This window comes from Helianthus annuus, chromosome 15, assembly GCF_002127325.2.
Source record: "Helianthus annuus cultivar XRQ/B chromosome 15, HanXRQr2.0-SUNRISE, whole genome shotgun sequence".
Lineage (NCBI taxonomy): Eukaryota > Viridiplantae > Streptophyta > Magnoliopsida > Asterales > Asteraceae > Helianthus > Helianthus annuus.
This window is the reverse complement of record NC_035447.2, coordinates 61,806,012-61,878,100: the sequence shown is the minus strand read 5'-3', so window position 1 is coordinate 61,878,100 and position 72,089 is coordinate 61,806,012. Positions and strand designations below refer to the sequence as shown.

At 36.2% G+C, this 72,089-nt stretch overlaps 2 protein-coding genes, 4 long non-coding RNA genes and 1 other non-coding gene across 36 annotated transcripts in view; 4 read left to right on the top strand and 3 right to left on the bottom strand.

The window, feature by feature from the left end:
• The window catches only part of LOC118487632, a 2,946-nt gene extending 2,805 nt beyond the window's left edge, over window positions 1-141 (bottom strand). For all 8 annotated transcript variants that reach the window (XR_004882243.1, XR_004882238.1, XR_004882240.1 and 5 more), the window contains exon 1: window positions 1-141. This exon is cut by the window's left edge. This is a non-coding gene — a long non-coding RNA (uncharacterized LOC118487632).
• Window positions 142-11,796: 11,655 nt separating this feature from the next.
• LOC118487736 lies at window positions 11,797-11,902 on the top strand. The gene has a single exon (XR_004882679.1). It is a non-coding gene; the product is annotated as a small nucleolar RNA R71 (small nucleolar RNA).
• Window positions 11,903-18,362: 6,460 nt separating this feature from the next.
• LOC110911755 lies at window positions 18,363-22,149 on the bottom strand. Of its 3 annotated transcripts, none has more exons than XR_002577303.2 (8): window positions 21,966-22,149; window positions 21,593-21,826; window positions 21,260-21,351; window positions 20,920-21,045; window positions 20,703-20,822; window positions 19,337-20,587; window positions 18,689-18,835; window positions 18,363-18,604 (listed from the first exon to the last, which is right to left on the bottom strand). It is a non-coding gene; the product is annotated as an uncharacterized LOC110911755 (long non-coding RNA). The 3 variants fall into 3 exon arrangements; XR_004882236.1 differs by having other exon boundaries at window positions 18,689-18,866; window positions 21,124-21,351; window positions 21,966-22,128; XR_002577305.2 differs by having other exon boundaries at window positions 21,124-21,351; window positions 21,966-22,128.
• A 26,683-nt stretch (window positions 22,150-48,832) lies between these two features.
• On the bottom strand, window positions 48,833-56,447 carry LOC110911754. Of its 4 annotated transcripts, none has more exons than XR_004882234.1 (11): window positions 56,041-56,447; window positions 53,981-54,810; window positions 52,441-52,496; window positions 52,301-52,360; window positions 51,622-51,734; window positions 50,930-50,997; window positions 50,702-50,844; window positions 50,203-50,624; window positions 49,644-49,759; window positions 49,440-49,570; window positions 48,833-49,250 (listed from the first exon to the last, which is right to left on the bottom strand). It is a non-coding gene; the product is annotated as an uncharacterized LOC110911754 (long non-coding RNA). The 4 variants fall into 4 exon arrangements; XR_004882235.1 differs by lacking the exon at window positions 49,644-49,759 and having other exon boundaries at window positions 53,981-54,075; window positions 54,568-54,810; window positions 56,041-56,294; XR_004882233.1 differs by lacking the exon at window positions 49,644-49,759 and having other exon boundaries at window positions 56,041-56,300.
• A 1,181-nt stretch (window positions 56,448-57,628) lies between these two features.
• On the top strand, window positions 57,629-62,128 carry LOC110911752. 18 transcript variants are annotated; one of them, XR_004882222.1, is made up of 12 exons: window positions 57,629-57,944; window positions 58,048-58,525; window positions 58,623-58,748; window positions 59,088-59,163; window positions 59,230-59,306; window positions 59,462-59,524; window positions 59,650-59,718; window positions 60,222-60,324; window positions 60,399-60,487; window positions 60,954-61,046; window positions 61,375-61,426; window positions 61,855-61,916. XR_004882222.1 is itself a non-coding variant. In XM_022156382.2 (8 exons), the coding sequence occupies exons 4-8, from the start codon at window positions 60,283-60,285 to the stop codon at window positions 61,921-61,923; spliced, it is 315 nt and encodes a 104-aa protein (XP_022012074.1). In that variant the 5' UTR covers window positions 59,171-59,306; window positions 59,462-59,524; window positions 59,650-59,718; window positions 60,222-60,282; the 3' UTR covers window positions 61,924-62,128. The 18 variants fall into 18 exon arrangements, 1 of the variants encoding a protein (XP_022012074.1); XR_004882221.1 differs by having other exon boundaries at window positions 57,629-58,204; window positions 58,400-58,525; XR_004882223.1 differs by having other exon boundaries at window positions 57,629-58,525; window positions 59,099-59,163; window positions 59,240-59,306.
• A 1,317-nt stretch (window positions 62,129-63,445) lies between these two features.
• Window positions 63,446-65,622, top strand: LOC110909717 (ubiquitin domain-containing protein 1). Its single transcript, XM_035984633.1, has 4 exons — window positions 63,446-63,575; window positions 63,849-63,968; window positions 64,051-64,172; window positions 65,429-65,622. Exons 1-4 carry the CDS (start codon window positions 63,536-63,538, stop codon window positions 65,534-65,536), a joined length of 390 nt encoding a protein of 129 aa, XP_035840526.1. The 5' UTR covers window positions 63,446-63,535; the 3' UTR covers window positions 65,537-65,622.
• A 1,261-nt stretch (window positions 65,623-66,883) lies between these two features.
• On the top strand, window positions 66,884-67,835 carry LOC118487631. The gene is made up of 2 exons (XR_004882215.1): window positions 66,884-67,257; window positions 67,585-67,835. It is a non-coding gene; the product is annotated as an uncharacterized LOC118487631 (long non-coding RNA).
• The last annotated feature ends 4,254 nt before the right edge of the window (window positions 67,836-72,089 follow it).

Below are 72,089 nucleotides of genomic sequence, written 5' to 3'. Positions count from 1 at the left end.
GAGATGGTGGCTAGGATAAGGAGGGAGGAGATCTGGTGACGGATGTAGAAAGATTCATCACAGAAAGGAAGGTAGCGAGAATTAGGGTTTGTTTCAATTTTGAAAGTCGGTGATAGAGTATTGTAAGAGCAAAAGCGTACTAAAGAAGCAAATGGAATAAAAAGAGGCGATGTTTTCCCTCCTAAATGTACTAAAGGAGGCGTAAGGAGATGCCAGGTGACAATTAGTGGATTAAAATTATGCCAAGTGGCACCAAAATGTATTGTTTTAATATACATAATAGATATTGTTTTCATTAATCAACCCGTGTAACACACGGGGCCATAACCTAGTATTAAATAAAAAAAATTTAAGATTGAAGAAACAAATACCATGTGCCATTATTATTACTAAATAAATGAAAAGAATGTCATTGACATTAAAAGATTTCTTTATTAGTATTCTCACCAAATACCATACGTGAATTATACGTGAATAATATGATCAACTTTTGCTTTACTATAAAAGGTATAACATTCTGTTTTATTTGATTCAACTTTTGCCCTACTATAAAAGGGTATAACATTCTGTTTTATATGATTATGAAATTATGAAATATGAAATTTCACCTATAAAAGAAATTTATAAAAAGAAATAAATGCGAAACCTTAATCGTGAGTAGGGCTGTTCATGAGCCGAGCCGAGCCGAGCCGAGCCAGGCCAAGCTCGGGCTCGGCTCGATTATAAACCGAGTTGGCTCGGCTCGGCTCAGATTTGAAACCGAGCTGAAAATCTAAGCTCGGGCTCGGCTTGGTTTTAAACCGAGCTAGCTCGGCTCGGCTTGGTTTGCCTCGATTTTATAAAAAAAAAACTAATATATACCTCTTAAAATTTAATAGCCTAAAATATTATTCAATAATTTAAACGAATATATTCAAAATAAGTTCACCCTAATACAATTCAAACCAAAATCAAGTTTAACAACGCAAAATAAGTTTTAATTTCAATAAAATACAATATTAGTTCATTAGTATGGTAATAAATTTTCAAATATGCCATAAATATCAAATTACAAATCTATATACATGCAGTTTTTTTGTAATATATTATAATGTATATAAAATTAAAACTTATTATAAGTAAAATGATTCGAGCTAAACCGAGCCGAGCTACAAAGCGAGCCGAACCGAGCCAGCTCGGCTCGGCTCGTTACGAGCCGAGCCGAGCTAGACTCACTTTCTAACCGAGCCGGCTCGGCTCACTTTTAAACCGAGCCAAATCGAGCGAGCTTTTTCCAAGCTAAATCCGAGCGAGCTTCGAGCGAGCTCCGAGCCGCGAGCTTTTTGAACAGCCCTAATCGTGAGGTTGTTGAATAAGGAATTGGAAATAACTGTACATGTACATGAATATATTCCTATAATGTTAGTTTTTTCTTGGCCCAATCAAAGGCTGTCAAGTGGCAGCCACTACTAATTCCTTTTTTTAGTTTCATTCATAATAAAGTAATGACAAGGTTGTTTTATCCATACACTTCCCTCACATTTCATTCTCATTTCTTAACAACGCATGCTAACAAGACAAAAAGTTATGCGGATGGTAATGTTTGTGCTGTGTATATTTCCATTGACAAGTTAAATGTGTAATAGGGACCATTTTGGTGTTGAAGTTATATTCAAACAAATTATATATTGGGACCAATGTCACAATAGTCAACATTGCTTTCTACCTTTTCCAAGTATTATATGCACCCACTTTTAAAGTTAAAATGTAAACTTCATTTGTGATTGTGTTTTAACTATGAGAACACCCGTAGTGGCCTAAAATTTAGAGCTTTTTTTTTTCATAAAATCATGTCCAAACACGCCTTTAACCCGACCTCTGGGTTTTTTTTTCAAAAAAAATCGGTATGGCGTCCTTTTTCCCACGCCTCTCCTTGTTTTCTTTGGCCAATAGGCTGTTGTCAACTTCAGCAACCTTAAAAATGGTTGGATAGATTTTTTTTTATTTCACTTTTAAACATATACTTACACCCTATTTACCAGTACACCCATTTTAAGATAATGCCCTATAAAGCCCCCTTGTTGACTGGACCGCCGCATGACACAAAACGCCTAAGGGTCTTCCCCCTCCCACTACACATAGTCTAATAAGATATCCTAGCTATGTAATTTCAATTTAAGTAGTATTAAGCCCTCTGCGTTGCGGCGGGGGCGTAAAACCATGATAAATAGCACCAACGCCACATTACAGCCAAGGACCACCAACATTGAAGTTGCAGCATCTTAATGTTGAGAAATTAGACCAACATATAAAACAGAGAAAAATTAAATAACTCGATTTAGGACTCGCACGTTGTGACGAACTTGTTAAACAGAAAAAAATAGACAACGTAAATACACTGAACCACACACGTATGTTGCGCCATATTAACTATCAAAATTTAGAACGAAGCGTATAACAAAATGTAAAATCGTTGAACCACACACACATTGTGCCGTGCTAACTCGTAAAATTTAGAACTAAACGTAAAACGAAAATTTTTGCAAAATATAAAAAATATAGGGGATCAAAGTTGAAAGTAAAAAAGTTGTTAGGTTAAATAGAAAAAACTAAAAACTTTTAGGTTAAAACTACAAAATCAAATAGTTTGGGTTTAAAATGAAATATAATTTTTTTTTTTTTGAAAAACCCCCAAAACATGGGGTACAACACCTTAAAACACCAACTTGCTGGTAATTTATATTATGTAAATGTTTTAGTTATTAAATAGATTAAATAGGTTGGTTGAGTAGTAAATGAGTTGTTTTCTTGTTTTCCATCTGGGTTCGACTCTCAAGCCTACCATTTATAAGTTGTTTTATTTTAAACTAGATTATAAACCCGAGTCTTACACGGATCTAAAGATAGAAATTATATAACTTTACAATATCTGCATAAATGTACACAAGTAAATTATTTTTATACATAAACCAATTTATGAAACTTAGTTATTCTTTTTCTTTGTCGGGAAGCAATAAAAGTAGGTGATCATTTACTTTCTTTAAAACTTCATTCGTAGCAAGTATGACTCTGTTATGAAACTATTTAGATTTTTTGAAATATTAAAGAATAATAGCGGTGTTATGGTATTTTAAGGTATGTTAATTGAAAAGGTAAACCGATATGCTTTGGTAAAGTTAAAATTGTTATTAGCGGTGATTGTCACACCCCAACAGATGGTAGAAACATCAGAGTGAGACAAAAACAAGATTGCAAGAGACTTTATAACACTATTGGTGACAATAATTAAATAATAAATTCATTTCATTTCTAAAAGTCAAATACAAAGATTTGAATCAAATGCGAAAACTTAAAATACAAGAATGACAATACAACAAACAAGTACAAAATTTTGCTACAACATATTAAAACTTAAGACGTCTAGGTGTGTATCTAAGCATCATCACTACTTCAATTTCAAAGCATCGTCGTCCTCAACCTGTAACATGTTTAAAATAAAATTCAATGCAAAAGCAAAGACGAGCATACAAGTTTTCATACATAGCATAAAAAATCAGTTTCAAACAATTCCATGTGGCAAGCTCTTGATACAAGATAAACAATAAAGTCGGCATGTGTTTAACTAATCAAACCAATGATGAAATGCAATAAGCTCCTGACATAACCCAAAGTCTACATGTGGTGCGTTAATCCTATAGTGCTATATATGTGAAGGGTAGGCTCGTACGAAGTTAATGATAAGTCTAACACAAGAAGTTTAGCCCCAAGTTTAAAGTATCAAGTAATCAAGTATGTAAGCATGTAATAGGAATGTTTGTGTATTTACGAATAAAGTTTAAGTGTAAGTTTCATAAGTAAACATGTTACACCCAAAAAGTGGTAAACGTAAAGAGGGGTTCAAGTATACTCATAAAATTGCTAAGTCTTCCGATTATCCATGTGTTGACGAGTGCATGAGAGTATGAGGATGGAACACCGAGGTCACCCTATATGGGCAAACGAAGGTGCATGAGTAATTGGAATTATGATGGAGAATTTGAAGTGGAATTTAAAGTATAGCTTGTTGATATATATACGTATAGATTTATATATATATATATATATATACATATATTTTATATAGTTTATGTAATAATTCTAAATTAATCCATTATGAGTATTATGGAAGTGTTGCCGAAAATAAGTATACGTTTATAGTTATTGTTAAAAACATTATTTGAATCTGGTAGGTTTCATTTTACCATTAAACACGTATCGTCTCGCGGATCTTTACAAAAAAAAATGGGCAGAGTTTCCTCTATTTTTGGACGATCCCGACAACACAAAGTTGTCGATATATTTTTCCAAAACGCAACAATTCAATAATAAAGGTGAGGTTACTCTACAAAGTGTGTTTTCCTACAAAGTGTAGGAAGTGTATTGGACCATTGGATAAGTGTTTTTAATGGTTGAGATCATCTTGGTGGCATTTTAGTAATATTATTGTTTTAAATAAGGAGTGATTTAATTGATTGTGGGCAAAAAAGTCATTTGGCGTATTTTAAAAAAGGCAAGTAAGTGTCATTCCATAAACCACTCTTTAAATCTTGGAAACTTCCTCTCTCTCTCTCTCTCTCTCTCTCTCTCTCTCTCTTCTATGTGTGAGAGATGTGTTTAATTGTGAAAAAAGATAAAACACAATGTGAAGAAACCAGAAACTAATAAAACACAACGTTAAGAAATAATGAATGTGTTTAATGTTCCGAAATATGTGAGAGTGTGTGTTTAATTGTGAAAAATATATAACACAATATGTGGAAACCATAAACTATTAAAACACAACGTCAAGAAATATTTAATTTGTTTTACGTTTCGAACTTCGGATGATAGATTTTATGTTTTATTATGAAAACTGATATAACACAGTATGAAGAACAAGAAACTGTAAAACACAATGTCAAGAAATAATTAATTTGTTTTACGTTTCGAACTTTGAATGAAACAATTGTGGATATGAAGGATATCACTACCGATTTTGAATAGTTAATAGATATATAGTTTCCATAAAAATAGCATTTATTGTTTAATAGATGTATCTTCCAAAAATAAAATTAATTATTGAATTACCTTTATGCCCTTTAGTACATAAACCCTAGATGCCACATGTCACTAGGTCACTCCTAGAACACTTCCTACGCTTTTTAGAAAAAGTAGACTTTGTAGCCAACTATCACCCATATATATAAATAAATATTGTTCTATGTATTTTTATAAATAAGTTATAAGGTTCGATTTCGCTATAAAATATTAATTAAATTGATGTTTACAGTTTTACCATTGTTCTTTAGGAGCTTTTAACTACTTTGACACAGTTTAATAATATGAATCCAAAACAAGTTGCATTTGTCGTCTGTCAAAAGGTATTTTTGTTTAATCACTTATAGCTCCTTGCTGTTAGATGCATTTTTGTAATTGTGTGTGTATATATATATATATATGCATGCAGAATGTTAGACCTCCGTTACCTGATTCATGTCCAATAGCGTTTCGCCAGCTCATCCGACGATGTTGGTCAATCAAACCAGAAAAATGACCTCGGTTTGATGAAATTGTGAGGATTCTAGAGAGATACGCAACATATGTGGAAGAAAATCTTGATTTCTTGACAACATTTGAACGTGGTAATGGCAGTTCTTTAAATTGTGACTGTGGATGTTTCGGTCCCCGTAAAACGTCTTCAGGAATTAGTCATTGATTATACCGACTGTGAGCGTGATCTGTTTATTCCTTCATTACGAGGTATTCGAAATAGTGAAACCGAGCAATTATGAACTATGATATTATAATTTTGATTACAAATATTTGAGTTGTTATTGGTTTCTTTAACTAATTTCCTTGAGGATTTAGATATCTAAAATAAGATTTTTTGGAATATGTATATCTCTTTGCATGGGTATGTTTGTTATCATTGTTGGAGGTTGATCATGGTAGGAGTGATGATATCGATAGTAATGGGCCTGCATCAGAGGAGAGGGTAATTGAGGCTATGGCTGTGGCCGGGGAGGAGTCTCCGGCTTCGCCAACTTCTTTGGCTCAGTCGATTCACTCTCAAGTGCAGTAGACGAGTTCGGTGGGCGGGCCGAGGCATGGGCCGAATTAGTTACAGATCCTTTAGATTTTGAACCTAATTGTTTCAGTTTCTTAAAGATTGAATTAGTTAACTCTCGGCCATTGATTTAATCAATCTTAATTAAGACAAGTGAATTTGAAGCTTTTTATTATTCTCCTTTAAATCGCATTCTTCGTTTGGCTACTATCTTTGATGTTGTAATTCGATAATTTTTTGATTCTTTCACTTTAATCAATCAGTAATATGTTATTTGCAATCTACAGAACCGAAGATTTCTTCCTCTTCAATCGCTATTGGAAGCAATCAGTGAAATTGATTGAGAGCAAAAACTAGGGTTATAGAATGAGCGGGAAAATTTATCGAATGGAGAAAGTGATATCAGGTAGATTGGTAAAGAGCAAGTGTTATCTTTCCACTCTTGGTGGTGGTTTTGCCCTTCTAAACTTCATCTTCGATCGCGATTGGAAACGACCTGGTAACTTTTTAATCGATCTATCATGTATGCTCTAAACATAACTTTCTTTGACGATCCATGTTTAATTTGAATATAAGGCTTACCTTTCCTATTACTACCGGAGAGATTTGAATATGCGTTAATTGGGGTTTAGAATATAACTAGGGTTTAGAATCGCAATTTGGGTTTTAACTATAAAAATATTACTGTTGAAAAGTAAAATGATGCAACATTCATAGACAAGAAACTTTGTAAGACCATGTGTTTTATATCTTATTATTAGGTGAATTATCTGATCACTAAATATTTTTAAAATTTTTTTTATAGATAACTGAATCAGTTTAGATCAAAGTAGATTTTTTTTTTCAATTTTAAGTTGTTAAAAAATATTTATTTCAACCCGTTTATTTAAGAATGAGTCAATTCGGATTATGTTGTTTGCAAGGGGTCAAATTGATAAATTCTTAAAAGATAGCTAAAACTGTAACAGATCTTGATCCATGTTAGGTTTGGGAGGTTAAGGGATTGTTTACTTGCTATTTTTAGTTAATTAGAGACAAAGCAGCCCATGTTTTGATTGTTATAGGTGGGCGAGGGACAACATTTGGTGGGATTTTGGTTGGAGGCGAATACCAACTTCTGAAAAGAGAAACAAGAGACAGAACAACTGTGTAATCTACTCAAACAGCAGGAGATAAAACCAACATAGGATATGTGAAATTGTTAAGGAAATTTAGAACTGTTCTTTTTTTATGGAATAATGTAGGTGGAGGCAGTCCAACTATCCAGTTTGAAGGCCACCAATGTATTAAACATGTGTAATTTTGGGCCTCTCAAGTTTTCGTTCCGTAAACTTATCTAGAATATCAATATTTTTTTAAAACAACCCGTTTTCAAGATTTCATTTTCAAGGTTTTAAAATATAACTAATTTCTGGTGCTATGATGCTTTTGTAGTGAATATTGCACCAGGGTCATTGCCAAACGGTCTTGACCCAAGAGAAAAGTTGGGTCTAGATGTCTTCCAACATCTTATCAATAGAAAGGCAATGATTCTTAAATATAAGGTCGTTTCGGGCTCGCCAAATGAACGAACAAGTCGTGTACAACAACGAGATCCCAACCTTGATCCTATCCTTTGACCCATCAAAATCCAGCAGCCATATGACGTGATGTTGTGGTCACAATCAAATTTAATCCAGATACAACTAATTAGCTAGCGGTAAGTGGGTATCGAACACAGGGAGTTTGTGGAGTATGTGTTATTTAAAAGTGTGTCTAAATTAACCAAGTTAAACTAAATATAATGAAAGTAAAATTCAAGAGTTGATTTGATTGGATTGGTTTTTAAACTAAATTTAACTAATTAAATTGCAAAGATGAAAGTTTGTGGTTGTAAGCAAATTAGAGACAAATGATCATCCTAGATTTCTGGTTTGTTTCGACATTCATATTATCATTTCACTAGAAAGAACTACATAGACATAGCTCATGTGTGATTATTTGCAGTGATGAAAGGGAACTAAGTACTCAGATTCTTAGAACGTGAGGTTGTTACCCGATGATCAATCAACCCTTACCCAAACCTTACTATACCCATGATATCTCGATTGTCAACGGCACCAAGAACGTATGGTTTCTAACTAGTTCAACATAAGGATTAACAAGTTACTAACAAACAATCACACACCATAACAACAAATCATAACAATAAAGATTGTTATTCTAGAAATTAGAGAAATCAAACATGAAATGTCTCAACCAAACCTTCAATCCAGGATAATCACCAAGTGTTTAGCCACTCATGGCTTTGAAGCAACATCATAACAAAAGTTTCAATGTTCATAAAGATCCAAGACAATAAAACCGATGATTAGACCAGTGTTCTTCAAGCCCAAGTCTCCAAAAGTTGCTCCCAATTCGTCCCCAAGACAAGTGGTAACCGAAAACATATGATGAGCCACCATAAAAACCCATGAAATGACAATTTAATGCATAAGTTACAAAATTGGATCAGTCGGTGGCGTAACCTACGACAGAGGGCCGTAGGTTACGGCGGGCAGCTTTCCCTTACGGCGGGTGGCTTCTGTCTTATGGCGAAGGCTTTTTGCAAAGGTTGTTGCCGTAGGTTACGGCGCTGAGTGTTAGTTTTTCCTTGTTTCCTTCATTTAATTCGCCATTTCTTCAATCCCAACACCGCCAACTTCTAGCATCCATCCAAGCTCCATAAAACCCGCATTTTAAGCTCTTTAACACCTGTAACATCAAACATCTTGTGATTACCAAATTCAAGCTATTAACCGGATAAAGTATGGTATTTTAGTCTATTTAAAGGCCTTAAGGGTTGTCCTACGGACCACCCGTCACATCCCCACACTTACCCGTTGCTTGTCCCAAGCAATTCATTCAAAAATATTTTCAACACATACGCGATCAACATAAACTAAACAAAAACATGTCATCCTTTTACTAACCCGTTCTTAACACCCAAAACAATACACCCCTCTCTAAATCTCTCCTCTCGGCTACAAGTAAGTACTAGCAAAGATAAGCTAGACACACAATAGGCAAACGGGTGATTGCACAACTATAGGCTTGTACCTAAATCGGTCCTCCTCCTACAAGTGCCAAACATGAATGCAAATCAAAGGGGCTCTTAAGGTTGTAACGAGGCTAGGCGAATGGGTAGGAAATGGAATATATATGAAGTAGCGAAAACTTAACCCGGTCTTTTATTACCCAAAGAAACAAACGAACAACTATCAAACTTAACTACTATATACAAGACAACTAAACATCACTTTTATTTTCATTTTTTTTACATTTTTCATTGTTTTTTCTCTTTTTTTTTTCTTTTATTCTTTTCTTTTTTTTTATAAAACAAACTAAATCACAAACTACTAAACAACCACTAATACTATAAGACCGGGTCAAATCAGGTAAATTTTTAGGTAACTAACTAAGGGTAACAAACGATAGGCTTGTAGGCACAAAATTGGGCAACTAAATGTCCAAACCCCCACCCCTCTCACAACCATGCTCATTTATATAATTTATGAGGTCCAACCCCCCAAATCCCACACTCACACACACTAAAGACGAGGCTACCTAAATGCCCTTATCCTTTTCACATTCACGTCCAACTAAGGACTCAAACCGCATTCAAGCACAAGTTCTAATGCACCCCCGCCCGTTGCCACTCTCATCAAAGATAAATTTTATTTATGTATAAGTGTGGCTTCAACTCTCACCAAGAACAAAAGGGTATTAAGGGTTGCCGGTGCATCATCTGGGTTAGACTAAGGTGTTCAAATTTTTCATGTTTTGCTTGATTTAAAAAGTTTTCAAAAATCTCAAAATTTCTCCCCATCCCCACACTTGGGATACATTGATCCCAATGTATGGTTTTGAGAGACTTTGATCGCATAAATTCTTAAACACCAACTAAAAGCTTATAAACTCAAACCCCAAATTTCTTTTTGTATTTTTTTTAAACAAAATCAAACAAACTAACTACCAATATTTCAAAGCTAAAGAACACAACAAGACTAAGGAAAGAGTACATTGACCTGGTGAAGTTTGCCACAACAGATGTTGTAGATAATCCGACTTCCTATCACCACTTTTACCCAAATATCTGTACATCTTCCCCACACTTGAATGTCGCCATGGCCCTGAAACATAGAAAGATAAAAACAGCAAGATCAATATAAAACCCCGGGTTGCCTCCCGAGCAGCGCTAAGTTTCGAGTCTTCAGCCAGACCGTGCCACCCCCATTTATGGTGGCTCAAAGAATCGGTTACTGCCACTTCCATCACTACATTGTGCCATTGAGCAAAATGCATCCGTCTCGTTTCGACTCGGTGGGTAATCAAATACACTCCTGCTTATACCCATATGTTTTTCTTCACGGTCCGGTGGGTGCTTTTTTCTCATTCTTTGAAACACATTTTTCATACAATCACTAGACTCACCACCCTTCCCCTCAATGGACTCATAACTAATCACTCTAGTTTGAACATCAAAGGACATCTTACGCTTATTTTCGGTCATGGTAATAATCTCATCTCTACAATTAATTTGAGCATTTGCTGTGTATAGAAACGGACTACCTAAGATTACCCTTTGTTGTGCTGCCATTTTGGTAGAAGCATAGTCTAGAACTAGAAAATCCACCAGGTATTCAAACTCTCCCAACTGAATCTTAACATTCCGAACCATTCCCCGTGGACGCCTCCAACTTTCATCCGCCAAGCTTACCATGGTGTCTATATCTTGAAGCGGACCGAAATCGTACATGTCATAGAGCTCACCCGGTAACACACTCATGCTTGCCCCATAATCCAACAATGCATGAGGAATTTTTAGTTTCCCCACTCAGATAGGCACGATTGGTGCTCCATACTCTTTATCATTCTCGATTTCGGCATCTTTTTCCAAACCTGCATTCACTTGATATGAAGGAGTTAGCAATGTTTCATTAAATTTAGTACTAGGAACGGTGCTTACCACATTGATATTAACAATTTTAATGTTTTTTGGATTTATCACTGTGTCACTTGGTAACTGGCCTTTTGCTTTCTTCAATATCGCCACTTCACTTGCAAGTTGACCCATTTGGGTGGTCAAAGTTTGAATCACTTTATCACGGGCCTCGTCCTTTTGCATCCGAACCTCATCACGTTGATTCATTCGTTGAATTTCAACTTGCATCGCCTTCAACATCTCCATTACTTCGTTTCCACCCGAAGAGATTTGACCCGTTTGATATTGCCTTTGAAATCCTTGGTTTCCTTGGAAATTCGGGTTAGCTTGATTTGAAGGGTTCCCATACCGAAAGTTTGGGTGGTTTCTCAGCCTGGGGTGGTAAGTGTTAGAATTCATATTATAGTTTCTACCACCCCCTCCTTGACCTTGTACCGCATGAACTTCTTCATACTGGCCTTCCACCATTCCTTGGCAATTCTCAGCCGCATGACCTATTTCATTGCAAATAGCACAAACATCATAAATTTGATTAGAGGTTTGAACATTACCATCGTCAACCGCATGCACTTGTGTTCGGGTAACGGCCGGTCGTGCTCTCCTTGATGCTTGAGCTTTCCTCTTTGAAGTGATTGCCATTTGTTCCAAGAACTCCCAATCGTCATTCTCGTAATTCGTGCCAAAAGTACCATTGGTGATTGACATTAAATCACGAGCATCTTCAGCACTCAATCCCTCGTGGAAGGCATTCATCAATTCCCAAAGTTCAATTCCATGATGAGGGCAATTTTTGATCATCATGTTGAAACGCTCAAAGGCTTCATGAAACATTTCGCCTTGTTGTTGCTGGAAACTCCTCAACCCCTTTCTTGCATCATTGGTCTTTTAGGCAGTGTAGAATTCATCTAGAAAAATCTGTTGCATTTCCGCCCAAGTGTAAATAGATGCTGAAGGCAAAGTGTAAAACCACTTCTTTGCCTTATCCTCCAAAGAAAATTGAAATAAAACCAACTGGACATCATCGGCCGAAAAACCTTGACTCCCAAGAGTATTGAAAATTGAGTCGTAGGCTTCCAAATGGAAACAGGGTTCCTCCGTTGCTAGACCCTTATATTTCGGCAAACTTTGCAAGGAATTCGTTCTCACTTCAAAAGTTCTTCCTTTATTGTTGTGAGGAATAACCACCGGTGAAGGATTATGAGTAATCACCGGCCTAAAATGCGCTTCAATACCCCTCGCATGTTCTCTAAGATGCCTTCTTGGTACACCAAACCGCCCCCTTGGACGAACAGGACCCATTCATCTTGGTATATGCCCTTGTGGTGCCATTGGTTGTTGAAATTGTTGTTGTGGCACCGGTGGTTGTTGAATTGGCCTTTGAAGTTGAGGTTGTACATTCTGTGGACGAACTTGTTGCAATGGTATAGGACGTTGCATTTGTGGCCCTTGTGGCCTTGGCCTAATGTGTTGTTGTATGAGTTGTTGTTGTTGTTGCACTCCACCAACACTTGGCACTCCCTGAAATTGACCTTGTGCATACCCAAAGTCTCCTTGATCTCCATCACCCCCATAAGCATACCCATCTTCATCAAAACCCTCAAATTCCTCATATCCTTCATCATAACCATCTCCTTGAATTCCCGAAGATTGTCCAAATGGAAGAGTTGAGTATTGAAAACCCGACTGGTTTGATGGTCGAAACTATGAAGCATGGACAATGGTCGAGTTTGGTGCTATGGTATAGTTTGAATATGATTGACTCGCACCCGGAAAGAAAGACAATGGTGGAATAGTAGTAGCAGGGTTAAAAGTAATGGTTGGTTCCTCTTGAGTGGTAATGGGTTGTGTGGTGTTGGTTGGTGTAACATTTTGAATCAAGGTAGGTTTGGTGGTATTTGTTGGAATAGTGGTATTTGGTGAAGGTTGAGTGGATGTTGGTATAAATGGTGGAGTAGGTTCACCCGTAGTGGGTGGTGGTGGTGGTGGTGGATCCATGTATCGAAGTGGTGTAACCGGTGTGATTGGTGTTGTTGGTGAACCGCTAATTGTGTTTTCCCTTAACAAAATTCTGTTTGCTCGCAAAGTTCGTTCAATTTCCGGATCAAATGCCAATGGTGAAAGCTTGTGAGAGCTTCTAGTACGCATGCACCTGTAAATACCTGCACACTAACACACCCAGCGTAAACCAGAAAAATAACAAACTTAAAAAGAACGAAAATAACACACGTTGCGCACTACTCCCCGACAACGGCGCCAAAATTTGACATGATGTCGTGGTCACAATCAAATTTAATCCAAATACAACTAATTAGCTAGCAGTAAGTGGGTATCGAACACAGGGAGTTTGTGAAATATGTGTTATTTAAAAGTGTGTCTAAATTAACCAAGTTAAACTAAATATAATGAAAGTAAAATTCAAGAGTTGATTTGATTGGATTGGTTTTAAAACTAAATTTAACTAATTAAATTGCAAAGATGAAAGTTTGTGGTTATAAGCAAATTAGAGACAAATGACCATCCTAGATTTCCGGTTTGTTTCGACATTCATGTTATCATTTCACTAGAAAGAACTACATAGACATAGCTCATGTGTGATTATTTGCAGTGATGAAAGGGAACTAAGTACTCAGATTCCTAGAACGTGAGGTTGTTACCCGATGATCAATCAACCCTTACCCAAACCTAACTATACCCATGATATCTCGATTGCCAACGGCACCAAGAACGTATGGTTTCTAACTAGTTCAACATAAGGATTAACAAGTTACTAACAAACAATTACACACCATAACAACAAATCATAACGATAAAGATTGTTATTCTAGAAATTAGAAAAATCAAACATGAAATGTCTCAACCAAACCTTCAATCCAGGATAATCACCAAGTGTTTAGCCACTCATGGCCTTGAAGCAACATCATAACAAAAGTTTCAATGTTCATAAAGATCCAAGACAATAAAACCGATGATTAGACCAGTGTTCTTCAAGCCCAATTCTCCAAAAGTTGCTCCCAATTCGTCCCCAAGACAAGTGGTAACCGAAAACATATGATGAGCCACCATAAAAACCCATGAAATGACAATTTAATGCATAAGTTACAAAATTGGATCAGTCGGTGGCGTAACCTACGGAAGAGGGCCGTAGGTTACGGCGGGCAGCTTTCCCTTACGGCGGGTGGCTTCTGTCTTACAGCGAAGGCTTTTTGTAAAGGTTGGGGCCGTAACCTACGGCCAAGTGCCTTAGGTTACGGCGCTGAGTGTTCCTTGTTTCCTTCATTTAATTCGCCATTTCTTCAATCCCAACACCGCCAACTTCTAGCATCCATCCAAGCTCCATAAAACCCGCATTTTAAGCTCTTTAACACCTGTAACATCAAACATCTTGTGATTACCAAATTCAAGCTATTAACCAGATAAAGTATGGTATTTTAGTCTATTTAAAGGCCTTAAGGGTTGTCCTACGGACCACCCGTCACCATATCAAACGAATTTTTGCACCGAGTCTGCCATGTTCAACACCGTGAACCCAAGGTTTATGCTATCCCGTTATTCAGTTGTCACACTTCATTATTTTTATATTGTTAAATTGACCAGGTAACTTGATTATATTAGAGGTCTATATTATCATACATCAAAGCATCCAACAGACATTCGCTATGTTTTTAAACAAACGCATACATAATTAGAACACCAACAAATTAGAAGGCATTAAAGAAATGCATACACAATGATCTTTTATGCATAGGCATTGATATGATGTTGGATGTGATTAATTTTTGGTAACTTATGTGTTTTAATTGTTTGTGTAGCAAATGTGTCAGAGATATTTGGAGCTTGAGAACACTCTTTTAGATGGTACCCTGAACCACGGCTGAAAATCTTTTCAATTTTTTTTGTTTATATTTGTAAAAGAGGTTACATGTTTTGTTTAAGTTTTCATACTAACTGCAAATTGACAATTTGTAGAGGTATTAATGATATCCCAGGAAGAGCTTCATATTTACCCAATTTGTTAAAGCAGGTTACTTCTTTCTTCCTAAATTTGTAGTAAAAGATTCTTTTATTAATTCAGTTTACGGCTGGAACCTGGTCTTTTATCTGTAACACACAGGAAAACCTTTTGACGACATTCAGGTTTTATCAATCGTATTGGTTTATCGGTTTTGCTAATGCGTGTATTCTCATATATCTGATAGGAGCATATCAAGTAAACCTTCATTACTTCACATAAACATTACCAATGTTTGACTTTTGAGGCCAAGCTTCCAATTGAAATTGATATGGGTTTTGAAAAAGATTCTATTAACAAGTTTTTCTCTTGAAAGATTATGAGGTTTACTAAAATAATAATATTGTAGTTGATAGTTTGACCTCAAAAAAACAAATTATTCTTTGCTATCAGACATTTAATGTCAAACTATTACTTTTCGTATTGATATTCATACGGGTTCTTATCAAGTTTCCTAGACCAAGATTATCTCACATATTTGTATTTATATTTAGATTAGGTGTAGTGAACATGATTTTTTAACATACTATACGGTCCATCAAATAGTGAATTTTCTAGCCTTATTACTTTATCTTCTACTTGACCTTAAAACTCAATTTATTTTATCCATAAATAAATAAACAATGATAAACACAATTGTTTTTGTTTTAAACATTTATACAACCAGCCAGTATTTGTATTTGTGGAGAGATGGTTAACGCAAAAGTTCCCCGACACTGAATTTCTGAATTGAAGATTCCATTGTTGCCATAGATCTGAACAACATAGATATGAAAAATATTGCATCAGTAGATTGGAAAATGGGTTAGCAGATGGATGAATAGATGTCGCAGGTTTTAATGGTCAAGATACGACTTTAATGTTGTACGACCCAGCGATTCAAAGGCCCTAATCATATCATCTTCTCAGCTGGAGGTACTTTTTCAATTTGTGCATTTTGATTTCGAAGGCCAAATTTCAATTCTATTTACCTGTATCATGAGTACGGGCAAAGTTCAATAGGTAAGTGAACATAGAGTTTGATTATCTCATCTTTAAAAAACTTTGGAACAGGTCACTTTTAGTCCCGTGATTAAATGAATTTTGAACATGGATTTTTTTTTTGAATATCTTCTTCAGATTTGGTTCGCAATCATGGGCATTTATTGGAAGCGTTAAATATGGCTGCTCTTCGGGACCTGCCTGCTATTTTGGTTTGCAAGAATAATCAATGTTTTAAAATCTGGTTTTTAAACTATATTGGATTGGGCTTAAAAACGGTTTAACCTGGTGTATCGGGCAGTTCAACCGGGTGTACAGGGCTACAAAATTATTAATTAGCTTGGTGAGTTTATTATATACTGGTTTGGTACACATTTGATTGAATCGGAATTAATCCAAGTGCTTGTGATGCATAGAAAAAGGTTGTATACTTAGTCATCCAAACAACCGTATGGAGTGTGTGGAGGTGGCGAAAGTGAGCGGCTTTCAACCATAAACATGCAACTATTGAGAATCTGATCGAGGAGATCCGAATCGTTGGCTATATATGGATGTGGAATAGGTCTAAGGGGCGAGAATTAACTTGGGGATGCTGAATTGTTTCTTATTTAACTTTTACGGTGATATAGTTTGTTAACTTGGCGATGTTGTATTCTTTTGTTTCTGGTTAATATGTTGTTAGCCAGTTTGGTGATTAACGAAGATTTGTAGGACTTTAAAAAAATCGTATAAATTTATACAATTATTTGGGCCTTAAATATTGGACATGATGGTGTAATGTGTCCCTTTACTGTTTAGCACATTAATGGATGAGTTTGTAAGATCTTTTTTCTTATGTTATATATGTTTGTAGTTTGATAAATTTTTAAATTGGAAATTCATATATGGAGTTACTTAAGTACATTAAGTTATATATTTAGTTTAGGTTTTAATATTTGGGTGAGAAGTTGGAATTGGGGTTTTGAGCCAAAGTCTTTAAGTCTAACTTATTGATTTTCTTATTAAATATGTTTGATATTATACCTTTCAATGATAAACAATATAGTAGTGGTGGTGTTACATCTAGAATGGCTTCAAGTTTGGCATTCACACCATAACAAGTTAGTTTTCTTTCTCTAAATTCAAATTTGCAAAGTTATAAACACAACAAATGTTTGTACAGACCACCAGTTTTCATACACGGGTAATTGTACATAGCTTTATCAAAGGTTAAAACACGAGATGGAGTCAAGCCACTAATACTTGACAACGAAGGCAAACCTACAAATAAAACAACTAATGTTGTATATAAAGAGATCTTCAATGAGTTGTGAATTTTTATGGTATTCATGTATTTCAATCATTTGATGTACTCTCTATCATTTATGTTAATAGTTAAACGTATATATAATTAAAATATTTACGTCAACTGTTAAAGTTTTTTTTTTTTTTGTGTAGCCACCCGTGTATAACATGGGTACTTAGACTAGTTTGTAAATATATGAGTTTGGGAGAGTAACGTTAGCCATTTAAAAAAAAAGAAAATAAAAATTGTGATAAAAAAGAATGGATGAAAATGGCAAGTGGAAAAATATAAATTGAAAATGCCAAAAATACCCTCGGTTAAAAATGAGTTTTTTTGGATGGAGTTAGGGTATGTGGTCAAAATGGCAACAAAAGGGAAAAGTTAGGGACTCAGAGTAGAAAAAAACTATTTGGACTAAAATGACAAATTTGGACAAACCTCGGGGACTAAAATGACAATTTACTCATAAATAAAACTAATCAATAATATATATGTTTATAAGGGTGGGAGTTGGCTACAAAGTCCATTTTTCCTACAAAGTGTACAAAGTCATAAAACACCATAATTTCAGTCATAAAACACACTCAAAACACACGAATAACAAAGTGAAGATTACTAAAACGCAATATTTGTGGGTTTTGTGTTGTGTTTTGGATGATAAGGTTTTGATTTTCGAATGACTAACATTAGTGTGTTTTATGTTGATTATCATGTTGTGTTTTATATTCATAGTTCTACGATTGCGTGTTTCAAGTTTTTATGGACTGTTAGGGTTTAACTATTGTGTTTTAGTGATCTTCACTCTGTTAGTTGTGGGTTTTGAATGTGTTTAATGGCTGAAATTGTGGTATTTTATAACTTTGTACACTTTGTAGGGAAAATGGACTTTGTAGCCAAACCCCACCCATGTTTATAATATATATTATGATGAAGAGATTTATATTTAATATTAATATTAGAAGAAAAGATTTATTGATATTTTTTAAAACGTTTCTTATTTTAGAGATTAAGATAAGGTTAAGTGATATTTATTATGTATTAAATAAAAAAATTGTGAGAATGAAGGAACAAATGCCATGTGGTATTATTATTACTAGTGGGAAACCCGCGCGTTGCGGCGGAGTCAACAGTACGCAGTGGGAACATGACCTGCATCAGGCAAGACTACCTTCTAGCTATAACTTGTCAAGCAATATGCTATTCTCAAGGGTAACGTGACGGTGTTCTCTTCATTCCTTTCATCTTTGAATCGGATGTCGTTTTTCTCATCGAGACTCTGAAGTTCAAACAAACTCCTTGCATCTGCGTAAACCAAAAAATTAGAAATAAATAACAGAAAACTAAGTATCATTATGCATTGAAAAACAATATAAATATAAACAACACCTTTGTTCTTCAAATTCCATTTCCTCTTTGCATCTTCAATTGTTGCTTCTCTAAACTTTTGTAGTTTACTGTGCCAGCAAAGATACTGAGCTTCCATATTATCAAGCTCCTTCTTCAAATCGTCAAACGCATCTTTTTCACCTTTATCTTCACGCAGTACCGAATCATTAGACGTGATCTTCTTGTAAGAACATCAAAATCATAAGTGAAAGGGTAAAACCGGAAACTAAACAAGATCGTGTCATATGCATGTTACATAATTTAACATTCAAAAACCATCAAAACATGCCAAACATCATGTTGAATGACTTTTTATGTAAGCTCTAGGGGGGCAATTTATGACCCAACACAAACATGACACAAAAATAATCAGGTTTTGGGTTTAAATATTTAACCCGTTTAATAAAAAGGTCATGTTCGGGTTGACATGTTTAACCCGTTTTCGTCAAACAGACAAACCAACCAACCTAATTAATTAGACAGGCCGACTCACTAACATGTTTTGACTCGTTTAACCCAGTTTTTAAAACCCACCAACCCAATTAATATGTTTACAACATGATTACGACCCGTCAACGCATTTCACACGTGCAGATAAATGGGTTAAGCGGGTCGTGCACCCTTGGATCATATTAAAAAGATGCTTACTTGACAGCCTGCTCGGTGAAGTGTTTCCCGGGCTGTCTTTGCCTGAGAGTATGCAAATCACCTCGGGGACAAAACTCCATCACCAAACACGAAAACTTATCGGTCTCAAAATGAGTGTATAACGTTGGAAGAAACGGGTGGTCCAACGATTGCAGAATCTCTCACTCGGTTTAAGCTCGAAAAAGCTTCTTACGGCTAGCTAAAGACGCTTTATCCATAACTTTCATAGCAAAATACGCTTTCGTCCCGGTCAACTCAGCCAAGTAAACACTACCAATATCACCACACCCTAATCTCTTCAACAATCTGAAATGGGTCAAACCCAACGCCCCATCTCGCGCTCGAACCACTTGAATAGCTTCCCATCGCATATCATTGGACTCATGCGGCCTGTTGATACTGCTATTGAAACTACTACAGCTGCTTTCATCACTCACATTGCTGCTTGTGCTTCCTCTACACATACTACTCTTCCCACTCTCCACAAAATCGACAGGCGCGCTCCCGCTCGTCTTCCCAAGGCTGCTGTTCCCATCACTCGCTTTATCTGAAACCGAGCTGTTCTTCTCACCAATCTTCTTTTCCTCATCCAAACTAACACCAACCTTACGTTGTTTATATAAGGCTATGCGGTACGGGGTTCGTCCCCGCCGCGTCCCGGTACGGCGGCGCCCCCCTCTCCATTTCATGCCCTCCGTCGTCGGTCCAGCTTCGTCGCCAACGTCAGGGTCTCGACGTTTAGGACAGCCCTCCCCCTCTCTCACACACCAATAAACCCCCATATTTCAACCGTTTATTTCTACCGTCCGATCGTTTGCTCCAACTTCTTTGATCCTCTTGTCATGAAGAAGGCGCTTGTAGATGTTCTTGATACCTTTTATCCAATGGCTGGTCGTATGGGTAAAGATCAGAATGGCAGAGCTCCGGCGACTTACGCCCACAAATCACTACTTCCACCCTACAAGGGTCATCATCCACCATCGCCATCGCGGTCACCGCACTTTTGTATCGCTCCACAACCTCTCCACCACCACCCTCCGTCGTCTTAGTTTCAATTTCTTCCTCTTCTATCTCACTGTCACTGCTTCGGCTAGAATCAACTGGATACACTTCCGAGTGGGACGCCTTTATGTTTATAACATGTTCTGGCAGCTTGATTTCTGGGATGCTAATCATCTTGCTCTTTTATTTGTAATATTTGTATAATGCAATTTGAATTACTCCCAATATAAACCACAACACATTTGGCACCTACAATATGTATATATCTCAAAGTTAATTACTCAAACATAAACATAGTTTATGATACCCTGTTTATTAAAAAAAAGGTTAAAAAAATAAGTAAAAAATAAAACATGGCATATACCATAACACATAGGTCCTTGGTGTATACCCCGTATGCGAACCACATCATTGCGCATAGCGTGAGTAGACATGACAATGGGAACGGCATGAATTCAACACTTTTAGTTTTCACAACTTTCCACTGTAATAATCAACCAAATAAGATAAGATAAAATTAAAAAAAAAAAGTTAAACTTTTACGTAATCACAATGGTAAGAGGAGTTGCAAAAACACAAACCGAAAGTGCAGCACAAATCCATCCCACAACTACACTCCGAATTGATCCATCCAAGAAGAAGTACAACATAAGCATAATCGCTAGGCACAATGTGGTCGTTGCGCTCAAAACCTTGAATGTCCGCTTCTGTATAATACAAAATGAATCCCGTTATTACTTCATAAAATTAAAAAAAATGTGTACGCTATATGACATTGTGTGTACCTTCGCATTAGGCGTAGCATACATGATGAAATGCATGTAAAAGAATACATCAAGCATGTAAAAGAATACATCAAGCATATGAGATACTAAGTAGCCAAATATGATTAAAAACTTATAAATTAAGAGTAAGACCTACTTCTGGTAAAATAAGGCAGATCTAGGACCTGATGCATCCTGTATGGCAGTTCGAACATCATCATCAGTCAATTCTTCACATGGATCCACTTCCTGCAAGAAAAACCAAACCTTATTGACTTATATTTTAGTTCCCTCCGAAATATCAATAACTACTTATAACTATACCATATATATTGTCAAAATAGCAACAAAAAAGACCTGCACAAATCATGACATAAATATAAAGCAAATCTATCATATTAATAGAACTATGATATCAATTCAAAGGCCTCATCAGACAAAAAAAACAAGTTTGTAATCCAAAATCAATAAGAGAATCAAGCAATTTTACCTGTAATCACCAGCAATCACCACCATAGTCACTACCAAACCTCAACTTCACCATCTGAGGATTCCTCTGCCGGAATCCTAACCGCCCCCGACTGACTTATGAAGGAACCCTAAAGCCGCCACTGTTGAGGCTTCGATTTTTCACTACCTACCACTGCCATCGTCCTGTCCTATCACTGACCTTTACCCGAGGGACTTTGGTGCTCCGATTAAACCCTCACCGCTCCATGATCGGCTAAACAAATGACCATTAATAGATAATTATAAAGGAGAAACAAACGACGAATAAGTTCATATTCTGCTTATTGATTTGAACGATTGAATGACCAAATTTAATTAAATTTAGATTCAATAACTGTGGACTTTTGACCTACCTTGTAATAAAAATTTCATTGATGAATGGTTGCATTCTTGTTCGTTCGGCTGGCTGAAGATTTCTTTGTAGGCGATACACTGAATTGGGGGTAAAATTGGGAGAAAGTGTTGAAAGATCAGAGAAGAAGCCATGACTTTTTGTCTGCCGTCTTAAAATCTGAAGGGGAAATTACCTTTGGATATAGAGGAAGAGTTAAGTTCTTGTGAAAATAAAATTATCGTACAAAACGTACGAAGTGAAAGAAAGTCAAAAAAGTGGCGGTGGCATTTTGGTAATTATCAGCAACTTCAAAATTACTCTAGAGTAATTTTGAACTTCTGTAGGGTAATTTTGTAAAAGCTCAAGTAGAGTAATTTTGGTCGTGTAGGGTAATTATCAAAATTGTAGGGTAATTATCAAAATTACACTAACCCCCCCCACCCCCAAAAACCTAAAAAAACCTAACCCCCCCCCCCAAACCCAAACTAAAAGCTAAAAACTAAACCATAAAGCTAAACCCCATAACTAAATGCTAACAAAATTACTCTACAAGACATTTCCCAAAATTACCCTACAGAAGTCAAAATTACTCTACTAGAGTAATTTGATAATTACCCTACATTTCTCAAAATTACTCTACAGATGCTCAAAATTACCCTATTGATGCTCAAAATTACCCTACAGATGCTTTTTGCTTTTCCCCAGTACAGTACTATTGAAATTGCTGATAATTACCATATTGCCACCGCCACTTTTTGACTTTTCTTTCAATTCGTACAGTTCGTACGTTTATTTTATTTTTATTTGATCTTTTACCTATAGAGGAAATGTATTATATGGTATTATAGATATAGATAGATTATGGATATAGATTACTAAATAAATGAAAAAAATACCATAATATCTTTATTAATATTATTAGTTGTGTCTCTTTGAAAACGAAATATATACCATTTATATTATATAAGTTGTTTTATTTAACATGTGTTTCTTTGAAAAAAAATATATAATGAGTGGGTTTGAATCTCACACATCCTTCGTTAACTCTCTTTTTTTTTTATCCTTTTCGGGTTTTAGAATTAAATGTCATTTTAATTATGTGGTTTGAGCCATTTTACTAGTTTGGTTTAAAGGTTTGAAACATTACCCTTTTAGTCCAAATAGTTTCAAACATTGCCATTTTAGTTCACTGGATTAACTTCATCCATTTTTTCTGTTAACTAGAAGGACAATTGTTAGGATCTAAGTTTGGATTGATTGTGATTTTTGTTTGAATTTAGATGAACAGATGAAAGAGTAGTGCAGCAGAATTTAATGAAACCAAACTTTTCACAATCAAACAGAAGAAATGCTATCAATCATACATTTTCTAACACTGAATCAAATGATTAAATTTATTTTTAAACTCTGATTACAATGTGTGTATGATATGCAAACTCCCCCTCAGCCTGAGCTTAGTGTTTGTTCGTGCAGAAAGAAGATGGTGAATGAGCTTAACAGAACAGTACAGAGTACTGTTCTATTTATAGGCACTTGCAAACCTCTGAGCATCAAAGCTGACGTCACCATGAAAGTGACCTCTAACCTCCTAACAAACTCTAACCTCTGATCTAAACAAACACTGCTATGCTAACTACTGATATTACATTTCAATGCATAAACTAAACATAAACTGCTGCTGCATCCTTCCACTGCTGTGAACCCAGCAGTACTTGTCATGATCAGCAGAGCTTGAATCAAGGCAGTAGATTGAGCAGCAGAGCTTTAGTTCTTCTATCAGACTTTGTCTTGGTCAGCAAGTTATAGGTCAGCGGATTGCATGATCAGCAGATAGGAGGTCAGCAGATGTTGAAACCACTTTCAAGGGGAGAGACTTGCAACCAGACATCTGCTTATTTTGAATCTACTACTGTGATCCAGTTTTGGCTTTTATTATCTGTTCCTTTGGTAGGGTTCAATCCCAACAATCTCCCCCTGGAACAGATAATGCCAAAACTCTCCATTATTGTAGATTTTTATTGCCTCAACAACAGTTCCCTTATTTGCCCTTTGAATTGTAGTTCGAAGGTTAAGGCATCTGTATCATCTTCATCCCTTCTAAGTGGAAGATCAAGGAGATCCTGCAAATCTTCAAGTCTCAGGCCAAGAGCTTGTTCCCTTGTAAATTTCTTCACTTCGCCATCTGCCCTGATCATAGTCAATACGTGGTTCTGTTTGTCAGTTTTCCACTCTTGTATTTTTAGGCGAGATGGGTTTCTTGGGAGATTGTTATTTGTTGAGGAATTTGGTGAGGCTGGCCTATTCATAACTGGCTGAGCAGTATGTGCAGATTTTTCCAGTTCAAATTCTTCTTTCAACATTATCAACGTGTCCGTTTTCATAACGGCATTTCCAGTAAGAATCTCTTGAACTATTTTAGAACCTAACTGGCTTTGTCTCCTTCTTTTGTAGATGGCAGTACCAGCAGGGGCAGTGGTTCTTTTGAGATGTGGCTTTGATGATCCTTTCGAAACCTCTGCTTTGGAGTAGTCAGGCTTTTATGGAGCTTTTGGATCTTTCTTCCTTAGCTCTTCCAAACTCTTGTAGGTGGCCCTGACCCTCGCTTCTCCCCACTTAGACACAGAGTTCTTTGACCCATATTCAGCAATTATCAGCTCCTCTTTCATTCTCTTCAGCTCTAAGGCCTTATCAGCTTCAACCCTTTTAAATTTCTATGGGGGAGTCTATTTGACTTTATTCTTGATCATTTCATGAATCCTGGCTACTTCCTTTTCAAGCTCAGGAATAGTCCAGTTTCTGAACATGTGCTTCTCCCCCTTGTATGTCTTGTAGGTCATGATGTTTTCAATGTAGTCTTTTCTCAAGGATTCATCTGCCTTTTCTGAGATTTGCCGACATACATTCTTTGCAAACTGTTCCAAAGCTTTGACCTGTGTAAGCAGAAACTGATAATTTTGTTGATACTCTCTATCAGATTTCCCTTGTTTGTTTTTGATTGAGATATCCTTTGCTTGCTTAGCCTTGATTTTCAAGTATTCTTCAATATTAGTTGGCCTGGGATATCCTTCAATCGATGGCAAACTCCTTTTGGCAGGGTCATTCTCATAGCAGAAGGACTTTATTTCTTCTCTGACTGTTACAAGCTCAAGAGGAAATTGAACACCTGCAGGAGGTAAGGGTTTGTATAGTTGAGCTGAAGAGAGAGGAATGGGTTTTGAAACTGTGACAAGTGCTTGGGATTTTGGAGCTTTTGGTGGTGGTGATGGAGAATCATCATCTGATATGACAACCCTTCTCCTTTTTATATTAGGGAGGGCAGATGATGTTTTGGATGAATCAGTGATTTGTGGTTGACTAACAGCTGTTGAAACAACTGGTGTTTCAACCACTGTTGTCATTACAGCAGATGTTTTGTCATCTGCTGTCTTCTGCTTTAGGGCAGGAACAGATGGTGGTGGTAAGGCAGTGGTGGTGGTGTGTGTGTTGAAGTGGTGTGTGTTTGAGTGGGAGCAGTTGTTGCAACAACTGTTTGGGTGGAGGTTTGATGTTGGTGGCTTTTGGACAATGATTTTGGAGTGCTTTTGAAGGCTGGATGGTGTGGATTTGGGTTTCTTTACTTTTCTAGTAAGATTTCTTTTTGGAATCGGATTTTGATCATCCTTTTCACTAGAACAACCCTGCGCGTTCAGCTTCATGAAAACTCTTTTCTCCTCATTCCACCTTGCTAGATCCTTTGCCACTCTATCCTTCTTTACACTTATGACAGCGTCATCAAGTGCATTTTTGGTAACATCAACCTTTTTACTACCATCTGGCAAAGGAATATCTCTGAGCATTGCATCCTTTTCTGTGTCAAGGTATAGCCCATTATCAATCCCCTTCTTTACCCACTCCTTCATTTTCTCCCCCTTTTTGGCATTATCTGCAGGGAGGTCATCAATATAAAGTACAGTCGGAGGAGCAGTGCCAGTGGTTTTCAATAAATGGGCCTTAAGAGCCTTGATGTCATCATTTGTATCCCTGAACCTAGACTCCATTGCCTTTTTGAGCTCTTGAACATGTTTGGCATGTTGGTGCTCGGCCAACTGAAATTGTTGATGGAGAAAAGGTTGAAAGAGGTTCCAGAGCTCATTTGTAACATCTGCTGGTGGTGGAGCAGGTGTTTGAGATGGAACAGCAGTGGATGGTACCTTTTGAATTGTTAACAACTGTTGCAGCATTTCTTTAATTTCTGCAACAGATGTGTCCAATTTTTCAACACATGCCGTCAATTCTTGGTACTTTAAACCATCACCCAATTTAATAGGATTATCTAATTTCCCACTAGCAGTGGTTTTATCAGAAGTTAAGGTAGGGAGTGTACTCCAAACATCAACAACTGATGCCCCTTTTTCTTGGTACTGGGGTCTTCTTCCTTCAACACTTGATAATCTTTTGATGTTACCAGTGGTTAGTACAAACTCACTGGCAGATAACAGAGGTGTTATAGAAGGAAATGCCTCCAAGGAAGTCTTATGGATGTAACCACTGTCCAAGTGTAAACCTGTAGGTTCAACACTTGTAGTGGTTGCTTCACTTGGAATACCACCAAGAGTTACAGGTAACTCAAGGGGTGTAACCTCCTCAGGTTATGTTGGTGGGTTAGCAAAGGTTGATACATCAAGCCCAGTCTCTTGTTGAGGTATTTTCTCATGAACAAGTGATTGAGAAGGACTGGTTTGTGCTATGTTCAAATCAATTGCATCCAACAGCAGTTTGGTGTTTGGGGGAATTGGGGATGTGAAGGTAGGTTTAGAAAGCGGAATTGCCCCGGGTATTGGGCTGTGGAGGATGGAAACGAGTGCTTCCAGAGCCTCATGATGTGGTGACCCTGTGTGTACAACCTGTTCTTTTTGTGAAGAGACAGGAGGAGTTTCAGGTATAGGTTGAGATATTTCTACCAACTGCTGTGAGGAAGTAGCAGCAGTGGTTTGTTGTGATTTTTGTGCAATCACCGGCAGTTGCTCTGGTATCTCATCCTCCAGAGTTGCCTTTTTGATGGGTTTGGGGGGTTTTTGATTTTTCTTTTTCTGTGGTTTATTGGTGATTTTAGGTGTGGGTTTCAAGACAGTTGTTTGGCTGCCTTGATCACCTTGAGCAGTGGGCTCAGCAGCAGATACCTGAGGAGCAGTGTTTGCTGCTAAAGTCTGCTCAGGCACCTCTGCTTGTGTTTTACAAGGTGCTAACATTCTTGAAAATGTTTCAGCAGTTAAGCTGTTTATTTGAAAAGATTCACCTTGGTTTATTACCGCAATATCATCCTTACTGAACTGTTTCTCAAAATAATAACTTAAAAATCTTGGGAACAGTAAGAATGATTTTGTTTCAACATTTTTAACCAAATCATTGAAAATTGCCTTGGAGTAGTTAAGATTTTCTCCTTGTAAAATAGCATACCCCAAGTTTTGAATTTTCATTGGTATTTCATTAAAGGAAGTGGTTTTGTTTGAAACACACATGAGAAGGGTATGAAATAAAAATCTGGTTGCAGAAGGGAAGAAACCTTTTTGTAAGGTGTCCCTTTTCATTGTGTCTGCATACCCTCTCTCAATGAAGTCAATTTTTAACTCGTTTTTAGGGAAAGAATCTTTACCTTGCAGATCATCGAGTTGAAAGACTTCTGATATAGATTGCGGTGTTATTCGGACTGCTTTCTTCTGCAGAGTAGAGTTAATGGCTATGACATCTTTTCCTTGTTTTTCAAGGATGCAATTTTTCCAAAACTCTCTCTGAGTTTGCAGGTAAATCGGTGCATCAGCTGTTAACAAAGTTTTGTACTTTGAGACGTTGAGCAGAGCTAGGATGGAATCAAATGTGTCGATGGTACCGGGTTTTGTGAGAAGACCCAGTAGATTATGAGATGGTTTGTGTGGTATTTCGGTGGAGGTAGCCTTTTGAGAGGCCCCTTTAGAAGCTTTTGCGAATGATTTCGATTTGGTCATTTTGAAGATGAGAATCGAAGATGAGATTGTGGAGTGATTTGAAGAAATGTGATGAAAACTGCTTTGAGAAGAGAATTTTTGAGAATTCAATTCGACAGTGAAACCCTATTTGGGTGTTGAAAGGGGGTTTTATAGAGGAAGAGTGAATGCTGACGTGGCAGCAGTTACAAAAGGTCTGACCACTAAGTACTGTCCGCATGCCATCCCCTGGTGAAGTGAAGGACGGTACTTTTGAACAGTACTTTTTGTGAAAACAACTGGTGAAAGCAGTAGTTACAATGGAAATGGAGGACAGTGGATGCTTTTCACTATCAGTAGATAGCTCAGCAGTGGATGCAACACTGATTATGATCATCAGTGGTTATCAAGAAAAATGAGAACAGGGGATGACTTTCAGTAGTGGACAGACTTCCGTAGCAGCACAGACTTTTGAACCCAATCAGTGGTTATGGCAGACTTTTAGGATTTTAATGAAAAATTCATTTTTAGCTATTTTTAAGGATGGATTTTTGATTTTCTGAAAACATTTTGATGCTTTTATTCATAGAAAAACAGGATTTTGCCTGTTATTCCATGTTGAGCATGCCAATCCTAGAGATCAAGCTTTCAAAAGTAGATGTGTCTAATGCTTTGGTTAGCACATCTGCCAGCTGATCCTTAGTTGGAACATGATGCAGAGAAATCAAACCTTTTTCATAGCAATCCCTCACAAAGTGATGTCTGATGTCGATATGTTTGGTGGTTGAATGGGAAACTGGATTTTTGATGATATTTTCTGCTGCCTGGCTGTCCAACATGAGTGGTGTCTTCAAGGCAGTGATACCAAAATCCAGTAACTGATTCTGAAGCCAGAGCAGTTGGGCTGTACAGCTTGCAGCAGCTATGTATTCTGCCTCAGCAGTGGATGTGGAAACAACTGCTTGCTTTTTGCTTTGCCAAGATACTAAGCAATTGCCTAGGAATTGGCACCCTCCTGAAATGGACTTCCTTGTTTTATCACATCCAGCAAAGTCACTATCTGAGAAACATGAAAGCTCAATTTTACCATCAGCTGGATACCAGATACCTAGTGTGGGAGCACCTTTGAGGTATCTGAATATCCTTTTTACAGCAATAAGGTTTGACTTTCTAGGGGATGATTGGGATCTTGCACAGACACATGTTGCAAACATGATATCTGGTCTAGATGCAGTTAGGTACAATAAAGACCCAATCATGCTTCTATATAAGGTCTGATCAACCAAATCATCCTTTTCTTCAGACATGACCAACTTGTTGGTTGCAATGGGTGTACTACATGGCTTACAATCATCCATATCAAATTTCTTTAGAAGTTCTTTTGCATATTTGCCTTGATGGATGAAAGTGCCATTTTGCAGCTGCTTTACTTGGAGACCAAGAAAGCACTGTAGTTCACCCATTGCACTCATTTCAAACTCAGCTGTTATGAGTTGTCTGAACTCTTCACACATTTTATTACATGTGCTTCCAAAAATGATGTCATCCACATAAATCTGGACAATCATCAAATCCTTCCCTCTCCATTTTAAAAACAGTGTTTTATCAATCCTGCCTCTGGTGAAACCAATGGAAAGTAAAAAGGTGGAAAGAGTTTCATACCAGGCTCTGGGTGCTTGTTTCAAGCCATACAAAGCTTTGTTTAGCTTGTAGACATGATCTGGATAAAATGGATCCTCAAAACCTGGAGGTTGACAGACATATACCTCTTCTTGAATCTTACCATAGAGGAATGCACATTTTATATCCATTTGGTACACCTTGATATTGTGGTTGACAGCAAAGGCCAGAAAGAGTCTGATTGCTTCAAGTCTTGCAACAGGAGCAAAAGTTTCATCATAATCAATTCCCTCTTCTTGTCTGTAGCCTTGAACCACAAGCCTGGCTTTATTCTTGACAACAATGCCCCTTTCATCAGTTTTGTTTTTGAAGACCCACTTTGTGCCAATAGGACTTACATTCTCTGGCAGTGGTACAAGCTCCCATACTTGTTGTCTTCTGAACTGTTGGAGCTCTTCTTGCATGGCCTCTACCCAGCTGTTGTCTTTTAGTGCCTCTTGGTACTTGACTGGCTGATGTAGTGATAGAAAGCCAACAAAAAGACAAATGTTTTGGGATTGCTTTCTGGTAAGCACCCCTTCATTGAGGTTGCCAATGATTTGATCTGGTGGATGAGATTTCAGGAAGATTAGCTCTCCTTGGTAGGGAAGGATGGCATTTTGTGGTGAAGGCTGCAGATGTGTATCATCTGAGCTAACCACTGCTGGTGACTTTGATGACCCAGCAGTGGCTTCAAAAGGTGGAGGCATTGGAGGTAAAGGTGTGAACACCTGCTGACTTTGATCCACTATTTGAGGACTTTTGTCAGCAGTGTTTGATGAGGTGGAAGCAGTGGTTAAGGGGCTACTTTGGTCAACAACTGTTGAGGTAGCAGTGGTTGAGCTTTGACAACTGTTTTGAACAACTGATGCTCCCCCTCTTGAGGCAGACTTTTGAGGAATGATGATTTCATATCCATAGTCTGGTGATGAATCCTCTAATGGACCTGCAGTGTTAGTCTTCACAGCAGTATTTTCAAAGGTGAATTTTTCAAGATCAAACAATTCTGCAGGATTTGCAGGGATTTTCAGTGATGAAAGTTCATTGAACTTTACATTCAAGGTCTCTTCCACTGCTTTGGTCCGTGTATTAAACACTTTGTAGGCCTTAGCAGTGGATGAGTATCCCAAGCGATATCCCATATCGATTTTGGCTGCAAATTTTGAGATAGAATCTTTTAAGTTCAAAATGAAGCATGGACAACCAAAAACTTTGAAATATGAGATTAATGGCTTTATTTTATATAGAATTTCATAAGCAGTCTTTTTGTGCCTGGAGTTGATTAAGACTCTGTTTTGGACATAGCAAGCAGTGTTTACTGCCTCTGCCCAAAAAGTTAATGGCAAACCTGAATCTGCAAGCATGGTTCTGGCAGCCTCAATCAGCGTTCTGTTCTTTCTTTCAACAACTCCATTTTGCTCTGGTGTTCTAGGAATGCTGTACTGCCTTACAATCCCTTTCTTCACACAGAAGGCGTCCAACTCCTTATTTTTGAATTCTGTGCCATTGTCAGTCCTGAAGACTTTTACTGGAAGGTCAAATTGCTTTTCAACCTGTATCACAAAGTCTTGCAAAATGCCTGCAGACTCATCTTTAGAGTGTAAAAAGAAGGTCCATGTAAACCTAGAGAAGTCATAAACAATAACCAAACAATATCTTTTCTTTTTGAGACTCATGACTTGCACTGGGCCAAACAAATCCATGTGCAGCATCTGCAAACACTGGGTTGTTTTGGACTCTTCAATGGACTTAAAAGAGCTCTTGTGTTGTTTTCCTTTTAAACAGGAAACACAGTGTTCAGGACATGAAAACATTTTTTGTGGTAAGCCTCTTACTAAGCCATTTTTGAAATTTCATTGATTGTTTTGAGATTTGTGTGTCCCAGTCTTTTGTGCCATAACTCTGTCTCTTTGTTAGAGGCAGCTGAGAACAGATAAGCATCAGCTCTGGGACACTCCCTTGACATCTCAACAACATAAACATTGCCACTTCTTTGAGCAACAAGTTCTGTTGAGCCTTTCTTGATTATTGCTTCAATCTTACTAACCATTTCTGGTCCGACAATCCTACAACAATCCTTTGTGAAGAATGATCCAAACCCTTTATCACTCATTTGAGACACACTCATGAGGTTGAATTTCAGATTATCAATAAGATTGACATTTTCAAATTTTACATTTCCAGACTTTACAGTACCAGACCCTAGAACCTTTCCCTTACTATTATTACCAAAGGATATATCACCCCCTCCATGGATTTTGAAATCTTGAAGAAGGGCTTTACATCCTGTCATGTGCCTGGAGCCTCCACTATCTACATACCAAAGACTATCTAAGCATGCAGAACCCTGCACATGAAGTAAAGGATTAGTTCAAAAAGGTTTCCGAAGCCAACAGGGCTTTGGATGGGGTCTCAACAGTGTCTGGGATGGAGACAGATGAATGGACAGTGGTTAGCTCAGGGGTTTGTACATTTTTTGGAATGTATTTCTCTAACCACTGTTGGGGGTCTTGACCTATCATCTGTTGATAACCAAAAGGATGCCTGTTCACTTTTGGTTTAGAGGGCTTTTTGTAAGTCTCATAAACGTGTGGAATCCTTTGGTTTGATGCTTTTTCCTTGCCTTTTCTGAATTGATTGGCTGGAGGTGCATCTGTCACCTGTACATCCCTTTGAACAGATGTTTGGTTCAGCTGTTTTGTGACAGCAGTTTGGACAGGGATGAACAGTGGTTGTTTCTTGGTGAACTTAACAGATGAACTTAAGGATGTTTTTGCAGTGTACTCTTTCTTCTTTTCATCAAAGTTTTTGAGATACACACATTCCTTAGTTTTGTGGTTATTTTTACCACAGATGGTGCAGCTAGCAGCAGGTGAAATGTTGCTTGTTTTGTTTATATCATATGCTTTTAGATGAAAACAATCTTTTGTTAGATGGTTCTTCTTTTCACAGAATTCACAAAACAAGTTTTTGATCTTTTCTCTTTTCTTCCTTTTCTCAGATTCCTTTGCAACAGAGTTTTGAACCTCTATTGGGATATCTTTGATAGGAATGACTCTTGCTTTTGGAGCTTTGACACCATCAGTGGTTGTGAAATCCATTGGTTTGAAATTTTCAAGGATATCACACTCATCAGACCATGTGGGTTTAAATTGGTATTTCTCAATTTCCTCAAAAGTTGAGGATCCCACAGATCTTTCCAGAGTAATTTTGTTACCAAGTTTGTCGGTTATTTTAACCTCTTGGCCATTTTTGTTGGTTGGTATGATTTCAGAAGAAACAGCTTGCATTGCAGCAGTTCTTGCAATGTCATCATATTTTCTATGACCTATACCAAACTTGACATTGCTTTTAAGCTGTTTCTCAAGCATAACCTCATACCCTTTGCAAGACTCCACCCACCTTTCACAGGTGATCTGGGTAGACTCTAACTCCTTTTTGCAAACTTGGTATTTTTCTACCATAGTTTGGAGTTGAGTTTTGGTTATGCTTTGTTCTTCTTTCAAACTGCTGATCTCTTTATCTTTTTCAGTCAATTTGTTTTTCAGTTCTTTCAATGACTTTTCAAATTTGACCTCATCAGACAAGATCTTATCTCTAAGGTTTTTAATCACCTCTTTAATGTTAGCAAATGCAATAATACAGTTATCTGAACACAGTTTTTCAAGAACTTGAGGTGATACCTTAGCAGCAGCCATCATGGCACAATCACATTGATGATTATCTTCTTCATCAGCTCTCTCTTCTTTATCACCAGCTTTCTTCGGTTCTTCTTCCTCTTTGTCTTCTTTGGACCAGGGGTCGGTCAGTGGTTCAATCAGGATTTCTGAATTTTCTTCCAATAGTAGTTCACCAGCAACTGCAGTAACCACTGCTTCAGCAACTTCATCCACTGTTTCAGCACTTAGTTGTTCACCTTCAGCTTCATCCCCTTCTGGTATTGACTCTAATGCCATCAAACAAAATTCATCATTACAAGCATCATTAGAAGCATATAGAGCAAAATTTTCATCACTAAGCTCCTTAGGCATGCTGCTCCAATCAACAAAGCCTTGTGTGAAAAAGCTTTGCTGATCTGGTTGTGTCACAGTTGGAGCAGTTGTTTGAGGTGCAGCAGGTTGCACTTGTGCCTGAGGGACAGGGGCTTGAACATACTGAATTTGTGGAACAGTGGTTTGAACATAATGCACCGGCACAGGGGTTGCAGCATAATGAGCAGTGTTAACATGTGCTGCAGGGGCATATTGGGTATAGTGCACAGTGTTTTGTTGTTGTGGTCTAGGATTTGTGCTAGGGTGAGTTATTATGGGACCAGTAGTTTGACTCCTACATTCTCTAGCAAAGTGACCTAGCCTACTACACTTGTAACACTTGATTTTCGATTTATCCAACCCTACCCTTAAATTTCCATGAAGCCCTAGAAATTTTCTCCCTGTTCTTTTATAAAACTTGCTTGTTCTTACACTAAGCAAGGCCAACTGATGCAATATGTCCATTTCCTCTAAGTCAGTGGGATCAAAATGTTGCAAATCATTCAGCTCAAAACACAAATTATCATACATCTGGTTTTCAGTATTTGCTGTAAAAGCATAATTTGTAGAGTGAGAATCAGAGTTGACAAAGTTACCCCCAGCTGTTATGTCAAAAAAATGATCATAACTCTGATCCTTACTACTACTGCCAGATTCTTCCTGACCAAACAGAGCTGTGCTGCCGAATGAATAATCATCAGCAACTTTACCAGACTCTTGCAACCTCCTTTTTTGGTTGAACTCCCTTCCGTAGGTCAGGAGTCTACCATGGAGTTGGGTCAGGGTCAGATCTTTGAATTCAGCTGAATTCCTGGTGACAAAAACAATTGTGTCCCATTTTTCTGGCAGTGATCTAAGGAACCTGCTATTTTGGGTTGCATTTGGAAATGTAACCTTAACAAGCCTTAGCTCACTGATGAGACAACTAAAACGTTCAAATTGTTGGGCTAGTGATTCCCCTTTGATGTGACAAAACGTTTCATACTGCTAATTCAGAATTTCCCTATTGTTTTCGATAACCTCCTCTGTTCCTCCGAACTGTTCGTTCAATGCATCCCACAATTCTTTTGCACTGTCACAATGTAACAGTCCAACATAGATTTCGTTGGGGAGTGTAGAGGCTATGATGCTAAACGCTTTGGCATCCAGTTCAAACTTCTAAAAATCCAATTCTGTGTAATTTTCAGTTGGTTTAGGAACGGATTTTTTGGCGTCCTCTGTGCTTGGCACCATAGGAACATGAGGACCGAAAATGACAGACCTCCAACATCCAGTGTTTTGTTGAGCGAGGATGTGACGCATCCTTCGCTCCCAGATGCTGTACTCATTTCTTTTCAGCATAGGTGGTTTAAACAAAGAGCCAATGTTATTTTTATCATCTTGAGATTGCGACATCTTTCCGGTTGTTTTACAGGTACTGATTAATCAACTTTATCGGTGATTAAACCTTACTCTGTTTTTCAACACAACGAACAAACGATCAGTATCAACAATTTCGAGCTGAACTATTTACGTCAAAATGATTGTTAGATCAAGTTTGACTGTCCAAGCTCTGATACCAATTGTTAGGATCTGAGTTTGGATTAATTGTGATTTGTGTTTGAATTTAGATGAACAGATGAAAGAGTAGTGCAGCGGAATTTAATGGAACCAAACTTTTCACAATCAATCAGAAGAAATGCTATCAATCATACATTTTCTAACACTTCAAATGATTAAATTTATTTTTAAACTCTGATTACAATGTGTGTATGATATGCAAACTCACCCTCAGCCTGAGCTCAGTGTTTGTTCGTGCAGAAAGAAGATGGTGAATGAGCTGAACAGAACAGTACAGAGTACTGTTCTATTTATAGGCACTTGCAAACCTCTGAGCATCAAAACTGACGTCACCATGAAAGTGACCTCTAACCTCCTAACAAACTCTAACCTCTGATCTAAACAAACACTACTATGCTAACTACTGATATTACATTTCAATGCATAAACTAAACATAAACTGTTGCTGCATCCTTCTACTGCTGTGAACCCAGCAGTACTTGTCATGATCAGCAGAGCTTGAACCAAGACAGTAGATTGAGCAGCAGAGCTTTAGTTCTTCTATTAGACTTTGTCTTGGTCAGCAAGTTATAGGTCAGCAGATTGCACGATCAGCAGATAGGAGGTCAGCAGATGTTGAAACCACTTTCAAGGGGAGAGACTTGCAACCAGACATCTGCTTATTTTGAATCTACTGCTGTGATCCAATTTTGGCTTTTATTATCTATTCCTTTGGTAGGGTTCAATCCCAACAGCAATTCAGTCATTTTTATGTAATTCTGCTAACTAGAAGGGCAATTGGCCATATAAAATGATCGAATTGCCCTCCTCGTTAATAGAAAAATGGGATGAAGTTAACTTAGTGGACTAAAATGGCAATGTTTCAAACTATTTGGACTATAATGGCAACGTTTCAAACTATTTGGACTATAATGGCAACGTTAACGGGGAAAATGACCAAAACCACAGGGACTAAAAAGGCATTTAACTCCCGGTTTTAATTATGAACTTCTCTTTTTTTAATGTTTTTTGTTTTATTCACTTTTCTGTCAGGTTTTCTTTAGTTTAGTTTTTTTTTAGCTTTTAAAATCGATCCACCCCACCATTTATATTTGATTTTTCTCTTTCGCTTGCTATAGCATATACCGATACTGTAACAAGTCGATACCGATCAAATTCGTCTCACGTCCCTGTGGCAACACGCAGGTTTATATGCCCCTAGTTTAATTTTATTATATTAGTATAGTGATTAATCAGTATAGAATTTAATGCAAAATTTTAATAGTGGGGTCGTTGACACTCAGTCAACTCTGTTACTTTACAAAACTAACTTGAATTACAAATGTTAGTATGCTTTTTTTCATTTGCGGAATTGTAGTTCATTCTTTCACCTATAGTTTTGTAATTTATATGCAAGGTAACTAGTGGAATAGATGAATCGGGAATGTTACTTCTTTCACCTATTGTTTTGTAATTTGTAATTTATATGCAAGGTAACTAGTAGAATGGATGATATGGGAATTTCTTTGACAGATTGTTCATTGTTACAAGTTTCAAATCATGAACATATTATTTTCAATAATTTGATGCATTATAACTTGTAAAAATATTTGGTTTGTTATTTTGCTGTTTTGATTGAATCTGAAACATCAATTTTAGAACAAGCTTATATCAATTCATTAAACAGTCTAAGCCAAGTTGCATTGTAAAAGTCTAAGGGGCTGTTTGACAACATCTCAATCAATAAGTGTTGAATGAATAAGATATCTGAATGAAATATAGCTGTTTGTTTAGTGCTCAATGTTGAATAACTTAAAATAAATACAAAACATAATAGAAAAATCTAAGTTACACATAAATTCTTCAAAGTTCATGAAAACATACTATAATCCAAATAGAAATTAATACTATTCGTACAATTTTAATTTGAACCATTTGATCATAGTTGACTAGCAACGTGATTACGTGAGGTATTCATATACTCAATGCCTTGTGAACCCCATTCTATGTCTTAAATGAACTGCTCATCACTTTCTCCACCTTGTATTTCGGAAAACAGAGTGTTCTCTTCGTAGTCCATAAATAATTGATCATGAATATTGTATTTTCTTATAAAATTATGGACGGCGAAACAAGCAATCACTATGTCTCTTTGTATTGGAAAAGAAAAGGAAGACATTTGCTTTAAGATTGGGAATCTTGCCTTCAAAACACCATATGAGCGCCCAAAAACATTTCTCAGTTGTGCATGTGCATGATTGAATTTTTCTTCTTTAGTTAACGAACGTTGTCGTCGAAAATCGACTAACCAATACTTCGTATTACAGTAGGGAGTCATAAATCCATGAGTGTTGGTGTATGCAGCGTTGCAAAGGTAATATTTATCTGTAAACAATAGTATCAGAACTATTACATAAAAAAAACACATAATGTATTGAATAATTAGTGTTAAGAACGGTTAAAAACCTGGTGGGGGAAAGGAAAGCCGGAAGTCTGGTTAAACGTTACTTCTTTTAAAACTCGTGAATCATGTGCAATGCCCTCCCATCCGGCCCATACGAACGTGAATATCATATCGAAATCACAAATTGCTAGTACATTTTGAAAGCATTCACCTTTTCCTCTTCCTCTATAATGAGTCTGTTGATCAACAGGCACAATTGCATGTACAAGAGTGCCATCTAACGTGCCTATTGCTCCGGAAAATATTTCTTTTAGCTTTCTATGTCGTTCTGATGTATTGGCGTTTGCATTAAAAGATGTTGGAACTATTTCTCTTGCGAAATTCATCATTTCCTTTAAGACCTCGTGAAAACATCTATGAATCGTTTCAGTCGAGTGTTGAAACCTTCATTTAACCATTCGAAAACGTTCATTATGTCCTATGACCATAAAAAACATAGCCAACTTTCTTCAAAGCTTATCGACCTACTACTTTGCAACCAATTTTTTTGTTTAAAATAGTTGCACAATAGTACAAATGCCTCACGTGAAAGACGCATCATCTCATGACATTGTGTAGAAGATCCATGCAACAATTCTTGTGTGTGTGCATGACCAGTAAATGCTGAATTCAAATCTCTTTTCCTTTTATATCTTTTTGAGCCTAACGATGGCACATGGCATAAAAAGATAAAGAAAACTAAAATCTCATCATCTGAATCCATACTAAATCTGTCATAAAAATTCAAGGGTAAATTACACTTTTCATCCTTTATGTTTATAGCGGGTTGCAATGGATGGCCTTTAACATAATAATTACAGTCATAGTCCTTTATTTGGAAAACTTATTACACTCTACGTCCTTTGGCCCTAACCAGGTTTTTTTTACACGTTAAGTCATATCATGTGCACCTCATATGAGGCATTTATGTCCTTTAAAAAATTAAAAAATTAAACCCCCAATGGCATCAATAACATCATCATCACCATCCATCCTCCCAATCTCATTCCCCAAATCTCTATGTGGCCACCCCTACGACAGCTGGAACATCAGAGGTCGTCTGGACCTCCAACGACCTTGATGGCGGTGGGAAGGGTGTTGATAGTTCTGTTGTTGTTGTTGAGGCACATATATGCAAGCTGCAACTTCATAAAATGCAAATAGCAGAAATAGAGGACCTTTACCGGCGGTGCACCGGAGCAGATCTCAGGTCGTCAGCCGTCGTGTTGCTCCGATGACCACTGTCTTCGCCTCGGTTTTCTTTCCCAAAACCCTAGGTACAACATCCAGTGTAGTAACCACCGAAAAACACCTCGATAACGGAGACCTGTACATCGGAAGCTTTTCCAGCACCGTATCTAACGGATTTTCGGTAAGTATTTGAAGGTTGTATGTATGAAGGCGATTGGAGAAAATTTTAATAGTTTGTATGTGTGGAAGAACAGGGACGAGTATTGTTGGTGCAGTTGTCTGTCGACTTCATCTTCGTTCGAGTCTTAGGTTAGAACTGATAGACCAGTGCACGTAAAACGAGAAATGGGATTATAGGTAATTCCGCTTGAAATGACATAGAGTCATTTCAAGCGAAATCAGCTGAATTATTTCAAGCAAAATCAAGTGATGTAATTCCGCTCGAGTGGTGATTCCGCTTGAGTGGTTATTTCGCTTGAGATGTAATTTCGCTTGAAGCTGTTTCAAGCGGAATCACATGCCTATAAATAGTCCATTCAAGCAAGATCAGAAGGAATGTTCTTGTTTCCTTAATGAGTCGATCAGAAGAGGTCTTAGACTGAATCAGAGGCGGAATTCATTGATTCAGTCTTTGTTTAGCTTGTATAACACTAGAATCACAATTAACTGTCTCTTGTATTGATTAGAACGCGATTACAGACTCGGAGACACTTCGACAGCACTTTGGCGTCGGAAAACAAGAACATTCCTTCTGATCTCGCTTGAATGGACTATTTATAGGCATGTGATTCCGCTTGAAACAACTTCAAGCGGAATTACATCTCAAGCGAAATAACCACTCAAGCGGAATCACCACTCGAGCGGAATTACATCACTTGATTTTGCTTGAAATAATTCAGCTGATTTCGCTTGAAATGACTCCGTGTCATTTCAAGCGGAATTACTATAATCCCATTTCTCGTTTTACGTGCACTGATCTATCAGTTCTAACCTAAGACTCGAACGAAGATGAAGTCGACAGACAACTGCACCAACAGACTCCCCCTTGAATGTTGGCGGAATCTTGAGTGAGAGTCTTCAACATGACGACTCTTCAATCTTGATCGGTCTTCTTTCTTTCTTAGCATGTACCAGGATCTTCTCTTTGGCTCTAACCTCGTCAGACTCCCCCTTTCATCATGCTGGGATCGCTGTCTGGAATTAGCTATCACCTTGAGATCAATCCCTGGCTTTATCTCTGATTAAGCTTTCCACAGGTTCTGAATTGCATCCTGGCTTTCCGTAGCAACAGGATCAGAAACCTTTCTATCACCTACACACATCTCAACCACTCATAAACAAAATTTCTCATTTAAATCTTATCAAAATTTGAAACATTCTAAATTCTGATTCAAATTAATGAATCATCTAAACATTTCAAAATTTCAAACTCAAACACTCTTTTCCAAACCATCAGTTCGTCATGTTTTGCCTTTAAATTTTGAAAATCAGCTCTTCATCATCAGTTGTCGAAAATCTTTTGGATTTTCCAAAATATGTAAACTAACCAGAAATTTAAATGCAGAAATGAAATATGTACAAACATTATTTTTGTGAGTTTGTGAAAGAGGATCATATCAGTTTATGAGACATATCACTAGCACCGTTAAGCTTTAGATCATTTTAAGTTTTAAGCGATTCACATAGATTGACGATATTGTTGTCCACTTAAACTCAATCTAAAAACTTTCGAAACGCTTACCGATACGTTAAGATATCTTAATTATGCACTAAATTCTTATGGACCCCACGATCTCAGCATATCCCCTCATCATGCAATACACTAACTCAAGTAATGCCTTTAAACTTTGATCAACTGTGATTTGTGCGAAAACAACACAGAATGTTTAAACATTAACAATCAGGTCGATACTTCCGTATACGCAGAGAAAGTCCAATGTTTAAACAAAATAAGAAAATAAAACAAGTTGAAATTGTTTATGCTTTAACCACCAGGTCGATACTCTCGTATACGCAGAGGTGATCCAAAGCTTAAACGAAACACCAAAGAAAATAAAGCAGAACGTTTAGGCACTAACATCCAGGTCGATACTCACGTATACGCAGAGGATGTCCAATGCTTAAACAAAAAAAAAAGAAATAAAACAAGTTTAAATCTTTGCAAAAGAAATACACAATCACAGTGTCATTTTCAGCAAAGTTGTGAAAGCTCACAAACTTAACCAGTTTTTATGCTTTTTGGCATTCAGCTATTACTGAGTAGGTACACAATCAAGAAGGACAAAAACTAAGTACTATGCTTTCAATCATGTTTCCCACTAGAACTAGGCTTTTTCATTTATGTTTGTATCGTTATCACAAATCTACTAGTCTAGCTGAGCCTATCGTCACATCCTTAGTGAGATCGTTTATCACTTTTGGCATTACATTTCTTTAGCATACTGTGATAGTCCACTGATTTACTATAATTTTTCAATGTTTTTGACTTTTTCAAATTTTCTAATTTTTTTTTTTAATTTTTACTCCCCCTACAATCAAAATATGTTTCAATTTTGATTTTCTGGGAAAATTTGAAACAACATGTACAAACTTAACAACGTGATGAAAATCGCTTCAATTCTCCATCCACTTGGCATAAACAATCAGAACTCCCCCTTACAACAAACTATTTTCCCATTATGATTTCAAAACACTTAAGTTTGTTTTAATCAAAATGGTTTCTCCGGAAAAAATTAGTTTGTTTACCAACCACTTGTAGATTCGGGGTCACTTCATCACTTTGTTCTCTTCATCCACATGTAAAGATTTAGCATTTCCCAATTTTCACCAATCATTTGTATGAAAGAAAAATCAAGTACAACTTAATGTCCCTGATTAATCTTTTGAAATTCAAAATATCACCGCAGTGAATTTCTCAAGAAATGTGCCGATTCATGTTCCACGCTTACCAACCTGGGAACTCCGGCAAGTCAGGTTTTTCATTTAAACAGATTCACCCAAGCCTGACGGTCCTTGGGTGTTTTTGAATTCTTGTTCAACAACGGTGGAAAATTTGCATCATCCATTGTTAGACCAGAATTCTCATTTTTTACCTCAACACATGGCTCTTCTGGCTTTACCACACCAGATTCATCGCCTGATCGTGGCTTGTCTGACTTTGAAGAGTCAGATTCATCGCCAAAACGTGGCTCCTTTGTTTCCGAAGAAACAAATTCATCGCCAGGAAGTGAAAAGTTCACATTCTTTGTTTTGTTAATCTTTTGATTAACTAATTTCTCTTTCTTCAAAATCCCTTTTTCTTCTGTCCTCAGATTTGTATCTGATGAATTCGTTTTGCAAGACTTGTCATTCTTTGGAAAGCAAAACGATTTATCAGAACTGCTATTTGATCTTCCTGATGTACCCGAGGACAAAATCCTTTCAAGATACTCTCGTGCTTTCTTCCTCTTCTTCCTCAGTCTGTCTTTCTGCCCTTGTGAAAGCATCACTTTCTGTTCTGGAACTTTCTGTTCCTTGGGCTTTTCTTTGACTTTGACTGGTTTCTTTGCCATTTTCTGAGATTCAGCCCTCGATCTTTCCTTTGATCTCATTGGACAATCTCTGGCAATGTGACCTTTGATTTGGCAGTGATAGCATTTTCTCATCTCATAACTCCAACTCTGGCAGTTAACAGCAATGTGTCCTTGAACACCACAAGTGTAACACACTCTGTTATCGTACCATTCACCACTATCACACCAAACATTCAGATCATAGCATTGTCTGGCTTTGGGGTAATCATCTCTCTTCCTAAAAGCTGGATTTGGCTTTGAAGCACTATGGTCAAACCTGCACCACTCATTACCAACTATTTTTGAGTTTTCATTTTTCAATTTTTGTGGTTTTTTATTGCGATTGGATGATTGATCTGATGAGCTTTTATTTTCTTTTTGAACAATTTTCACATTTTTCCCTTTTTTGTTTTGGTTTTGCATTCTTTTCCAAAGGTTTCTGCTTTGAACATTCACCTTTTTCTGTAGAATGCAAATTAGTTTTCTGAAACTTTTCTTTTAATTTCAAAAATAATTTCTTTTTCTCAATTTTTTCATTTTCATCATCAGATTTCTCATTGCAATCTTCAATTTTGACTTCGTCAAAATTTGTGACATTGTCACTTATTGGAACAGAATTGATCCGTTTTGGACAGTGGTGATTCAAAAACTCTAATGAAGTCACAAAACCTTTCAATTTCTTTTCAAGCTCATCAATTTTGGTTCTTGAATTCTCAGCTTCATTTTCAAGCTGAGATATTCTTTCAAGATGAGACTTGATTGTCTTTTCATTTTCAATCTTAATGTTTTCAAGAACAGACTTTTCATTTTCCAAAACTTTTATCTGTTCTTGAAATTTTGTTTCATTTTCTTTCAAATTTTTGTTTTCAAGCTTTATCCAGAAATCTTCATTTTTTGAAGATTTCTTTTTGCTTTCAAAATCTTTTTCTTTCTCTTTCAAAACCTTGTTTTCTAATGTCAAACTGTTCAAATCACTTAACAGTTTAACATTTTCAGATTTCAACTTGTCACAATTTCCTCTTATTTCAAGAATCTGTTTCTCATCAGCTTTCTTCTCATCTTTCAAAACTTGAATTTCTAATGTCAAACTCTCCACATTCTTCAAGAGTTTGATATTGTCAGCTTTAGATTTGTCACATTTAGTGCACACAGATTCAGAACTAGATTCTTCTTTCTTTGTGATTTCCTTTGTTTCCATCTTGTATGTTCCTTCACAAAAGAGTTTAACGAAATCAAAAGGATTAATACTTTCATCGATATAATATTTCCTTTTAATATCATATTTCAAAATACTCTTTGTTGCAAGACACACACGAATTCTTTTATCTATTTCAGCAATAACATTCAATTCCATTTTTTTGTAAATTCTTTTCCATTTCAATCATCAATTCCTTCTTTTTCCTATATTCCTTACGAAACTTTGCATTAACCTCATTGAAGAACTGTTTTGGATAAAGTTCTGGAAAAAAATCCTTCTTTTTTAGTTCAATCAAGAACCTATTTAGCAGGTAATGCATTTGCCAATTTCGATATCTGTTCATCATTTGATATTCTAATAGCATTTTTCTTCAAATTGTCTATTAAAATTTCAAACCGTCTTTCCAATTCATCCAACGTTTCATCCTTTTGACACATAAAATGTTCAAAACTTTTAACCCAAATATCCACATTTACATTTCTATAACTACTATCCAAGTTTCTCATATACCAACTATTTAAACTTTCAAGATAATCATTTTCCTTTTCATCAAACATTTCTGCCATATTTCAACCAATCCCGACAAATATCACACAATACAAATCTTCAAGTGAAAATTATCAAGTTCAAACGAAATTAATTTTCAAACTGAATCACACTTCAAGCGAAATAACACTTCTTTCAAGCGGAATGACACTTTGAAGCGGAATCACCAATTTCGACAGAACTTTCAAACGGAATACCTAGTTGAAGCGGAATAACTGATTTCGCTTGAAATGTTTCAAGCGAAATTAGTTTTCAAACGAGATCACTCAAGCGAAATAACAACTTGAAGCGGAATCAAGTGTAATTTCAAGCGAGATTACGTTTGAAGCGGAATCAGACGATATTTCTAGCGAAATACCTTATTTCACCTGAAATTACCACAATTGTTCAAGCGGAATCAGATCTTTTCAAGCGGAAACAGGTGATTTTCAAACGGAATACCTTATTTCACTTGAAATTACCACAATTTTCAAGCGGAATCAAATGTTTCGTTCAAGCGGAATAAGGTTTCTAGTCCATTTTTATCAGTTTTAATCCGAATTTTGTTCTGAAACTCTCAAGGGTTTGTTAAAACACAGTTTTACACAATATGTGAGAAAATGAGCCGATTTTAACCGTGAAAAGTTGTTAATTTTGAAAAGAAGGTGTAGAAATCGGAATTTTCCAGCGAAAACGAGCTAAACAGTAAGAACTCTTCCTCCTGAGCTCTGATACCACATGTAGGATCGTGAAACGACCTTAATGAGTCGATCAGAAGAGGTCTTAGACTGAATCAGAGGCGGAATTCATTGATTCAGTCTTTGTTTAGCTTGTATAACACTAGAATCACAATTAATTGTCTCTTGTATTGATTAGAACGCGATTACAGACTCGGAGACACTTCGACAGCACTTCGGCGTCGGAAACAAGAACATTCCTTCTGATCTCGCTTGAATGGACTATTTATAGGCATGTGATTCCGCTTGAAACAGCTTCAAGCGGAATTACATCTCAAGCGAAATAACAACTCAAGCGGAATCACCACTCGAGCGGAATTACATCACTTGATTTTGCTTGAAATAATTCAGCTGATTTCGCTTGAAATGACTCCGTGTCATTTCAAGCGGAATTACCTATAATCCCATTTCTCGTTTTACGTGCACTGATCTATCAGTTCTAACCTAAGACTCGAACGAAGATGAAGTCGACAGACAACTGCACCAACAAGTATGTTGGAGAATGGGAACGGATCTGGAAAATTTTACAGGATGGTCAAGGAAGGTATGTGTAGAATAACATGAACGAGTATGTTGGAGATTGGGGAAACTTTTAACAGATTGTATCATCTCAGGTTCAACATTTAAAAATTTAAAAAATCTGTTTCAGGTTCAACAGATTGTTTATGGAACATTTTATTTTAGAACTAATAGTGGTGGGAATGAGGATAACTTGGGGTTTTTTATAATATGTATCATCTTGTGTTTGGAGGATTTTAATGATTTTTATAAGTGGTTGGATTCGATGGTGGCAGATTTGTTGGTGATGATGGATTTGGTGGTGATGGTGGTAGGAGTTGGTTGGAGAGAGAGTGTGAGGGTAGGTAGTGGCGGTGGTGGTGGTGGGTAAGTGGAGAAAAAGGAAGAAATAGGATGTGGATTTTTAGACTTTGTGGGAGAGAATGAGGTTTATATATATATATATATATATATATATATATATACATATGTATATAGAAACGGGTTCAGGAGAGAACGGTGAAAAGTGTGAGAACGGTGAGAACGGATCCTGGCCCAACACGTGGCAGGGGGCCCTAATTAATATGTGGGGGGTACGATTGTCCTTTTATACGTTCCCTCCTTATTCGCGTTATAAATCTCTTTCAAATTAAAACTCCAAAGATATGGCGATAGCAGTTGACAAGAAGAATTCAAAGTCGAAACCCAGGGCCAAAGAAAGACAGTGTCAGAACTGCAAAGCCTATGGACACTACGCATCAACATGCAAACAGGCCGTAATTAAAAGAAGATCGACAAGGTCTTCGAGAGCCAGTGAAGAGTAGTTTGGCGTTTTGTATTTGTCATTCTTACAGATCACATACAGTTGTCTTTGGGACAGTTTAGAGGACTTTGGCGTTTTTTTATTTCAATGCTATAGAACACAGACATTTCTCAGTTTGGCTTTTTTTTTGCATCTTTTTCTTTTTTCTATCTCTTTGTTCATAACAAGCTACTTCGAAGTTAAATAACAAACAATATAAGATTGAGCAAGGAAATCAAACGCCAAAAAAAAAAAAAAAACAATAACGCCACTAAATAAAACTTCCATAAACTTCTATTTTTTGGTCGTGCTAAACTCAATAATGTTTTGCTGAACGAAATGGATAACATTGTTAATCCTCAGTCAAGAAAGAAAGATGTGTAACAATGTTATCCATCCCGTTTAGCTAAACTTTATAGAGAACAAAAACAGAATCTCCATGAATGGCTTTTTTTGAAGTTTTGTGGTTTTTGTATATTTTGGCGTTTATATTGAGGATCTTGCTCATTGCATAGAGTGAAAGTTTATTGAGAAAATTTTGTACATCAAAGAAACATGGATTTGAATCTTTAATATTTTTGGCGTTTATAAGATGAATGGTGTAGAGGAAAATATAGGTTTTTGTGGTTTTGGTTTGGATTTTAGTAATTCTGAGAGTTTGTTTATATAGGAAGTTTTTGGCGCGTTTTTAGGCGCGATTTTTATTGCAGTAAATGCTAGTAATAAAGTTACGTTGTTTTAGTACTGTTTGTTCAGCTTTATCGCTTAAAAACAAAGTTTGGCGTTTTATATCTATGGCGTTATATTATGATGAAGTGTGTTATGTGTGTTGAGGCGGATTTTAATAGCGTGAGTTTGGCGTTTTTATGTTAAGTCAAAAGACCCTTTTACCCTTAATGAAGCGCGCTAGATTAATAAAAGTGATTTTATTTACGAAAAATGCCACTGCGTCATCTAGTTCATAGATTGTTTTGATCTGACGATTCATAAGCGTTCTCTCCGTTCTCACACTTTTGAGCGTTTTCTCTAAATCCCGACCCTATATATATATATAGGTAGAGGATCTTGTAAAAAGTGCTCAAAGTGTGAGAAGTGTATTATAACACTATATATAATACTATATAACACCATATAAACACCGTATAACAATATGTAGCACCATATAATACCATATAACACTATGTAACACTATATATCATTATATAACAAATATAACACTATAGGTTGTCTGATAGCATGTCTATGACAGATGCATAGTGTTATATTTGTTATATAATGTTATATAGTGTTACATAGTGTTATATGGCATTATATGGTGTTACATATTCTTGTACGGTGTTTATATGGTGTTATATAGTATTATATATAGTGTTATAATACACTTCTCACACTTTAGGCTCTTTTTACACTATCCTTACCCTATATATATATATATATATATATATATATATATATATATATATATATATATATATATATATATATATATATATATATATATATATATATATATACTAGCCGTTTACCCACGCGATGCGGTGAGAAACACATCACTTAGGTTGGTGAGTTTAGGGCTATGTACGGGGCGGGAAACATGCTCAATACTGTTAGTTTATCAATCCTATCGGGTAAATATCAATGTAATAGAATGTTAGGACTTTCTTTCTTTGAATTTTAAAGAAAATCATAATAAGTTTGAAATCAAACAACATCTGGTTACTTTAGGAAAGTCATATTTCAGATTCTAAAATTAGTAACAATAAAAAATAACAAACATACCCTAGATATGTCATTTGTCCCCAAGTTAAGCCCAAATCTTAAGTACAGCTAAACAAATGGGCCCCATACATGTGAGTACTCATACTCAGCCCTTATTGAAATTATTAGAACAAATGCATTATTACAAACCATTCTAAATGTAACCCAATACAAACAAAAAATAAATCTTAACACTTTGATTCAGGAAGACTTCATTAAACTATCCGTCACTTCTCTAAAGTAATGTGATACCATGGTTAGAAACATCAATGATTAACATCAACAAGGTAGCCTTTCTGGCTTGCTTTCAGGATCCACAAGATCAAGCTTAAACTGTTAACAAGGAATATTAGTAGGAAATAGTATATTTTACATGTATTAGAAAAATGTGTAGTTGAGGATGATTTTTTTGATCACTTATAATCAAATAGTCAATTTGGATCCGAAACACCCTCAAAATGCTAAAAGCTTATATTAAAATAACGAACACCCCCTTAGATTTCCTTTCACCGGTCCATGAGTAGGGGATTGATCACATATAATCAAATAGTCATTTTGGATCCCAAACACCCTCAAAACGCTAAAAGCTTATATTAAAATAACAAACACCCCCCTTAGATTTCATTTCATTAATCATAGCCTTTGAGAGTTTGGTTGTGAATATACCTGGCAAAATGGGTTTAGCGGGTTGGGTTAAAATGGGTTTGGTTCATGACAGTCATTTAAAAAAATGTTATTTTGGTTTAGATCCAAATAGAGTGATAAAAATAGGTTTGGGTCAGAATGAGCTATGACAATAATAGATTCGGGTTAGAATGGTCTATGACATTTGCATTATTAAAATTGTGAGATCAGTTAACAGTTTCAAATTACTAATTGTCTGTTATTTTCTTATTTTTGTTTTAACTGGTTATTACTTTAACTTTTTCGGTTATTCGTTTTAGTCAGTTTGGTTAATGCAATACAGAATTGGGCCTTGTATGTTTTGTAGACAAAACCTAACAAGAAACAAGTTTATAATCCTTCACAACATTATTTATTTATTTGCAGATTATAATGCACATAACCAACTGGAAAAACAACATTATCCAAGAAACCAAGTTATACATCAAGTTGCTATCACACACAAACTACAACCAACACATAATAAAAACACGTTGCGACTCATATAATTTATTAACCATAAACCGTTAACTCCGAATCACGAACTCAGGACCCGTAATTACCATCATTCGCAGCACGTTTTCAACGATGCTTGTTGCTAAGTTTGCCGAACTAATCGAGCCCGAGTTCTTGTATGCAGCATTATGGACCCCGAGTGCAGCCCTTCCCGACGGGTCAAGATTGTTTGACCAAGAAGCGTCCCACTCGATTGCTTTTGCAGTGCTGCAAGCCACACTTGCTCCACCCGGGACAGTCAACTTAGCCGAATTCTACAAAAAGGAAAATGGATAAGACATTTAAAAACTCGAGTTACTCGATTCATCGCACAATAGTGCTCGAAACTTGCCTGAGGGAAAAACCGCTCGAATATCATTCGGTAATAGTAAGGTTGATGTTTTGAAGGTTTAATTGATGTAAGATTTAAAAGTAGGATTTAGTTCAACTGAGATAATACTTACAGTTTGAAAGTTTAATTCGTCTTAGTTGAGTGTAGTTGAGTGTTTGTAGAGTGTGGAGCTTGATGTCGTATTTATAGAGACTGAAGCAAGCATGCTCCCTTTCAGACAACAGTTTTTAGCTTGCTTTACAGCTGTAGATGTAAAAGCAAGTAACGTAAGTAGTAAAAAAACAAAAAGGACAAAAGTCAAACAAAAGATTCTGACATGAGTTGGTTTCTGAAAAGGTTGAGATAAGACTTATTAAGAATATGAAAGACTTATTATAGAGACTGAAGTAAGCATGCTTCCTTTCAGACAACAATGTTTAGCTTGCTTTACAGCTGTAGAGGTAAAAGCAAGTAACGTAAGTAGTAAAAAAAAAACAAAAAGGACAAAAGTCAAACAAAAGATTCTGACATGAGTTGGTTTCTGAAAAGGCTGAGATATGTTAAAAGATATTTTCTATCTAAAGACTTATTAAGAATATGAAAGAGGTCATTGGATTATAACTTGAAGTTGGATTCTAACTAAACCATTTGGTATTTGATAGGGGTAATACTTGACTGTTTCATAAAAAAAAACTTCTCTATTTGTAAGTTATTGTTTTAGTAATAAAAACAATATTGTTAATGATAATTTTATTATTATGAACCCACTTTTATGATTCAGTTATGGTTATGTGTGTGTAAATAACCAAAATAACTGAACTGACATTAATAAACAAAATCCCTTTTATTCCAATTAAAACATGTTAAACAATAAACAAAACTGTAACAATATTTACCAAAACTTAAACTGGGGATGGCGACGAACAAAGGGGCAAAACTCATCGGAGCTCCGATTAGGAAGAACCGGGCCATCAGATAGGTCTTGAAACTCGGGATCAACCCGAGGAGACAAAAACCCTATGAGGAGATTAAGAATATAAATCCCAATCGCATAAGAATATAAATCCCAACCGCGTACAAACCACATAAAACCCTTGCAAGTAGAGCACGCGCGCAGTGTAGATGATCGAGATCACGCAGAAGACGATCCAACGGTAGAGCAAGAATGGAGTTGACTTCTCCAGCAGGTGTTGGTAGCGTTGTGAGATAACAAAGGCCCAACGTTGGACGGCGGTTGCGGGTGTGTCGCTTGAATGTAGGGCGCCGGACGACGTTGCAGCGTCTGTGGTGGGAGTAGCGGTGGTGCTGATATGAATTCCTGAAACAACAGAGCCAATAAGCCCTTGTTGATATAAATTCTTGAAACAACAGAGAGCATTTAATTATATGTTTTACCTTCACAAACGCTGATCAAATTTCGCAAACGTACGATTCAACATTGAGTATCATATATGCTTCAAGTAAATATCAAAATATACCAGGCTTGAAACAATGGACCTCACGCGGTCTGAAGTATCCCGAACTGTGCTCTCTATCGTCTGCATGGCCAGATTAGTTTTATTATGATGAATCGTACACAAACATAAGAAGCATGTGATTCTAAATCAAAAGGTACATGGTTACCAGTCTTATTATCTGATGTGATCGAGAACGGGTATCATTCAATGCTGTTTCACCAACTTGTCTTTGAGCTGCAAAGCATAAAAGAACAAATAAGCTATAATCATAGTTCAATAAGAATATCAGGAATTAGTGATATTTATCTCTGACAGAACTTTTAAATAGCCGCTGCATATCAAAGTCTTAAAAAAAAAACCACAGAGATCTGATATTCAAATTATTTTAGTTTTTTTTTCAAATATATTATATAATCCCTTTTATTCCAATTAAAACATGTTAAACAATAAACAAGTCTGTAGTTTAAAATGAATTTGTAGATGTGATTTTACTATTTTAAAACAAAAAATACTTTAAAATAAGCTTAAAAGGCTTTGAAAATCTAGTCCAACCATCAATCTGGTTCACCGGTTTAACAACCAGCACAGAACCGACTGGCCCAAATGGAGGCGGTTCAAGAGTACTTGACTGGTCTGCTTGTGTAACTGATAAGAATATTACTGGCGGAAATCAGCACCTTCGAAATTCGGAATGCTAGAACAAATTTATAACTTTGAGCAATTTACAACTCAGGACCAAGTTTTCAACTTACACACTATCCAGACGGTGGCAGACACCATTGAAGAACAAATTATAAAAATAACATAGAATAGAGGCTTTAGACTCACAGGATCCAACCCTCGTGACTCGATACTAACCAGATTTAGAGTCTTCCATTCATAAGTAAGACAACCTGTGGCCCCTTCCTCGGAAACATCAAGTAACAGCTTCTTCCATGAGTAACATACTCTGGGCAAATAACACTGGATTCCTGCATATTCCCACACAAAAAGCCCAAAGCTATTATTTCCATTTTATGCAAGAACTTGAGCAGGCAAAGACAGTATTACGATAAACATAAGACTGTAATAGCAATATCAGCATCTCAATTGCATTTTTTTCATCATCATCGTGAGACTATACTAACAGATATATATATTTTATATGAACAATTTTATCTAAAACCTCCAAACAATTATCTTTTTACCCTGATAATGAAATCTATTATAATCTTGAACCACCCATTCCTAATTTCATAAAATGGACCAAAATACACCACATACTACGAGACCCATATCATAAAATGTTTGAATTTAACAAAAAGTACACATATTTAATCAGTAACATTAGATCTATAACAAACATAATCAGCTACAAACATACCAGATCTGTAACAAACATAATCAGTAACATAAGCATGTAAATCAGCTACAAACATACCAGATCTGTAAAAAACATAATCAGCTACAAACATACCAGATCCGGGCTGTCAATATTCATCAAAAATCCTCAAAAAATGACGGTAGATCTGAGAAAAATTTCAGCAGAAAAAATTACCTGGCTCGACGGTGGTAAGGTAAATCTAAGTCGATGGTATCTCCACCGCTCCATCTTCATCTATAGCAGAATAAACAAAACAACCTCTAAGTCGACGGTGGTACGATAGATCTAAGAAAACATTTGGCCAAAAAAAGTACCTGGATCTTTTTTCCATCGGAGAAAGAAACCCTAAAAGAAGTTGAACCCAGTAGTTCTGATGTCGAAATCGCCGGAGAAAGAAGGATGGGGGCGGATGTGAATGAAATGAATTTAGGGTTTAGATTGAGCGAAAGAAAGTATATATTGGATCCATTTGAGTAAAACGGGTCAAAGAGATCCGGTTAGGATGCTCCGCGTGTTGAAGGATTTTTCAACACCTTTATGCTTTAAAGGTTGTATAATGTGCTTAAAATGGTTGTACAATGGCAAATGACCATTCTTGCCCTTCATATATGCTTATTATAGTAGTATAGATATAGAAAAAGTATATCGTACATTACGGCTTAACGTACTTCACGTACAACAACATGCGTGATTTGTTCTATAACATGCGTGATTAATGTTTTCAATATGCGTGATTATTGTGTTTCAACATGCGTGATTTTGGATTTTTGAGTTATAATGTGCGTGATTTTAAAATGAACGTGCGTAATTACCTGCCGTACGTGATGTACGTTAAGCCGTAATGTACGTTAACCTTCCTATATATATATATATATGTATGTATGTATGTATGTATGTATGTATGTATTTTTTGTTAAAGATAATTCTAAAATGACTAAAGTACCATCATGTGCAATGCATATGTTATATTTAACTGAAAATTATAACCTGGTTAGGGTCAAAGGACGTAGAGTATAATAAGTTTTCCAAATAAAGGAACGTGACAATAATTATTAAAGTTAAATGCCATCCATTGCAACCCACTACAAACATAAAGGATCAAAAGTGTAATTTACCCAAAATTCAAAAAAACATAAGAAAAAAACCATCTGTAACAATAGTTCAACAAAATCCATAACAAATAGTTTCAACAAAAGCCATAACAATAATTCAACAAAATCCTATCTAAAAAATATCCATAACAATAAGTTCAACAAAATCCTATTAGAACATTCCGTACTTCACTCCCGTGTTCTTAACCCATAGCTCGCAACTCTGCGGCTTCAGTCGCAACCACACTTTTCTAATATCAGCACTTTTACCAAAAAGCAAAAGGGTCGTTTGATGTGTTCACTACAAGAAACAAGCACTTTTAGCGGCGACACGTGTCGCCGCTAAAAGTCTTTTTTGTCGCCGCTGTTGCCTTTTAGCGACGACATATCATCGCTGAAGGGTCGCCGCTATAGATCGGCCGCTATTGGTCACCTGTTGTCGCTAAAAAGGGTGTGTCGTCGCTATTGCCTTTTAGCGGCGACATTTGTGACTTTTAGGGGCGACATATGTCGCCACTAAAAGTAAAAAAAAAAAAGGAAAAAAAATAATTTACTGCTATTTACATTGTTACCCACATACAATTACATACACATTTTTTAAGTTTTTCCTAAACATACATGGACCTAAACGTTCATAAGTATACAAAAAATTAAACAGTAATTCACATTCAAACAACCAAAAATTACATAGCAGTTGTGGTGGGGATGACAAACATTTGTAGTTTGACATTGTATGAGTTAAACTACAATTTGATTCGCAGACCTGTTATGTATCGAAAAGCACCCGCCGCAACTTAACTTGTTGGAAGATGGTAGTTTCTGGCCTCTCTTCATTGAGTGTACCCAGATATAGATTACCTGCAAAAGAATAAAAGGAGGATACGAGTACACTAAAGTTTCGGCTGCAAACGCAGCGGTTAACTGTTGTGTTTACGGCCTGTTCGCAGCCGTTATACGTCCATAAACACAGTCGTTTAACATCTGCGAACTGTCCGTAAACGTAGCTGATAACCGCTGCGTTTGCAGCCGTTAAACCGCTGCGTTTATGGACCGTTCGCAGCCGTTATGCATCTAAATCATTAATTTTTTTCATTGATTTGTAATTGACAGTAATAAATCATATACAGTTTCCATCCAAAACTAAATTGAACTATTTTTTACTCAATTGTTAAAGTAAATGCATTATTTTCTTTAAATGACTGATTTCGTTATGACCCGTTAGCCTGTTACCCTGCCTGACCCGACCCGCTCATCATATACAGCCATAGACCATCATAAACTTTCTTCGGTTTCCGAAAAACCAACACGTTGGAAAAGAAAGATATAAACAAAATCAGAGGTCCGGCTTACCTTGGTTCATCAAACGTGGTCAAAGGTGAACCCATTATTAGGAACAGCTCCTGCTTCGAGTAAGGCATTAAACACAGAAGTTTGCCACCTATTTAAACGGGCCGGACGAGTTACGATACTGTTTTCTACTCACTCGTAAGCCATCTCTACAAGCTACAGCACCCATATCCCATTCAATACCTGCATTATTGTAGAAGTAGTCATCGGCCCTCGAGTAAAACCCATATCCAGTTGCGAGCGTACCTGCAGTAATAAGACTTGATTTAGTAAATAATCATTAGAAACAGTTGTAAAATGACAAAAAAAAAAAAAAAAACCATACAGATAATAATATACTTATTTAGAATATTTCTAAAACAGCACTTCATGGCCTACCCAAAGAAATCCCAGTAAGCTTTGGTCGAAACCTCTAAATGAAAACTTTTTGAAAGTTTAAGCCTTTTGGTGAGTGAATATAATGATGGTTACCCCTGATAAAAATTAGAGGAAACTTTGTTTTTAAAGCCCGAGCTTTGCTCGTAGATAGTTTCTCAAGCTCGACCTGGCTCGTTTAATAGTTATTGATTAATTTATATTGATTATAATTATTATTTTAAATATAACTTAGTTATTTTTCCATAATGTTATAAATAGTGTTTACTATTATTATTATTATTATTATTATTATTATTATTTAAATATACTTAAAATATTAATTTAGAATTATATATATTATGATCTCGTTTAGGCTCGCGAGCCGGCTTGAGCTCGATACGCGAAACTTGCCGAGTTTGTTTTTAGGCTCGAGCTCCTTTAAGCCCAACTCATTTCGAGCCGAGCTCGGCTCATTTGCACCCCTACTCTAAAGCATGTTTTTTTTTCAAAAACTAGATTGCAAAATGAAACATAACATTTTGGACAGAAAGAGAATACTGACCCCAATGCTTGTTACAATCCAAACAATAACCTTCAACAAATAACTCACACATAGCGCCACCACCGATCGACAAAACCAACAATCAATATAAACATATTAAATCAAGAAATCACATTTACAACATTTTTAAAAGGACAAAACATCTATCATGTAAATCTCAAATGCATTTTGCATCGAAAGTTATGCTCCAACAGTTTTCCAAATTAAACATCTATGCTGTTCATCTCACATCATCATCTATAATTAATATTCCAAAGTCCAAAACTTTTTAGTAAATTCTAATTTCATACATACATAGCTAACAGACTGTCTAATATTACAAGTTACACATACCATTAAAAAGTTATTAAACTAAAAACTTTATGACATACCACAACCTAGTTCCCAGAACCAATTTTAAGGACTGATTAAAAAAATTAACAACTATTACCAACATCCCCAAACAAACCCTAATAGTTCAAAACTATCTAACAAACAACCCTAGTAGCCAAACAGAGGGGAAATGAGACATGTATGAGTTGAAAATTATCAACATAACATAAAATGAAAATTGTTACCGATTTCGAGATGGTGATTAGGGGTTTTTTGTCCCGAGCAGACGTGGTTAGGGCTTGTTCGACGGTGGCTGGGGTTCAAATCCGAGCAGGTTGTTCCAGTGGTCTTCAACGGTGGCCGGAGTTCAATTCGGAGCCGGTTGTTCGCGTGATTCTGATGTGAAAAGAAGGTGAAAGGGGGAAAGAGATTGAGGGCGTGTGGATGAGTATTGAGAAGTGAAAAAGGTAAAGTCAGGTGAAAGAGGGAAAAGATATGGGAGGGAAAATGTCTCGCTTATTTTTTTAGTGTACAATAAAAGCTAAGCCATTGGATCTATTTCAGTTTGACGGCCAGATTTAATAACTCGATGTACACACGGATCCTGGTCCCAGGTCGCCGCTAAAGGGCTCTGTTGCCACTAAAAGTGTCGCCTCTAATGCTCAAGTTTCTTGTAGTGGTTGCATCTGATTCTTCCCAAACCAAGTATCCATTAATGAAACAAAAGCATGTGGTACCATATACCATGCATATATAGGGTGCAAACAAAAAGATCACAAATCAATTAAACAGGGTAACTACGTGGGCCTGTGCTCACCCTTCATCCAACATGAATCCACCACTAAGGAAACAAAGAAAGTAAAACGGATGATAACACTATTTATGACTGTTATTTTTACCTAACTATTGTAACTCTAAATGACTGGGTGTGAGATGTTTTGGGGGACATCTTAAGAAGAGCTGGGATTTCTGCTAAGAAAGAGGCCCCTGTGAATTTCCTCACGGACCCTATGGAAGGGAGATCTACTCTGCGACCAGCGGATCTGCTCGTCTTTGGCTGGGCTGGGGGGGAACATGCTTGTGTAGACCTCACGGGGGTTTCCCCTTTTGTTGGTTTAAGGGAAAACGGGTTTGTAGCTGGACTAGCAGCAAGAAAGGCAGAATCAAAGAAAGTGGATAAGCACGCTAAAGCCTGCGCAGAGAACCAACATGTCTTTATCCCTTTTGCCTTTGATACTTTTGGCTCCCTAGCGCCAGAAGCCATCAACTTCTTGACGAGGGTTCAACAGGTTATCCACAGCAATTGTTCGACCCCAAGGGGGCAGGGGTTTGTGTTCGGGAGGTTGGGGTTTGCAATTCAGAAAGGGTTGGCGGCGCAGCTTGTTGCCCGTCTACCTTCTGTTTTGATGTAACTTAACAAGTTTTCTCGTTATATTAATCAAATTAATACGACCTTTAAAAAAAAGAAGAAATGTAAGAGTTAAACTGAAAAGGTTTATCGATGCATTCTAAATAGTTTATCGTTTAATAACGTATAAGTATTAACATATACTATTATGATATTATATATATATATATATATATATGGAACCCATTAAGTCTAACCATTTTTTGAATCGATATCCACCGTTGGATCATGCTGAGATGAAATCTCAGCCGTTTAAACTCCTAAAAATAACCGCTCCCATGGCGGTTTAGAGCGGTTGTTTGCGGTTTTCTCAAGTAGGTGGTACCTCCACCTTTTCCTGCACATTATCTCCACAACTTTAGTGGTTACTTTCTAAATTTCCCGCTTATTATTATACTTTTGTTCCCACCCAGCCCATTAACTCCCATTTTTGAAAAAAAAAACTGTTTTTGAGATGATATTGGCCGTCCATTGCAGTTATTTTTCGGTGGTTATCTTCTTATTTTATGGCCCGCTATCTCCAAACCAGTTCCCGGCGGTTATTTGATGGTTTTTTTGCCATCCCCACTCTCACGTGATTCCAGGGCATTGGTTTCTCCTCCCCATAAAACTCCCTCTATGTTCAATCACAATTCTAAGTCCAGAGAAACCCTCGATTCCTTCAACCACCGACCGTGCCCTCTACATCTGTTTGAGCCTAGCCCCACCGCCATAGCGCCACCGTCTGCCCCACCAAACCAGGTAATGGCGAACATAGCCGCTGTTCAAAAAAAAGGTAATGGCAAACATGGTGATGTGTCATCTTTGTCTTTATCACCTCCCATTTTCAATTTCTGTTTTGCAGAGTCACTACTACCAGTGCTGCTCACCTTAATTTGTTTGCTTTTGATCATCTGAAGGCTCTAATCGTTTATGGTTTAAGCGTTTTGATTTAAAGATGGTTAATGTGATGGATCATTTGAGTAACTCATGAATCAAATGGGTTTAAGCAATTCGAAAAGGTGAATCTTCTGGTCTTGGAATCGTAGGTTGAAATCCATTTGCCAAAATCAGATTTGATTATTTGAAGCATATCCAATGTAATTGAAAATGAGTATTGATATATAACAAATTTCTGATACAGATTAATGCACTTATGTTATTTATGTTTAATTATAATATAATTTGTTTTTATTGATTGTTTTGCTGGAGCAAAGTTGACCTAACTTATTTCATGTGCTTTCGACTCAATTATAATCGGTGAGAACTGCCTTGAATTGAAATCCCCTGCTTATACACTTGTGTTTCTTCTTAGTGGTCGGTTGCCATGGCAAGGGATTCAGGTTGCATTTCATCTTTGAATATTTTTTTATTGTTTGTTTTGTAATAATTTGTTTTGTATATTTTTGGTATACTTACATACCAATTTAATTGTTGTAGGGATACAGATAAAGTATTTCAAGGAATATAAAGAATACATATCATCATACAATGGAAAGATAGTATAAAGACTTCGCTCACATCTTCCTAGTGGTTCGAGCATAATCATAAAGAGGCTTCCAGCCTGTGAGTTAAGCTATATATGTTTTATTTAATTTTAATTAGCTGAGTTTCTTTTATATACGCTGTTAATGTATATAATCTTTTTAAAGGTTATGTAGTTTCCTTATATATACATTACAACACTGTGGGCAATGTAATAACATTGCTGAAATCTAAGATTATATGGTGTTTTTTGTATATGCATTATGCACTGTGGACTAGTCGAAGGTTTTTTTTTTTTTTTTTTTTGTGTGTGTTCATATTAAAGGTTTATTGACAGTGAGCAAGACCTTAAATATGTTTTTGATTTTTATTTGGTATTATTAATTTTAGTTATTTTCTAATATTTTCCTTATTTACAAGTCCCTGTTCAGAACTCATGGGTAGATGCAACTCTTTCAAGAGAGTGCAAACTTTTGGAACCTCTATAAAGAAACAGGTACGTATAGATTATAATAATTCACTACTTAGAAGTAAGAACTCTAACCATGTCACTTTGTGTAAGTTTTTGACAGCTCACCATGGCGGCCACCAACCCCCTGATTACTATGCAAGAGGCACTCACATACAGATTTGATTGAGGTGAAGTGAGATACTATTATTGTTTCTTTGCTTTATGGACATAAAGTTGTTTTTATGGTATATATGATCATGATCCTATATATTTCAAATTTGTCAGTTAATCTCAATCTTCCATTTCATTGTTGTGAATTTTGAATTTGGGTTTGTGTTAACAGATTTATGCAGTTGGAAGAATTAATTGTTTTAGAGTTCATTTTATACGGAGAAAAGTAAGAAAAGTAAGAAAAGAAGGTCCAATAGCTTAGTTTTTGATCTTATTGATAATCATAAGACCTGTTAGAATTGTTTGTTCGTTCTTATTGTTATTGAGCAGACCATTATAGCTATCATTGTTGATATGCAGTTACTTCAAGTGAGCCAACATGAAATCTTGCAAGAATCAACACGTGTGATAGGGCAACAAATGAAGAAGGTATATAATAGCACATAATTTATTATTAGTTTTTGAGATTTAGTATAATATCTATACGTGTGTGTGGTTAAGTTTAATGTGAGATATGGTGGCTTGGGTCTTACGCAACTTGAAACAATGGTAGCTAATTTCATGAAACTTCTGTGTTGTCGAGAAATTTACATGTATGCTTTAATGATGATCGAATCTTTTAGGGCACTTGCATATAAAGGATTCTTGTCAGCTGCCACATTCCCGATTTCAGTTTGTATAGTACATGTCATCTCAAGTTATTGGCTTACTGTATGATATGTTAATGTGTATTGTGTCATGTGCCATTACCAATTTTTGACATGTTACCTAGCCCCCTTGACCCGCCCATCTTGCTACCTGTCATAAAAAATGACGCAAAGTCTATACTTAAGATACCATTTGCCATTTATCATGTTATGTTGATATCATTGACCAAGTCAATCATAGATTATACCAATCTAATCTTTTCTTATTTGGTTATGTGGTGTTAGAGCTATGGAGTGTTTGTGGAGAATGTCTTTCTAGTGGAAGCGAGTGCGTCCCCTTATTACAATGAAATCAAATAGCTCTCAAATAAAGTTCTTCTATGGTGTGGTAAGACTTAGTAAAGTAAATTATGCTTAGTTTGAAATGCTTAAGGATTGTCATTGTTCATTTTGATTTTTTAGCATATAGGTGTGCGGCGTTCGAATCTTTTTAAGCCCTTGCACAAAGGATTCTTGCCGGTTGTGTGCACACTCCAGGTTTAGTATATATGGTAGACATCATCTTCAGTTAAAGTAACTAGCTTATTCTGTGATATGTTAATGTGTTAATAAGAGTTGGGGAGATTATAGCTTCAAGATAAGGTGTGAATAATATGTGTTAAACTTAGCAATCGGCTTTTATGCTTTGCGATTTGAATTCAACTTCATAATTACTGGGATGCTTATGAGTAAAGTGAGTGATGTTTTACATTTTATATCCAGCATTGTTTGTTGTTAATATCCTATGAACTCCATTGTTTTAATATGCTTCTATGGTATCCTATCTAAATACCAGGTTCTTATGATGAAGAAATTGTGGCTTTTTTGCAATGTGCTTTGTTACTGCCATCACAGATACTTTAAATAGAACTTACGAACATCTCAATAATCCGCTAAAAAACAATGTGTCTGATGGATACAATATTGAGTTTTAGTGATGGATACAGTAGCTAATTATGCGTATATTGGTTTTTGCAGCCATGTGAATATATTAAAACTGTTTTTGTGCCAAAAAAGGGTCATATTCATGTAGTTATTAAATGGCCGGCTGCCCAAGGAATAGTCCATGTGGTATGTAGGTTCCCTCAATCTTATAGACATTATATTATACTGTCATCTTTACCTTATTAAATTACCTACAATTGTGTATAAAACCAACTTGGTTGCAAATTTGGTAGTGACAAACAATGATCCAATTTTGTGAGCCATTATTAATATAATTAATATTTTGTTAATGGGGAAATTAGGTAATTATAGCTTGAAAAGTTTCTATCAAATGATACTTTGAAATAGCATCTCTCAATACATATATTGGAACCGTTGAATATGGATTTTAGTCTTTTACTGAGAAATTTGAAACATAACTTTGATGTTTTGCTACTATTTGCTTTGATGCCAGCTCTTGGTTGTAATGGCTGGTTTTTACAAAGGATGGTCTCAACAGGAAGGGGGTAAGTCTTTTACTTAGGTTATTTTTGTATGGAGTAATAACTTGGTCACTTTCTACATTGAATTGTTTATCAGGTGGGATAACGGGTCAGAATGGGTTTATTTTTAATTAAAACCCTTTTGGTTCGGGTGAGATCGGGTTTTGGCAAAACTGGGTACGGGTCGAAAGAGTCCGGTTTAAAAAAATAAACATCAATTTGGTTTGGGTAAGACCCATCCTTTTTCATACTTTTCAAATATGCCTATTAATAACCGTCATAAGTCACATATACTTTTCTGTTCATACTCAAGAGGAATAACAAGAGACTAAGAGATTGGGAGATGGTGCAAGTCGGGACATAACAAAGTCTCTGAATAAAGGCTGATAGATTATTTGATTTTGAAACAGCTAAATTTTTATCATTTTTATCAATGTTATTTCTTATAACAGTTATGTCCTCCTGAAGGTGAAAAAGACTGGTGTACTACCATATTTGAGAATCAGTGGACCCGGATTTAGTTTGTAATTGGCCTTTTATCTTCTCTTCCACTGGGGTGGCATAATAGGCAGGCCGGGCATGTCGGGTAACCGGTCATAATAGGTTTTTGATCAATATGGGTCGACCGCCAAACGCTATTGTTTCATTTTGTGAATCTTATAATTATTGGTTGGGTAAATATATGATTACAAAGCCATATTATTACAATAATAATTTGAATTTTTTAAACACATTTTGGTTGTTATTTAGCTTACATTATTGATACTTGGCATTGTCATTAAACCTTTAATATACCTGTGCGTCGGACGGGTATTAAACTTCGACTAAGTTATTACATTGGTTTGTCATGTTGTTTAATTTTGTGTACACTTAATATAGGTTAGCTTTGTTTGTCACGCTTTACGTATTATTTCTTTGTGTTCATAGGTTCATTCACCTTGATGGTATATAATTAATGCAATAACGTAACCCGTCCACCGGACGGGCATTAAACTAGTTTCTATTATATATACTTTTAGGCTTCTAAGAAACTAAATTAAAGTAGTACTATTAAGTTCTTAGAAAGAAGAAAAATGTTAGAAGACGAGACGAGCGAAAGGAAACAGTCTTGAAAACAAGGGCGCTCACTATTTGATTTCAAATAGATTAAACAAAAAACCAAACCGATACAAATTTTGGTTTTCGATCTAAACCCAGTTGGGTTTTTTTGTTTTAAAAATATGAAACCTAATAAACCGAATAAACCTTGAATATCAATTAAATGTTGTATTTTCTTTTCATTTAACTCAATCTAAATACAAATTTAGCTCAATTTTATTTATCACATCATAATCAATAACAAACAATGTTTTTGGGCATAGACTTGATGCCTATTTCTCCGTAACCAATCTTTTCACTTAGATAAAAAGAATTTTCAAAGGGCTGAACCGGTTTTTTCAAAGGAAAAATATGAAACCAGTTTAAAAAAAGTTCATTTAAGGAAAAAAGATGGTGGTCCACTCATTTTTGGGCATAGACTTGATGGGGTTGGTTCCGGTACAAACCATATTTATCCTACAAACCGTACGAACATATCCTAGCACTTAAAAAAAGTTAAATTAGCACATACCAAAACAATACATACATAAAAGTAGCACTTTTAAATTATATTAGCACATGAAAATTAATCAAGATAATTGATTTTAGCACATATTTGAATGGTATCAGCACTTTTCTTAATTAGCACATTGAAAACAAAAGAAAGATTCACATAAAGAATTAATTAACTGTTAGCATATTTATAGGGAATTCAATATAATTGATATTATTTAAGATATTATTTTATCATTTCTCTATAATTGGTTTGATGCCACATGACACTTTTTAAATGGTTCTTACAGTTTGTATGCGAAATGTGGTTTGTATTTGATCATACTCCTAGACTTGATTCCTATTTCTCCATAACCAATCTTTTCACTTAGATAAAAAGAATTTTCAAAGGGCTGGACCGGTTTTTTCAAAGGGTGGGCGGGACCGGTTTTCTCATAAGCAACTATAAATACCACGCTTCCTGTTTCTTCTTCTTCACTCTCCTCCAAAACCGCTAATGCAGTAAAGTTGGCAATCCAAAATTCACATCAGAAATTCATCATAATGGTACACTCGATCAATTCAAAGATATACGAAATCGGCAGTAAGTATTTCTTCATTTTCCTTGTTTCTTTGGACAGATTTTAGTGTAGATCAGCTAATGGTATTCTTGATCGTTTCAAGTTCTTGAATGTTCGTTATATTTAGGGTTTCAAGTAGGGTTTCAAGTTCTTGAATGTTTGTTATATTTAGGGTTTCAAGTTCTTTAATGTTTGTTATATTTAGGGTTTCAAGTTCTTGAATGTTTGTTATATTGAGTGTACTTATTTAGGGTTTCATGTTCTTTAATGTTTTGGTTATCTCGTGAAACCTGCAGACGAAAACAGGGAAACAAGTCCGCCGTCTTGGACGCGTCGTGATGAAGAAAGGTTTTCAAAGGTCGAGCTTCCTGCGACGCGCGATACTTTTTGGCGAAGCCGTAATGGTGGAAGGCCAGGTTAACATTTTGTTGACAAACAACTACAATTTGACATTTTTTTTGGAAAGAAATTAAGTTAATTTGTTTTATTAAATGTCAGAAATCTGGGAAGCACTTGAAGAGGCAGCTGAGTGTGGCCAAGACTTGGAGCGTAAGCAAGAAATCAACGACACGAATAACATTAGACTTGAGAAACGAGACATGACGGTATGCTTCGATCATTCGATGATACTGGTACGTTCATTCGATTCAACTCTTCATGCATATATGAACATATAATAAATATTCATGTTGTTAGGCCCAATAGGTTTATGGATTAGTAGGACTGTTGCTAATAAACTAAGGCTTCTAGAATGTTGGGTATTAGAGTGGGCTTTAGGGAAATGGGCCTAGGGTTTTGGGGGAAACCCCTTACTATAAATAGTAGTAAGAAATGAGCAGCATGGGTTGGTTGTTTTGGTTTTAGAAACTTGTATTAGACAAGAATTCTTGTATGCAAGTTTAAGCCTTTGAGTATATTGAAATCTTCATCTTTGTGTTCTTGATTTCTTGATCATCGTCAAGTTTGGATTCCGCCCATCCTTGGTGATTGTTTGATATCGTTGTTTGATCCGGATTTTCTGGACTTACAATTGGTATCAGAGCTAATTTGATATCAAACACTCAAGAAATATTTGAATTTTTGTTGAAGATCATCATCGTGTTCTTCAGGTTCTTCACCGTGTTCATCACTCGTTCTTCAAAAAATCATAATATTTTGGTGTTTTAATCTTTTGAAAAAGTGTTTAAAATCTTCAAATCTTTAAAACTTTGAAAATCATCATCTGACATCATTCTTCGTCGTACATAAACATCATCTTTGTCATAACAATTATCTGACATCATCATTATCTAATCCAAAATCATCCGGAACCGTCATCTTGGACCGTATTCATCCACTTTCATCCGAGATACATTGATGGGCTCGTTTTCTGCTGGGCCTCTAAAAGTGAAGACCCAAAACTGGAGATCATCTAAACCACAATAAAGAGAGCATAAAACTAGGGGGAGATTGTTAGGTCCAGAGTTTTACGCTTATCTTTATTGTATTTAATTTTGTTTATTTGGTTTAGATTAGGTCTTGGGCTTGGGCTTAGGCCATGTGGGCCAATGGGGTAGAGGCTCCTATATATAGTCATATCTAGGTTATTGTAGTAGAGCTTTTCCTATTCTTGTAATCATGTAGCCCCAAATAGAGAGCCTTGTACCAGACAATCCTAGGGATTGTGTGCAAGGTTCTCGAAGATCGTACCAGACAGTCTTCGAAACTGTGTGCGATCTAAGCAGCGGCACTATGTTTTGTAATGAAAATTTTCTTTTTGTTCTTGGCGGTTTGATCTTACATTCCGCGTTCGATTGAACCGGTGAGTGATATCACGGGTTTTTCGGGACTAACACATGTTATGACATTGGTTAACTTTTAACTGTTAATGTGTTGTACAGGTAATAGATACGAGTTACCTGACTATGTTTTGAGCGATCCAACGGATATGGATGAAGATTTAAGGACAAATAAATGCAGGATCTCACCGTGTTCTATTCTCTAAATAATACTTGTATAATTTTGAAAGAAGAAGAGATATTTAAGGACAAATAAATGTTGGATCTTAATTAAGGTTTTTTTTCTTTTTTTCTTTTTTTAATTAATGTGTTAAAAAGATATGGATTATGAGAACAAGTAATACTCGATGATGATGATATACATGTTTCATGTTTGAAAATTTTATTATTTTCAAAAAAATAACGAAAGTTGGTAAATTTATTGTTACACATTCTTTGATTGATGAGAAATTTCACCATTAAAAAGATATTAAGAGATCAGAAATTTTAATGTAGTTTAATAACAACAACAATAATCATACCCAGTAAATCCCACAAATAGCAAAGCTACTTATAGGGTTTGGGGAGGGTGGGATGTAGACAGACCTTACCTCTATCCCTAGGAATAGAGAAGCTGCTTCCAGAGAGACCCTCGGCTCCAAAATGAACAACATGCCAACACACTAAGTCAAACAATATAGAAATTGCATACAACATCATTTAGACATAATATAATGTAAATAGGAAGCCACCAATACCAAAAAGTGATCAGAGTGACACAATATAATATAAATCATGTATAATAGCATACAACATCATTTGGACATAAACACCAGAAGGCAATTACCGGTGAAGTCAATTTAAGAATAAGAAAGACCTACACCCCTAAAAAACACCTAAGACATTACTGCAATATCCTCTAGAAGTCCTTAACCCTAATTCTACGCCTCCACGAAGTCCGATCTTGGAGGCGTAATGGTTATTTGACCATGCACGTTCATGGCCCTATTAGATCATGCGTAATGGTTAATAACTTCTATAGGGCATTTTTTCTCACATCAATATAATAATGCCTCTTAAAAAAATGTGTAATGGTTAATGCCCTAATTCCATTATTACTTTTCAATTTTGTCTTTCTCGTTGGGCTTTATGCTAGAAATGCTCCTTCATCTTCATGCCCCTATAAAGCCCAAAGGGTGGTATTGAGAGCATTATCAAGACACTTCACGCCCTTATAATGCCCATTACTTGTGGTCTTAGAGTGTAGTTACTATCGTCAAATTTGTTGTCGAAAAATACGCGAATAATATGATCTACTTTATTATGCATATATATATATATAGGGGTGGGCTCTATAAGAAACCCCATCTTTTTTAAGAAACCTTGGAAACCCTAGATGAGCCCTTGATTTGGTTTCACTTTAATAAATCAATGGCTCTCCTTTTTTGGTGTATATATTAGATTTAAATTAATGCATAAAGGGCATTTTGGGTAGTAAAAAAGACTTTTTGAGCATTGGAAATCAAAAACCCATCTGCCATGTATTGTCAAATCAAATAAGAGATTTCAAAATCATGTCCCTCTTTCTCTCTCCCACTCTCTACTCACAATTATCACATCTCTTTTCTCCCCCACCCCATAAACGTGAAGAAGAACATGAAGAAGATGGTCTCATTTCAGAATTAAAATATCTACCTTCAAGATTTCAAGAAATACTAATTCCAGATTTAGTTGCAGAAGACGATGGTGGTTGCAGATCAAAGCATGATTCAGTTGCAGAAGACGATGGTGGTTGCAGATCTGGTGGTTGGTGGAAGGTGGTGACTGGTTCATTCTGGGGTGTTGGTGGTTGATAGCGACGACAGTGGGTGGTTGTAGAAGGTGGTGCAGGGTGGGTGGTTGGTGGCGCCGGAGTTCAGAACGTCGTCGGAGTCAAGATCTAGTAATGGTTAATGTTCTCTCTCTCTCTCTCTCTCTCTCTGTCCTCTCCTCTGACTTCAATCAAGATCTAGTAATGGTTAATGTTCATGTATTTTAAAAAAATCGAAAACTTTAGGATGAGATTTTGAACCGGATTTTTTGTTGGTTTGGTTGCTTGTTTGGGGATTTTGATCTTAACAATAATTGTTTTTTTTTTGTTGGTTTGGTTGCTGGTTTGGGCTTTTGATCTGAACAGTAAGTGTTTTTTTTGTTGGGTTGTTTGATTTACAGAAACAGACCCATAACATGTGTTAAGCACCTGTTAGAATGATATATAATGTGTGTTGATTTACAGAAACAGATCCATAAAGATATTCAATTGACAAGCTGGATGGATGTAGGCGACGTTAATGCGGGGACATTGAATAAGTCAACTCTTTTGGGAAAGAAGTTTTCGTTCGTTTATAACATGTGTTAGTGGTTCATGCTGTAACAGATCCATAAAGAAGTTTTCATGTTGTAACAAGTTTTCATTCGTTTCTAACATGTTTTGCACATTTTGTAATGTATAACATGTGTTAAGCCTCTGTTATAATCTTTTTGTAACCTGACATGTATTCATGTATAAGCTAGTGGTTTACAACACACCATGATGTGTATATACTGATCTAACATGTGTTACAATGTGTCTGTTTGGAACATGTAATTGATTAACATGTGACAAGGGTGAAAACAGTCGATGGGGGCGATGAGTTTAATGGTGAGCTTAGTTAATATCGTAATCTTGTTGTAACCCCACTTGTATACATATGATAACATGTAAGCATCCATTATAACCTGACTTGTATTCATGTATATCAAAAGTGGTTTGCAAAACACCATGATGTGCATATACTGATCGTAACACGTGTACAAGTTAATATGGAACATACAAGTTAATATTGTAACACCGTATACCTGGGATAACATGTGTTAAGCCTCTGTTATAATCTTGGTTTAACCCACCATGGTGTCATGTATAAGCTAGTGGTTTCCAAAAGACTATTAACTTGTATAATCTTGGAACATACAAGTTAATATTGTAACACCGTAACCGGACTTGTATTCATGTATATGAAAGTCACATCCTTTGGGAAAGAAGTCTTCGTTCATTTATAACATGTGTTGGTGGTTCATGCGGTAACAGAACACCATGATGTAACCTGACATGTGTTCATGTATAACATGTGTTAAGCCCCTGTTATAATGATATATAACATGGGAAAGAACTTTTCGTTTGTTTATAATATGTGTTTGTTTTGCACATTTTGGAATGTATAACATGTGTTAAACCTCTGTTATAATCTTTTTGTAACCTGACATATATTCATGTATAAGCTAGGGGTTTACAAAACACCATGATGTGTATATACTGATCTAACATGTGTTACTATTTGTCTATTCGGAACATGTAATTGCTTAACATGTGACAAGGGTGAAAACAGTCGACGGGGGCGATGAGTTTAATGGTGAGCTTAGTTAATATCGTAATCTTGTTGTAACCCTACGTGTATACATATGATAACATGTGAGCATCCATTATAACCCGACTTGTACTCATGTATATGAAAGTGGTTTGCAAGTTAATATGTGTACAAAGTTAATATGGAACATACAAGTTAATATTGTAACACCGTATATGGAACATACAAGTTAATATTGTATAACGTGTGTTAAGCCTCTATTATAACGTGTGTTAAGACTTCCAGAATGGATGCATAAACTCCAATATCAACTTAATAACATAGTATACCTGATATAACGTGTGTTAAGCCTCTTTTATAACGTGTGTTAAGACTTCTAGAATGTGTTAAGTCCATACCGTTTTAACATCATGTACTAGACAAAACAAAATAAGAGTCTCACATTACATATTACTAGTAAACAAAAATACATAGCACTAAGAAAATGTGGAGCTTCCTTTGAAAGTCTGCCTTAGCTTTTCAGCGGCTACCTTTGCTGCCTTAGCTTTCCAATGGTCCCGAGAATTGGATCTTATTTCCCTTGAATCCATCACCGTCCTAATAACAAAAAGATAAGATAACCGTTAAGTCGTTAACCAGACATAAATATTAACACATTCATAGCCAGAATTTTTTTTTTCTCAGATAACATCACAAAAAACAGTTACTATTCAGATCAAAAAGCCCCAAACAAAGCAACCAAACCAACAAAAAACAGTTACTATTCAGATCAAAAGCCTAAACAAGCAACCAAACCAAGCACAACTTTTTAACACAAAAAATAAAAACCTGCAAATTAATCTTACACAACTGAAACAACAACTAACAAAGTACACAGAACTAACATGTGTTAAGCTTTCCGTTCGAATGATATATAACACGTGTGATCTGTTTGAAACCCTTTGTTACACATCTCACACACAAATTTGTTTGTTGCCATTAATGTCTTGGGTGGTAAGGATATCACTTCTGCCTCTGGATCTACAATTTTTACAATTTATTTTTAAGTTTATTAAAGACAGAAACTGTATCAATTGTCGTTTCATAATTTCATAATTTATTATTACTTTTTTTTATAAATATGTTTCTGATTTAAGAGTTACAAAGTACAAATATCCACCGGCAAAACCCATGAAAAAAGATTAAAGATTTAACCATTTTTAACCTGGGGTCAACTGCTAGTACATTCATGGTAGACTTTCTTTGAAAAAACATATTTTTCATTTAGAAAAAATGAAAAATAATGAAAAATTGAAAACCCACCATTTTTTCGTCTTTTTTTTTTTGAAAATTGTGAAAAAGTCAAGAAACAAGATTAAATATTTCAGAGATTTAACCTGGGTTGCCTGGAAGACTTCTTTTTTTCTTGATTAGTGGTTGACTTTGACTTGGAGGAGGATGAGCAAAGTAATTTTGATAATTTGGATTATAACTGCTTCCATTTTCTTGACCTATATTCTCAGAGCAAGAATTAACAGTAGTTGCATGAAGATCAGATGCAGAACTCAAATCATCTTCAGAATAACATTCTGATGTTTCATCATCTTCTTGTCTCACTAGGGTATTTTGGAGGGGCAGTGGTGGCAGTGGTGGGGGTTGTGCAGCGGGGGTCGGCCGACGGTGGTAAAGGTGCAACGGTGGTGGGGGTTGAGCAACAGGGTTGGAGGTGTTTACGGTGGTGCCGGAGGTACAATATTGATGGTGGTGCGGTGGTGATGATGGTGGTGGTGCGGTGGTGATGGTGGTGTGGTGAGAAAAAAAGATAATGATGAGAGAGAAATTTGATGAAGAGAGGGATCTGGATATGAATGTGAATAAGTGTGTGTGAGAGATATGTGTGAGAGAGAAATGTGTACTAACATTAGGTATTGGAATAAAAGAAGAAAGAGAAGCTGGTATAACATGTCAGGAAGAGAGAGAAAGAGCAATGTAAAAAGACCAAAATACCGTCCATTTTGTCATCTCCAATCAATGACGTGGCCAATTGTAGGCCTTGTGATGGATTTGCTAAGTTTTCTAAAAAAATGAGGTTTCTTGTAGAGCATTGCCCTATAAACAATATATATATATATATATATATATATATATATATATATATATATATATATATATATATATTTGTACTTTTAAAAAACCACTCTACGATAATTCCATATAAACTGAAGATGACGTAGAGTTCCAATATCTCCTTTGCCAAAAATAAATTATATATTCATGTTGAATTTTGTTTGTGTGGCCATGCAAATAATTATCTCTGGCCATCTATATTAAGGCTTGAGGGTGTGGAGGCGTCACCCAATCCAGCTAGTCACCTGTAGTGCCTAACGGCGCCATTGTCCCACACCCCCGGCGCTATGCCGGGGCGTCATTGAGTCATCGCGAGCATGGTAACGGGCTTCATTGCGCTTGGACCGAGGAACATTAAAAGTTTGAGTAAACTGCAATTTTACACCCTGTGGTTAGGGGTGATTGGCACCCTTACCCCCCCTAAGAAAATAATTGCAATTTTACCCCCCACTGTTTGCTGTTATGTTGCAACCTTATCCCCCGGCCTCAAATTTGTTGACTAATCTGTTGACTATAACTTGAAATGACTATAATGCCCTTTCATATTACCCCCTTGTGTTTTGTGCACTCTGTGATATTTACCCCTGCCACCACTACCACCGCCATTCACCACCACTGCCACCTCCAGCCACCACCACAACTTAATATCCCTTTCAATATCACCGGCAGTATATGAATTAGGACAGAGTTCCATCAATATCACTCGAATAAAATAAATGTATGCTTTTCTTTTCTTTCCTTACAATTAATTCTTTTCTCGGATCTCTGGAACACAACGACCTCCTTTTCTTTTTGGCTTTCCTTTCGTCCAAATTGCATGTATTATTCAATAACAGGAAGAGATTTGAAAACCCAAATCCATAATTGCATGTGTTATTCAATAATAACAGGAAGGAAGAGATTTCAAAAATCCAAATCCATATCCATATTTGAGAAATGGGTGTGAATAATGGAAGAGGAGTTGTTTTGGTAATAATTGGGTTTGTTGTTTTCGCATCATCATCATCATCTGGCAATGTAGTGTTGGAGGTTCACCATAAATTTGCTGGTAGAGAAACCACATTAAAAGAAGTCATCATCATCATCAACTGGCAATGTGGTGTACAGTCTCTATTTCACTAGACTTCAAATCGGGTCTCCACCAAAGGATTACCATGTGCAGGTCGATACAGGGAGCGATCTTCTATGGGTTAACTGTATCAAATGTGAAAACTGCCCTAAGGAAAGTGACCTTGGAGTATGTATCAAACTTCACTACTTTTTAAATATCTTTTTGATTATCAGATTCTGC

Coding starts and splice junctions, on each gene's coding strand:
- LOC110911752 (XM_022156382.2), top strand. CDS start 60,283: ATGAAATCAAATAGCTCTCAAATAAAGTTCTTCTATGGTGTG. Junction 60,325..60,398: donor TAAAGTTCTTCTATGGTGTG/GTAAGACTTAGT, acceptor TTGATTTTTTAG/CATATAGGTGTGCGGCGTTC. Junction 61,427..61,870: donor ATGGTCTCAACAGGAAGGGG/GTAAGTCTTTTA, acceptor GTCCTCCTGAAG/GTGAAAAAGACTGGTGTACT.
- LOC110909717 (XM_035984633.1), top strand. CDS start 63,536: ATGGTACACTCGATCAATTCAAAGATATACGAAATCGGCA. Junction 63,576..63,848: donor AAAGATATACGAAATCGGCA/GTAAGTATTTCT, acceptor TGAAACCTGCAG/ACGAAAACAGGGAAACAAGT. Junction 64,173..65,428: donor TGACGGTATGCTTCGATCAT/TCGATGATACTG, acceptor TTAATGTGTTGT/ACAGGTAATAGATACGAGTT.